This window comes from Prunus avium, chromosome 8, assembly GCF_965620075.1.
Source record: "Prunus avium chromosome 8, drPruAviu1.hap1.1, whole genome shotgun sequence".
NCBI classification, from domain to species: Eukaryota; Viridiplantae; Streptophyta; class Magnoliopsida; order Rosales; family Rosaceae; genus Prunus; species Prunus avium.
The window spans coordinates 5,244,384-5,301,824 of NC_142291.1; the positions used below are offsets into that span (position 1 = coordinate 5,244,384).

The 57,441-nt window shown below is 35.4% G+C and overlaps 4 protein-coding genes and 1 long non-coding RNA gene across 7 annotated transcripts; 2 read left to right on the forward strand and 3 right to left on the reverse strand.

Annotated features, from left to right (window-relative positions):
- Nucleotides 1-586: 586 nt before the first annotated feature.
- LOC110750691 (tryptophan aminotransferase-related protein 4) lies at nucleotides 587-5,898 on the reverse strand. Its single transcript, XM_088244956.1, has 5 exons — nucleotides 5,539-5,898; nucleotides 2,493-2,793; nucleotides 2,033-2,325; nucleotides 1,575-1,870; nucleotides 587-997 (listed from the first exon to the last, which is right to left on the reverse strand). The coding sequence occupies exons 1-5, from the start codon at nucleotides 5,823-5,825 to the stop codon at nucleotides 759-761; spliced, it is 1,416 nt and encodes a 471-aa protein (XP_088101082.1). The 5' UTR covers nucleotides 5,826-5,898; the 3' UTR covers nucleotides 587-758.
- Nucleotides 5,899-21,565: 15,667 nt separating this feature from the next.
- On the reverse strand, nucleotides 21,566-26,477 carry LOC110750697 (tryptophan aminotransferase-related protein 4-like). 2 transcript variants are annotated; one of them, XM_021951055.2, is made up of 6 exons: nucleotides 26,337-26,477; nucleotides 24,620-24,815; nucleotides 24,243-24,546; nucleotides 23,799-24,088; nucleotides 22,928-23,208; nucleotides 21,566-22,013 (listed from the first exon to the last, which is right to left on the reverse strand). In XM_021951055.2, the coding sequence occupies exons 1-6, from the start codon at nucleotides 26,350-26,352 to the stop codon at nucleotides 21,739-21,741; spliced, it is 1,362 nt and encodes a 453-aa protein (XP_021806747.2). In that variant the 5' UTR covers nucleotides 26,353-26,477; the 3' UTR covers nucleotides 21,566-21,738. The 2 variants fall into 2 exon arrangements, with proteins under 2 accessions (XP_021806747.2, XP_021806746.2); XM_021951054.2 differs by lacking the exon at nucleotides 26,337-26,477 and having other exon boundaries at nucleotides 24,620-26,050.
- On the forward strand, nucleotides 26,074-26,513 carry LOC110750698 (uncharacterized). The gene is made up of 2 exons (XR_015826508.1): nucleotides 26,074-26,227; nucleotides 26,410-26,513. It is a non-coding gene; the product is annotated as an uncharacterized LOC110750698 (long non-coding RNA).
- Nucleotides 26,514-35,478: 8,965 nt separating this feature from the next.
- LOC110750690 (putative S-adenosylmethionine carrier 2, chloroplastic) lies at nucleotides 35,479-42,647 on the reverse strand. The gene is made up of 12 exons (XM_021951048.2): nucleotides 42,461-42,647; nucleotides 41,983-42,090; nucleotides 41,437-41,519; nucleotides 40,811-40,887; nucleotides 39,926-40,016; nucleotides 39,314-39,367; nucleotides 39,136-39,231; nucleotides 38,810-38,899; nucleotides 38,299-38,350; nucleotides 37,440-37,501; nucleotides 37,266-37,346; nucleotides 35,479-35,850 (listed from the first exon to the last, which is right to left on the reverse strand). Exons 1-12 carry the CDS (start codon nucleotides 42,492-42,494, stop codon nucleotides 35,722-35,724), a joined length of 957 nt encoding a protein of 318 aa, XP_021806740.2. The 5' UTR covers nucleotides 42,495-42,647; the 3' UTR covers nucleotides 35,479-35,721.
- A 134-nt stretch (nucleotides 42,648-42,781) lies between these two features.
- LOC148291196 (uncharacterized) lies at nucleotides 42,782-48,101 on the forward strand. 2 transcript variants are annotated; one of them, XM_088246365.1, is made up of 9 exons: nucleotides 42,782-43,344; nucleotides 44,225-45,013; nucleotides 45,097-45,249; nucleotides 45,343-46,493; nucleotides 46,578-46,662; nucleotides 46,734-46,829; nucleotides 46,928-47,334; nucleotides 47,430-47,595; nucleotides 47,852-48,101. In XM_088246365.1, the coding sequence occupies exons 2-8, from the start codon at nucleotides 44,228-44,230 to the stop codon at nucleotides 47,572-47,574; spliced, it is 2,823 nt and encodes a 940-aa protein (XP_088102491.1). In that variant the 5' UTR covers nucleotides 42,782-43,344; nucleotides 44,225-44,227; the 3' UTR covers nucleotides 47,575-47,595; nucleotides 47,852-48,101. The 2 variants fall into 2 exon arrangements, with proteins under 2 accessions (XP_088102491.1, XP_088102492.1); XM_088246366.1 differs by having other exon boundaries at nucleotides 47,867-48,101.
- Nucleotides 48,102-57,441: the final 9,340 nt, after the last annotated feature.

Here is a 57,441-nt window from a genome sequence, read left to right on the forward strand (position 1 = left end):
AAAAGGTCCAACCATGTGTTGTCATCTAGCATTAGTGGTCTAAATAATCCTAAGTTTTGCTTTTATTGGGATAACCCTCTACCAGCTCCCAACTGCTAATGACTTAATTGTCGCTCGCAAGGTATAGTACCAGAAATAACAAATACAAAGCCAAACATAAATCATTCATTAACCCAAACGGGTGTGAAAGAATTCAAGGGAACCACCGAAATAACTTCAAACGAAACATCCACCTCTTCTATTGTAGAAGCCTTGCATTTGACTTCCTTATAGTGTTGAAACAGATTCCTCAGGAACCTAAGAAGATCCTTCACATTCGAGACAAGACATAAAACAATATCGATAAACTTCCCAAACCGTGACACCACTCAGCAAAGCCAACTAGTGGTATTGTAGGTTTTTTTTTCTTTTTTTCTATTTTTTTTTTCAGTACAAGCAATAGTCTAAATTACATGAGTGGAGAATTTCTCAGACACACAACCAAGATGACAAAAGAGATGTACTATAGTATTATTGTTTTTACTAATGAGGAAAAATAAACTCGAACTTGGGTTATATCTTTCAACATTTAAAAAGTGAATACAACTAGACTAATTGACTAGAATTACATATATAATAAGCACGGGATACATAGGGGAGCACGAGTGGCGCTCTGCTATTTTTCGAAATGTTTCAATATACATGTAGCAGGTCAAATCACATATTGACCCTTAATTGAATAAAAGTGTACTGATTATTGGCTTCTAATACACAGGTGATTAATTTGTCATCAAATCGTTGACAAATAACTTTTGGGGTTCACTTTCTTTCAAGACTAATTGGTTGAGCCGGTGAAGCAATATATCAAAATCATCTTGGCTCCTTAAGAGAGTGAGACGTACATATCGATCTTCAGCACCAAACAAGCTACCTCTACGGCCATAAACATTGGCTTCTTTTTGGAGTACTCCATAGCAATCTTTATCCTCTTCCCTCTCGCATTTCAACCACACATAAGCTGCCATGAGAATAAACTGCTTCAGAATTTGACCCAATGGGGCCTTTAATTTAGTAGTTTTTCAATATGATTATTCTTTTCCTTTATCAGTTTTTAGTTGCACAAATTCTTGAGTCTGCAAAGGCTTGGTTTTTTTGACAATGTCTAAATTACTTGAGAGAAAAACCAAATTGAAGTAATGGAAATTCCCAACAAAATCATCAATTAATCTTTGCAAATATGGTAGGGTAGACTTAATTTTGTATGATGAGGTTAGATACAAAATAAAAAATAAATTTTGTCATAATCACTGGATTAATGAAAATAGCATGATATATATATATACACGTGTGTGTGTGCATTTATGTGATTTTGCTCATGTATGGCCCTAAAAAAATGTTTCAAATTTAAGAATATTATTTGCAAAAATATCCGCCAGTTAATGTAATCACCGGAACATCTAACATCTATGGGTTGGCCAACGATATGACGTGGATCACATAATTGTGGTCCAAACTGGGTGTTGCCAGATCATTTCCCACTCCATACTTATAATTCACTACTACTTAAAAAGGGCGGGAAAAATCAAATTTGAGACCTCTTCCAGCATTGGAAAAAGAAGGTTTTCTGGTTTTTTTGAAATAAGTGCAGTATTGGGGTGCAATTTTCTGTAGAGAAAAACGATTTGACAGAGCCAAAGTGTTGCTCAATTTTTCCCAGCGGCCCTTCACTTTGTTGTATCCGAATTCAAAGATTTCCTTTCCTCCAGTTTCAAGCACTACATTGAGAAGCTTCAAAGCTCTCAGCTGAGCATCCCGAGAAACACCTAAGCTACTTAACAGTATATATTCACTAATTCTTTTGTGCACAGACTCATCCTTCACCACTGCCCACCTGCACAAGGCACAACATTATTATTTTATAACTACCAAAAAGGGTTTTTCCTTGTTCAACTCTAATAATTTTTCATTGGTTTTAACTTTAAAAGATTTAAAAAATTATAAGAGAAAAGAGAAGGATATGCAAGAAAATGGAAAATGATAGTTAGGTTGTTACCCGAATCTACTACCGGCATGGCCAGTGAGCTTAGAAATAGAAAATATCATGATATCATCATCGGCTGGAGCAGGAATTGCTGTAAAATGGGGCCAGTAATACACACGATCATAGATTGCTTTGGCATTTGGGCCATGAAAAATGGCCTTTTTCAACTTCCCATCAGGGTTGTTTGGGGAGGTTACAAACTCAATGACGTTTGTATTAGCATCCGAAATGTTCTGCAACACGGCTGCATCTCCTTCAAACTTGTAGTCCACTGATCGAAAGAACTCCGCTTGATCTTGGTAAAGCTGCGAAAATTCGACATATAAAATTAATTTATTTGTAAAGGAGTTGTATCATCTCAATGGATCGTATGTATGCGCCTCTATGAAAGATAGTAACACAATTTAGATGGTACAAATAGTTTTGATCTTTCCAAATTTTGTATGTCGTAAATTCAGAATGAGGATTCAACCCTGTAATAAGGAACTGAAGCCACAACACTTGCAGGTGAGGAAGAGCTGAGATTATTGGAAGAGAGTGCGTGAAGTGCAGCGTTGAGAAGTTGGGTTGAGCCAGCACCAAAAACAATGTATCTTCCTTGAGTCACCGCATTTCCAACAATGGCATGAAGTTTGCGAATGTGCCTCTCAAGCTCTGCTGAGATGCGAGATTGATCAGCAAAGGTATAGCTCATTCGATGCCAGCCTGCTACTACAACTGCACTTTTGGCTGCACGTTGCATCCAAAATGGCTCCAAGAATAGCGGGTCTCCACTGCAAGCAAATATATATTATTATATATGCATGAGATAATTAAATTTACAGTAAGTGTAGCTTTCCCCTTTCAAACTAATTTTTTCTTACCTACAACCCATCGTCTCCAATTTATTATCAGTAAAACCCGATGACTAGGATCCAACTCAGCAAGTTACCTAATTAAGCTTCAAATTTGATTTATTATACTTTTTATATTCCAAAAGCACCCTTAATTAGAGTTTACCCTATTATGTGGTTGTATTATTTGGGTAAGTAATGCACACACAAATATTCCTATGTGCCTTACACAAATTATTTATTTATCATCTAATTACCATCCTTCTTTTTTTTCTATGAAAATTGTACCTAATAGTAATAATAGGATAATGTACCTAATACAAATTTATAAATTCTTTGAATTGTCTATCTAATAGGATAAAATAATAATGTATCTAATTTTTCTTAAGAATAATGTACCTATATTTTTCTTATAGATAATGTACCTAGATTTTTCTTATTGATAATGTACCTTTGATTATTTATGTATTCATTGATTTATTTTTATCCTATAAATGTATTCATTGATTAAATTGTATTTTATCTATATATTAGGAATATTATCAAGGAAAAAAAATTCAAAATTCAAAATTTGGAATTCAATTTCAAGGAAATAATGCAGTAAATGTAAATAATGCATTAAATTTAGATTATCATCTAATTACCGTCCTTTTTTTCTATGAAAATTCTACCGAATAGTAATAATAGGATAATGTACCTAATACAAATTTATAAATTCTTCGAATTGTCTATCTAATAGGATAACGTAATAATGTATCTCATTTTTCTTACGAATAATGTAATTACCTATATTTTGCTTATAGATAATATACCTAGATTTCTTATAGATAATGTACCTTTTTTTTTTTTTTTTTTTTACATATATGTATTTATCTATTTACCTATCTTGTATTAGATATGTAGGTAAATTATTTTTTGCATGTATTACCATAATTTTCCAATATACAATTACCTAATCAATATTCTTTTAGACAAAATAATAATAATTTGTTTTAGGTATATATTATCATTTGTTTAATATTGTTATATTTAGGTAGTATATTAGTGTCGGTTTGTATTACATGATTATTTATGTATTCACTGATTTATTTTTATTAAAACGTTTTAATATTAAATAGGTGCCAAATTAAAAAGAATTAAATATATATGCTAAACAAAAGGGATTTGACAAGTAAGGTAGATAGCATAGTGTGTAAATAGTTTGTAATATTAGGACAATTATTAACCTATATTCAAATTTGAGTTTTTGATAATAATTTAAAAATAGATGAGTTTATGTTTAAGATATAAGAGTTACTCGTGATTCATGCCAATGATGGTAATATTTTGTCGCATAAAAACGTTAATTATAATGTAGTTGGCTTTTTCTTACATAATTTAAAGTATCAATCAAGTGAATTTGGACCCACCATTAATGTTGTGTTCACATTGACATAAAAAACATCAATAATTCATCTCTCAGTGGTGAGGTCATTTTCTTCTTCTAACGAGAGAAACTTTCATGCAATGAGGATAACATTTTTTATTATTCCTGACAAATAATGTAATAACACGTAAGATATCTTTTCCACGTGTCATTATGTTTTTGGTTGAAGATAGCAAAATAGTACTATCCCCATTATAAGTAAGTTTGTTTGCTTGGTCACCCTTTTGAATCCCAATAAAAACTTGAAAAACATGATATAAGTATATATATAGTCCCTTTCTATTGAGGGATCCCTCAAATAATTTAATTTGAGGGACACCCTTTAGGGTTCCTTATGAAATTTTTTTAAACGATCCAAACCATCTATGTTTTAAGTCTACATTCATAGATCATCCTTGCAAAAAAAGTTAGACAAATAAAAAACTATTTCGATATCCAATTGTGTCCTACAAAATCAATGAACACGGTGCTTCAAGAAAGTACTAAAATTTCAATAATTTAATTGAGTGGTCAAATGATATTGGATTCAAGTGATTTTTTGTAGAGATGATCTTTAAATGAGTATCTACAAAATCGACGGTTTAGATTAGTGAAATACAATACGAAGTGAGCCCTATAAGAGTGTCCCTCAAATAAATTTGAGGGATCCTTCAATCGAAGCTCCCTATATATATATTACCAAAAGAAAAATCTCCCTTGTGGTGGATATTGACCATCACATTCACATTTATATAGTACAGTTGCTTTCACCACTTGTATGTGTGGGACTGTAAAGAGATATTTTATAAAACATTAGTTTCATAAGTGACATCATGAGCTTTGTTTTCGGAATCTTTCTGGTGCATATTTTACAAAATTAAAACAAATTTTTGAAAATGAAATTCTTTGTTGCCTTTTTTGTACCTTTCTAATTGGTGATATGGATTTTAAGTTTTGGCATGGTTAAGTAGAGGATCTTTTTAAGTACCAGGTGCTTTGATTCTAGAATCTTGACTGCAGTGGTTTACACCTAATCTGCTCAACTTTTCTGAATTAACAAATAATCAGGCTTGCAATTTGACCACCCCTTTTTCCCCTCTTAATTTCCAAAGGTTCCAGCTTCAAATTCTAATGTGCAACATTTGAAGACCTGAAATAGTTTTTCTTTCTTTTTTCTTCAAAAGAAATATAAACCACAGATCTAAACCCCAAGCTAGCTAGCTATCATTTTCCAGTTAACAAGTCTGAGAGAGAGAGAGAGAGAGAGAGAGAGAGAGTACCCATCAGCATTTGCTGCACAAGCAGTTAAAAATTGAGAGCAGTCAGGTCCCCCATAGCAAGAATTGCATTCACAAACAGGTTCCTTCCCATCAAGAACAAGCCCATCCAAGTAGGCTCTTCCATGCCCTGAGCAAGAGATGCCTGCAACGTGCTCAGCTTCTTCTGCTGCTCCTCTGCTCCAACTCAGCTCCCATTCTCCACCCACATAGAGTTTCAAGACTAATAATAGATTAACAAATATAGAAAATGCAAAGCACACAAAGTAGGAGCTTTGTAACTTAGCCATATTTGTTCAGTTTCCTACTCTTGCACATATAGAACCTTTTGCAAGAGGAAAAGGATAACAGACACAAATTTAAGGCACTGGGAGGCAATGCCTGGATGAATATTTAAACATAAAGAGGCCCACCATCTATGTTAAGGACAAGGACATTTATGTTTTACAGTAAATATTAGTGAATAAGATCGACCACAACTCTTGAGCCAGAAATTACAACACATATCCTTACATACACCTTAGGGTTCGTTTGGTACACCGTATTAGACTCTGGATAGGAGTAAATAGTTTATGTCAGTTATTTGGTGTCAACTTATATTATTTAAAGGACCCACTAGTGTAGTGGTTTGGAGTATTTACTCCCTCAGGCAAGATCCTAGGTTCGAGTCCTAGTATCCGTGTAGTGTGTGTGAGTTTAATATACTATCACCCCTCTCAATAAGAAAGCTCCTCAAAAAAAATAAAAAAATATAAAAAAAAATAAGAAGAAAGATTTGAGCTTTTAATACTTTCCTTACCTGACTAACTAATACAACCCACACACCCCGGTTTAGATAATACACACTTAATTATAAGGCTAGGAAAAAAACAACATACTTTCTATGTGAAAAATCAGATGCTATTTTTTCCCTAGGGTTCTTCTTTGCTATCTTTTCCAATGATTATTCTCTTCACTCTTCTCCAAGTATCCATCTCTCTCTCTCTCTCGCTCTCCAATATGCTTCTCCACTTCACTCTTCTTTTTCTTCTTTGCTATCTTCTTCAGAGGCTATTTGGTGACTGTTTGTGGAAAACACAAATCAATAATTTGTGCGATGTGGTTTGTTTGTTTGAATTTCGAACACCCAAGTTTACAGCTTTGCTTAGTGTTGAAATACGTTCTTGCCCATTTATGTTGTTTCAATTCAAAGCTCAGCCAAACAAGTTTAGTTCTCAATTCTATTTTAATTTTTTAATTGGCGGGTCAATATAATTGGCTCTAGATTCAAAGCTTAGCAAGATTCCATATTTTTTATATATTAATTTTTTGGTCAAAATCCCATATTCCAAATTTAACTTGGGGGGTTTTGCATTAATGATGTGATGGGCCGGTGAGGAAGACAATGAAGGATTGATAAAGGGAAGAGAGAATCGAGAGAGGTTTCTTGTTTTATTATTAGGCAGCCGTTGGATGTCTCTAATGGCTAAAACGATTTGTCAATGATTTGGCAAAAACAAATGAATTTTTTTTTTTGTCATCATATGAATCTTACCAAAAATATTCGTGTAATTTGAATTTCATTTTCCACTTAAATTATCAAAGAATTTTTTTAAAAAAAATAGTATGATTCGATGTTATCTGATGGAGCACCAAACACAGTATAACTTAGTCAAACTATTTATCTGGAACAACACCAAATGTCTTATAATATTATGGATAAACAATTAGTACTCTTCGAAACAATTAATACTATCCGACATAAATTAATCAATATAGTTCAAAGTACCAAACAAACCCTAGTCTTTCACCATCTAATATCTTGCAAAATGACTTTCCTTTCCCATTTTAGTGTACTCTAGGAAGAGAGGTGAGGTATGTCACCTTCTTACATGTTTAAAATCATTCTTATAAGCTTTAAAGGAAGAGAATTTTATGTGAGATAGGAGAAAAACTAGTGTCCGGTTGTTCCTGCTATATCATACTGTTTAGTGGCAAAACATTCAAGTTAAAAGATATAGCAATGCGATATCTATTTCAATAATTGAAATTTCATTACTCAGAAGAAGAAGCAATTTTCCTAACAAGGAAGAAAGTGTCGTTACAAGTTGGGTATATTATTAATTAGGAGATTTGTTAGCTAAGTTTTATAGTTTACCTATTAGACTCTAATTAGGTTTTAATTACTTTTCTTGTACAACATACAATTTAACCTTATATTTTTGTCTCCATAAAGAGAATAATACGTATTAAAAAAATCCTAAATGACATTGTTTGACGAAAGAACACGAATAAGATAAGTTTCATGCCTCCCACAGAGCAAAATGGACAAGATTGTGAATTGAATTTCTATTATTTTTCTTCTTTTTTATACATATTTTGCATTCTCTAAGTTTGGACAAATTTATGTTTATTGAAGTATTCATGATCCATCTCATAACCACAATTTATTGAAGTATTAATAGACAAGTCCGCTTCTTAAGAGCAAGTGCATCCATGAGCCTAGCCCAAGGCTGGGGGGAGAAAAGCAAAAAAAGGAGTTTCCAGCGGTAAGCCCAAGCCCGGGCAAGGTGCGGGTCCCAGCAAGTCGGGCTGGCCCGAAGGCGAGTGCCGCCCGAGGTCCAAAACTCGGTTTGGGTTGACGTCAGGATGACGTCAGCGAGCGCAATCAAATTTTCAACGTTAAAAAAATTTGAATTCGCTCACGCTGACGTCGTGCTGACGTCAGCCCTGCGCGATCACCAACGGCTAGAAGACAGGTGTCGTAACCTGGGCGCTCCGATCTGCCTCTCTCCTCCAATCCAACGGCTGGCGATTTTTTGGCAATAAAATTATGAAAAAAAATCGAAATTTTTTTAAAAAAATACTAAAAAATTCTGAATTTTTTTTCTATAAATACCTATTAATACCCTTCACTTTCAACACCAATCCTTATACATTTTATTCTACTTCTACTATTACTCAACATTTTCCTCTCTTTAACCTTGTATTTTTTTTCTTCTTATTTTTATGGCTTCTTCTATCGAAACCGGAGGGGCGTGGAGCACCATGGAAGATGTTTCCTTGTGTGAGGCTTGGCTCCAAGTTTGTCATTGTCCCGTGACAGGCAATGAGATGAAATTTTTTCATATGTGGAAAAAAATTCATGCCGAATTTTGTGAAAAAATTCCGGGGTCTACTCTTACGGAAATGGCATTATCTAGTAGGTGGAAAATTCTAAATAAAGAGTTGGGAAAATGGAGAGATGCGTTGTCAAAAGCGATGGAAAACTGTAGAAGCGGGGAAAATCGTACTAACGAGGTAAGTATTTTGTAATTTTCGTTTCATCAAGTTTAATGTCCTAATTTATATATTTTGTTAATATTTATTGCATTTTCAATATTTTGTTAATATTTCTTGCAAATTAAATATTTTGTTCATATTTCTTGCATTTTAAATATTTTGTTAATATTTCTTGCATTTTCAATATGTTGTTAATATTTCTTGCATTTCCAATTGTTTCTTAATATTTCTTGCACTTCCAATTTATTTGTAAGGTTAATTGCATTTCCATTTGTTTATTTTTTGGTTACTTGCATATCCAATATATTTTAAATATTTCTCGCACTTCCATTTTTTTTTGTTAAATAGATGATTCAAGCACAGATGTGGTTCGGTGCAACCGGGGGTGGCAAAAAAAGTTTCAACCATCATGAATGTTGGGATGTGGTGAAATATTGCAAACGCTTCATAATTATTCCCACGGGTCCCCCCGTTGTGTTAAATGAGACGCCACTCCGTGGTTCAATGACATCGGAGTCACCTCTCGATTCCCCTATGAGTGAAGACTCACCCATCGAAAAGGAGCCGAGGCCCATTGGCCGAAAGGCTGCGAAGGCAAAAAAAAGCGGGTAATTCAAGTAATAGTAATTCAAAGTTTTTGGAGGAAATTGCAAGGCAAAATGCCATAAGAATTGAACTGGAGCAGAAACGCCAAGATAACGAGATGGCAATTCAAGCCGAGTTTTCACGAGAAAGGGAGTATTTGCACAAAAAAGATATGGAGAAGACGGATCGGGAAACCATGGCGATGGATACAAGCCATATGTCCCCTGAAACAAAACAATTTTGGAAGCTAGAACGCAGGGATGTTATGAGAAGAAAAAGACTTTTCCAAGATGATGGGCCTAGCAACACGGATTGGTTAAATGATGAAAACCATTAAATTAGTTGGCATACCTTTTATGTATTTGTATTTTTCATGTTTTCTATTAAAGTTGTTGTAATTCATGTTTTCTCTTAAAGTTGTTGTAATTCATGTTTTTTATTTTAGTAGTAGTAATTCTTAATGACTTGTATTGGATTTCTTTATTTAATAAACAAAGCATTCAATAAAAGACCTTTTTATTCAACATATTCCATACATCAAACAAAACATAATTAAAATAAAAAAAATACAAACCACAACCAAACCATAATAAATAAAAAACCACAACCAAACCATAATAAATAAAAAACAACACAACCAAACCATAACTAAATAAAACATAACCAAAGCATCTATGCTCCATCATTCATCTTGATTGCCTATCACCGCCCATAGATGCGAAATCAAGTCACGTTGACGCCTTTCATGAACATACGAATTTGCATCTCTTGATATCGATCTATCATACGGGTCATGAAACGACCATCCCTAACCAACGGCTCCGGTTCAAACGGTTCTCCACTTGGCCCCATGGGCCTTTCATAAATTCGTGTCAAAGCCGTGTTCATGGGATCCGATTCGTAGACCTCTTCAACTTCATAATCATACTCATCCTCCACAATCATATTATGGAGGATGATGCAAGTCATCATAATGCTTCTAAGGACCTCCTCATCAAACATACGGGCTGCACCTCGAATAATCAACCACCGAGCTTGAAGGATGCCAAAACACCTTTCGACATCTTTCTTGTATTTTTCTTGATAGGTAGCAAATAATTTTTCCTTCTGGGATCGGGGATTCGGAATGGATTTGACAAATGTGGTCCACCTCGGGTAGATGCCGTCAGCTAGATAATATCCCGTCTGGTAGACTGTATTGTTGACTTCATAGGTGATATTGGGGCCTTGGCCTCTCAAAACATCGTTGAAGACAGGGGATTGACCCAGCACGTTGAGGTCATTTTGGGATCCAGGAACTCCAAAGAAGGCATGCCAAACCCATGTGTTGAAGCCAGCAACGGCTTCAAGGATGATACTTTTTTGGCCTTTTCTATTTCCGTAATCACCTTGCCAGGCAGTTGGGCAATTCTTCCATTGCCAGTGCATGCAGTCGATGCTGCCAACCATTCCTGGAAATCCTCGAGCTTCGGCTTTTTGTAGAAGCCGTTGGAGGTCCCTGGGCGTAGGTCTACGTAGGTAGTCTCTAGTGTACAGAGTTTCAACCGCATCACAAAATCGTACCAAAGCCTCCAACGTAGTTGACTTCCCCATCCGGGCAACCTCATCCACCTGATCAGCAGATGCTCCATACGCCAACATTCGTATAACAGCAGTAAGCTTTTGCTCCGGAAGAAGTCCCAAAGTACCAGTAGCATCACACTTTTGAACAAAGTATGCATCATGATTGCAAATATCATGCATGATTTTATTGAACACATGGGGTGCCACTCTAAATCGCCTTCGAAAATCAACATTAGAGTACAAAGAAGTTGGGATAAAATAATCTTCCAAAAGATTCTTACCCCGAGAATGCCTATGTCTGTCCACATTCTTTCGGCAGCCGACTCGTGAACCATGGCGGCGACCTTGGTTCTCTTCATCTTGCAAAGCCACTGCTATGACAACTTGTTCATCAACTTGTCTCTGCAACTCATTGATTTCATCTGCTCTACGATTTCTCTCATTTCTTTCTCGCTCTTGCCTCTCCAAGCTTCTCCTAAAATCTTCCATTGAGAATGAATTGAGTATGAATTCTAAACTCTGAGAAATGAAAATATAGAAAGATGTGGTGTGAGAGGTATGAGCTGAGCCTCTGGTTTTATAGAATATTTTGGCAAGATAGAGATGCCACGTGGCTTGATTTGATTGGATGAAAATCTTATCTGAAATTTGAAATTCATCCGAAATTTGAACCCAAATTTAGCTGAAATTTGAATTTTGAAATTCATCCGAAATTTGAACCCAAATTTATTCGAAATTTGAATTTTGAAATTCATCCGAAAATTGAACCCAAAAATCTTATCCCGAAATTTTATCCGATTATGAATAGTCATGACACGTAGGAACCCGGAAATCTTATCCGAAAATATTATCCAAATTAATTATTGAGGTAAAAAAAATTGTGAAAAAAACAAAAAAATGAATAGTAATTGCCCTTAGCCATGGCAATGGGTGGAAACACAAAATTTACTATTTGCAAGGGCAACCACTATTCACGTGAATAGTGGCTGCCCTAGCCCCCCCCCCCCCCCCCCCCCCCTTGCCATGGCAAGGGGCAAATGGGTGGAGTTGCTCTAAGGGGCTCATCAGAGGCAAACTGTTTGCATGGTTTTGCTGGTGTCTTTCTTTTGAGACCAACAGATGATTAATTTGTCATCAAATCGTTGGCAAATAACTTTGGGGGTTTGCTTTCTTTCAAGACTAATTGGTTGAGCCGGTGAAGCAATATATCAAAATCATCATGGCTCCTTAAGAGGGTGAGACGTACATGTCCATGTCAGCACCAAACAAGCAACCTCTAGCCCCATAAACATTGGCTTCTCCTTGGAGGACTGCATAGCAATCTTTATCTTCTTCCCTCTCGCATTTCAACCACACATAACTTACCATGAGAATAAAATACTTCATAATGGAATCTGTGAGAATGTGAAGGTAAAGAGTTCCACATTGGAAAGTTGAGAAACCTAGTAAGGGCTTATAAGGAGTTGGGTTACTCCCCCCATTGCCAATTGGTTTTGGGGTGGAACCTCAACTTCCTTCATGGTATCAGAGCGGGTTAGCCCACATGTGAAAGCCCAACAGCCACACATGCTCCATATCACCCAATATGTGTTATTCACGTGTTAGGCTTGAAAATTCGCCATACATGCGGGGCGTGTGAAAATGTGAAGGTAAAAAGTCCCACATTGGAAAGTTGAGAAACCTAGTAAGGGCTTATAAGGAGTTGAGTTACTCCCTCCATTGGCAATTAGTTTTGGGATGGAACCTCAACTTCCTTCATAATCAAACTTGGGACCTCTTCCAACCTTGAAACTACCACTAGACTAAGTGCATAAGAGTGATTGAGGACATTATACCTGGTGAAGGTTTTCTGGTTTTTTTGAAATAAGTGCAGTATTGGGGTGCAATTTTCTGTAGAGAAAATTTGTTTAACAGAACCAAAGTGTTGCTAAATTTTTCCCATCGGTTCTTCAATTTGTTGTATCCGAATTCAAAGATTTCCTTGGCTCCAGTTTCAAGAACTACATTGAGAAGCTTCAGCTCTCAGCTGAGCATCCCGAGAAACACCTAAGCTACTTAACTCTATATATTCACTCATCCTTCACCACTGCCCACCTGCACAAGGCACATCATTGATATTAGGGTTTAATATTAAAACTGTTGATGTGTAAATTGTTTGTTACTGATTGACTATTACTGTTTTAGCTGGTGGTGACTAAGTAATAGCTTAGATCACTTGAATGGTTGAGATTTGTGGCTGAAATACCTATAGGAAAGAGCCAAGTGTCATACACACATTGGCAGATCTTTTTGTACCTTTCCTGATGTAAATCGTTTGATAAAAGAAGAGAAATAGCTGAGCTAATTGGCACAGCAGCTTATAGGGGTTTTGCAGAAACATATTCTTCATGCTCCTTCTTTCATCTCCTTCCCTTTTCTCCCTGAAAATCCAAATCAGTACCTAATATTCCAATATGGTATCAAAGAGCCAGGTTCGTTCTTGAATGTGGGTGTCAATTCCGCTGCGGGTATTCAAAGATTTCAAAGCAAAATCTTCATACCCAAATCGATTTAGTCTCATATGGCTGGTTCGGTTGGAAGCAGAGGCGGCTAGAAAAACGATTGTAGGTGCTTGAAATTGCCCCTTTGCTCAACTGGTGTACAGATTACCTTATTTCCATTTTTAACATTTAAGTTTGCTCACTACTAAAAAAAACCCCTTGCGCGACCAAACAAAATTCGTCGCGCAAAGTGACTTTGCGCGACAAATATTAATCATCGTCGCTCAAAGTCTTACGCGACTCAATTTTGCGCAACGAAAAAAAAATCATCACACAAAGTCACTTTGCGCGACGACAAGGAATCGTCGCGAAAATTAACTTTGCGCGACAAATACTAGAATTCGGTGCACAGATTTTTGCACGACGAATAGTGATTCGTCTCGCAAATTATTTACAAAAATAAATAAATAAAAATTATTTTAAAAAATTTTTGGATGCCTTTGCGCGACAAAAAAATAATCTTCGTCTCGCAAAGTCTTTACTAAAATTTAAAAAAAATTAAAAATTTTTGGATGACTTTGCGCGACGAAAAAATAATCTTCGTCTCGCAAAGTCTATACAAAAATAAATAAAATAAAAAAATTATTTTGTTAGAAAAATATATTATTGTAGTTCGGATTGGGTTTTTGTTAGAAAATATATATTTTAAATTGACGATCGAATTGGTTCATTGTATTCATATAGGGTCAAGGAATGTAGCTGTAAAAAATCATAAAAATCGAAACTGAAATGACCGTTAAATCGTGATTTTTCGTTTATAACCGTCGAAAAGTTTTGTCCTATTACTTGATCTCTGAATGTTTATTTTTTCCGATTTTTGGGGTATACGATCTCAAAGTATAAACAAACAAGTTTGACGGTTGGATCGTTGAAACTGGTTTCATAGAATACATATGCCATTAAAACAATATATTCACTAACAATTAAGAGTTTATTTATACTTTTGTTAAATATAACATAAGATTTTGTGGTATCCACTAGTGTAAATATTTTAAATTGACGATCGAAGTGGTTCATTGTATTCATATAGGGTCAAGGAGTGTAGCTGTAAAAAAATCATCAAAATTAGAGTTGAAATAACCGTTAAATCGTGATTTTTCATTTATAATCGTCGAAAAGTTTTGTCCTATTACTTAATCTCTGAATGTTTATTTTTTCCGATTTTTGGCGTATATGATCTCGAAGTGTAAACAAACAAATTTGACGGTTGGATCGTTGAAACTAGTTTCATAGACTGCGTATGCCATGAAAACAATATATTCACTAACAAATAAGAGTTTATTTATACTTTTATTAAATATAACATAAGATTTTGTGGTATCTACTAGTTTAAATATTTTAAATTGACGATCGAATGCAATCATTGTATTCATATAGGGTCAAGGAGTGTAGCTGTAAAAAAATCATCAAAATCAGAGTTGGAATAACCGTTAAATCGTGATTTTTAGTTTATAACCGTCGAAAAGTTTTGTCCTATTACTTAATCTCTGAATGTTTATTTTTTCCGATTTTTGGCGTATATGATCTCGAAGTGTAAACAAACAAATTTGACGGTTGGATCGTTGAAACTAGTTTCGTAGAATGCGTATGCCATGAAAACAATATATTCACTAACAAATAAGAGTTTATTTACACTTTTATTAAATATAACATAAGATTTTGTGGTATCTACTAGTGTAAATATTTTAAATTGACGATCGAATGCAGTCATTGTATTCATATCGGGTCAAGGAGTGTAGCTGTAAAAAATCATCAAAATCAGGGTTGAAATAACCGTTAAATCATGATTTTTCGTTTATAACCGTCGAAATGTTTTGTCCCATTAATTGATCTCTTAATGTTTATTTTTTCTGAATTTTGGTGTATATGATCTCGAAGTATAAACAAACAAGTTTGACGGTTAGATCGTTGAGTAGCTTTAAATTTATTTATTTTGTACGTATAACACTTAAGAAACTGAATAGTATATGTATTTATTAGTAGCTTTAAATATTTTTTAAGACTTTGCACGACCAATTAGTATTTCGTTGCGCAAAGTATACTCTCAAAATTTGGGTGTGTGCCAAAAATGGGAATTTTATTATAAAATAAAATTCCGACTTTGCGCGACCAATATATAATTATTCGTCGCGCACAGTATACTCTAAAAATTTGGCGGGCACCAAAAATGGGATTTTTTTTATAAAAAAATTTTGACTTTGCGCGACCAATATATAAATATTCGTCGCGCAAAGTATACTCTAAAAATTTGGCGGGCACCAAAAATGGGATTTTTTTTTTTAAAAATTTCGACTTTGCGCGACCAATATATAAATATTCGTCGCGCAAAGTATTCTCTAAAAAATTGGCGGGCACCAAAAATGGGATGTGGGAATATTTTGGTCACGCAAAAGTTTGGGCGACCAAAAATTCATCGCCCAAACCTGAAAAAATTTGGCAGGCACCGAAAATGGGAATTTTTTTTTAAATTTTTTTAAACACTTTGCGCGACCAATATATTTTTTCGTCGCGCAAAGTGATACGTTCTTTAAAAGTAAAATAACTCCTCCACCATTTTCTCAATGTCTTCTAAATCCTACCATTTATCTCTCTTTCCCACTCCCCAAATCCTACCATTTCTCTCACACTCACTCCTCTCACTTAATCTCTCATCTCTCTCTCTCACTCACTCTCTCATCTCTCTTTTCATCATCTCTCACTCTCACTCACTCTCTCATCTCTCTCTCACTATCTTCTCTAATTCTCTCACACTCACTTCTCTGTAAATTTTAAATTTTTTTTCATTAATATGTGTTTTTGGAGTTAGTTTTGAGTTTATGCCAATTATTTGTCATTATTTTATGTTATTGTTTTGTTATTTGACAATATTTTTTTTTTGTTTTTGTAGGGAATTGTTGAGGCTTTGATGGCTAAAGTTGAGGATTTGATATAAGATGCTTGTAGATTTTATTATTGTACTTTGTTAATTTAAGTGTACATTTTGAATATTATGTATATTGGATAATTTGACCACTATTTTTCTTATGTAATTTTATTTTGAATATGTCAATTTAAATTAAAGTAATTAAGAAAAATAAAATCATACAATTAAATTAAATTTAAAAAAATTAATATAATAAAATTGATATAAGAGAAATAACAATAAAAAATGTCAAAAACCTTGCGCGACAAAATATTTCGTCGCGCAAACTATTAAATTAGTTTATTTTAGTTTAAAATTTTCAAAAAAATTAAAATTAAAAAAAAATGAATATTTCGTCGCGCAAACCTTTGCGCGACATTAACTTTCGTCACGCAAAGGAGATATTATTCGTCGCGCAAAGTAGATAATATTCGTCGCGTAAAGTAATTAATATTCGTCGCGTGAAGTAATTAATATTCGTCGCGCAAAGTTGTTATTTTCGTCGCGCAAAGTCGTCATGATTCATCGCCCAAGTTGTTATCCTTCGTCGCGCAAAGTGGCTTTGTGCGACGAAGAATTTTCACCGTCGCGCAAACCCTTTCTTTACGAGTTTTGCGCGACCAAAATTTCGTCGCGCAAAGTGTTTTTTGTAGTAGTGGCTCCTTTTTGTACAGATTACCCCTCGGGTCTAGTCTATTTACTCCGGTCTTTTTCGCAGGGATCAAGGAAGAGGAGAGAGAAAAATTCGAATAGTGAAGAATCAACCCGCGAATATTGTTGACGTGAGTCTCCTAATTAATCCAGGAGATTTATTTCCTTGATTAATTAAGGGATTTACTTTCCTATTTTATATAATTGATAAATCTTTGTATAATTAGGAGATACTTTCCTAATTCTTTCCTGTATCTAATTCCTTGTATAGCACTCTTGTAAACTCTTATATATACCTCCTTATGGAGAAGAATAAATCATCTGAACATATTGAAAACCCGTATTCATATTTTAGCATGGTATCATAGCAATCGATCCTAGGTTGTCTCTAAATCCCTCGTATCGAAGTCCTCGTATCGAATCCCTCGTATCGAATTCCTCGTATCGAATCCCTCCTCTTGAATTCCTTGAAAAATGGAGCCGTATCCTCGTATCCTGAATCCCGAGACCCTTAACACAACCCCGTAACCCTAAACACAAACCCGAAACCCTACACACAAACCCGAAACCCTAAACATTTTTCCTTGTATTCTTCAATCATCCCGCTACAATGGATATCGTCTCTTCCTCCACAATTGCCACTACTGGTTCCCCAGGTTATGTTTTGCATAGTTCTTCAAAGAAACACACATGGGTCATTGACACCGGAGCCACTGATCACATGACCTTTGATCCTGGACAAATTTACACTCATACACCGTCTTCTCAATCGGTGGTGTCTAATGCCAATGGTACCCCCTCCACAGTAATTGGGGAAGGTTCCCTCTCTCTCTATGACTCCCTCACTTTGGATTCTGTGTTGATTGTTCCATCCTTACATCATAATCTCTTGTCTATTGCCCAAATTACTACGGCTTTGAATTGTACTGTAAATTTTTGGCCTACTCATTGTGTTTTTCAGGACATTCTCAGCAGCAAGACGATTGGTTGTGGTACTAGGAGGGGCAAACTCTACTATCTGGACTTGGCTTCTGACAGTGAAGCCAGCCTCAATCAAGCTTACAAAATTGGGGGTGTGAGTGTTGAAAAGCACACTTCCAAAGTATGGTTATGGCATCGCCATCTTGGACATGCTTCGTTTGGATACTTACAGAAGCTATTTCCTTCCTTATTTTCAAAGTTGGATATTTCCAGTTTTCAGTGTGACATCTGTGAACTGGCCAAGAGCCATCGTGTTCCTTTTCCCTTACGCTCAGCTAAAAGTCTGGTTCCCTTTTCTCTTGTTCATTCTGATGTTTGGGGCCCGGCTAGAATTCCCACTCCAGGGGGCGCTCGATGGTTTGTCACGTTTATCGATGATTGCACACGTATGACTTGGGTTTCCCTTCTCCAAACCAAAGGGGAAGTCAGTTCCAAATTTCAACAGTTCTATCACATGGTAGAGACTCAATTTCATACTCGAATTCAGATTCTTCATTCCGATAATGGCGGAGAATTTCTCAACCATGATCTAAATCAGTTCTTTCAAAATCATGGCATCATACATCAACGCTCATGTCCTTACACTCCTCAACAGAATGGTGTGGCAGAATGAAAGAATAGACACTTATTGGAAGTAGTTCGTGCCTCACTCTTTGGTGCAAATATGCCTCGGTCTTTTTGGGGAGAGGTCGTCCTCTCTGCAGCATACCTTATAAATCGGATTCCCTCCAGTATCCTCCAGTTCAACACCCCCTTCAAACACTCCACCACCATACCCAAATACCTGCAACCCAAAACCTGGAACCCCGCATTTTTGGTTGTGTGGTGTTTGTCCACTTACATGATCATCAACGCAGCAAATTGGATCCCCGCGCCGACAAGTGTGTTTTCATTGGTTATGCACCTCATCAGAAAGGTTACAGGTGTTATCATCCTCCTAATCAGAAGGTTTATGCTTCGATGGATGTTGTATTCCGGGAACACGAGATCTATTTTTCAGATGCACAGGCAGACACTTCTCCAAATTCAGAAATTTTCCCTTCAGCCTTTTTTCCAGATTCGTTCCAGTGCGACCGGTCGCCCAACGAAAACGACCAGTCGCCAGATGAACATGACCGGTCGCAAACGACTCTGCCTGAAAGCAACCGGTCGCATGCCTCTAACGACCGGTCTCCACGCCCGTCAATGACTCTGCCTGAAAGCGACCGGTCGCATGCCTCTCACGACCAGTCGCCACGCACATCGCAACGCACGACCACGACTCTGCCTGAAAGCGACCGGTCGCCTGACCCTAACGACCGGTCGCTCCTCCCAGTTTTTTCTGAAATTGTTCCGCTTCAGTCCGATCCCAGCCATCACACTCAGGAGGAGAGAATTGAAGAGTTTGTGCCTGCTCCGGAGAATTCTTCAGCTCCAGTACCACACCAATCACCTGCTGAGGACGTCATTCAGGTAACTTCTCTACCTGAAACTGATAACATTAATGAAATAACTGATTGCATTTCAGAAGGCGCAGAGCCTACATATCAGATTCCAAAAAGGAAGAATCGTGGTAAACCCCCAGTTCACTACGAAGCAGATCTTAATGCAAAGGGGAAATATCTCATCAACAATTATGTATCCCTCACCAGATTATCTGAGTCACGGGTACATGGGTACACTTTGTGAAGCAGTTAGCCGACATACCTGTTCCCAATAGTGTAACCGAAGCACTAGAAGACCCAAAATGGAAAGAAGCCATGAATGAAGAAATGCGAGCTCTCCAGAAGAATGGCACATGGGAACTCGGGCCATTACCCCATGGAAAGAAGACAGTGGGATGCCGGTGGATTTATACTGTGAAACTCAAAGCAGATGGATCCATTGAAAGATATAAAGCTAGATTGGTGGCGAAGGGATACACACAAAGATATGGGATAGACTACCAAGAGACCTTTGCCCCAGTAGCCAAGATCAAAACTATCAGAGTCCTTCTGTCTCTAGCAGCAAATCTCGATTGGCCATTACATCAGTTTGATGTAAAAAATGCATTCTTACATGGAGACTTGGAAGAAGAAGTATATATGGACTTACCACTAGGATGTAACTTAGCCCGTGACAAGGAGAATCAAGTTTGCAAACTCAGAAAGTCACTGTATGGGTTGAAGCAATCCCCCAGAGCATGGTTTGGCAGATTCACTAAATCCATGAAGAATTTTGGATATATACAGAGTAATGCAGATCACACCTTATTCTTGAAGCGTGATGGAAGAAACCTTACTGCATTAATTGTGTATGTGGATGATATAGTCGTAACTGGAAACGACACAGGAGAGCAAATAAAACTGCAGAAGTATTTGTCTTAGGAATTTGAGATGAAGGATTTAGGTGATCTGAAGTATTTTCTAGGAATTGAAGTAGCCAGATCCACAACTGGTATATGTCTATCTCAAAGGAAGTATGTATTAGATCTACTCACTGAAACAGGAATGCTTGGATGCAAACCTCCTGATACATCACAAGTTATGTGAAGACATGGATCAAGAACCAACTAATAAGGAACAGTACCAACTCCTTGTTGGAAGGTTGATATATTTAGCCCACACAAGACCAGATATTGCATATGCTGTGAGTGTGGTTAGTCAGTTTATGCATTCACCCAGTGTGTCACATAGGAATGCAGTTGATCGGATCTTAAGATACTTAAAGTCAGCACCTGGGAGAGGATTAATGTTCTCAAAAAATAGAGATCTCGAAGTTGTGGGATATACAGATGCTGATTGGGCTGGCTCTATTACTGATAGACGCTCTACTTCAGGTTACTTCACGTTTGTGGGAGGTAACCTAGTCACTTGGCGGAGTAAGAAACAAAATGTGGTTTCTCGGTCTAGTGCTGAAGCAGAGTATCGAGGAATGGCTCACGGAGTTTGTGAATTACTATGGATCAGAAGATTGTTGACAGAATTGGGTTTCAAGCCAGAGAAACCAATGGAGTTACATTGTGATAACAAGTCAGCCATCGATATTGCCCATAATCCAGTTCAACATGATCGAACTAAACATGTTGAGGTGGATAGACATTTTATCAAGGAAAAAATTGAGAAGAAGATCATTCGCCTACCATTCGTAAAATCAGAAGATCAATTGGCAGATATCTTAACCAAAGCTGTTTGTGGAAGAGTATTTCATGACTCACTTACCAAGTTGGGCATTGGTGACGTATATGCACCAACTTGAGGAGGAGTGTTGACGTGAGTCTCCTAATTAATCAAGGAGATTTATTTCCTTGATTAATTAAGAGATTTACTTTCCTATTTTATATAATTGATAAATCTTTGTATAATTAGGAGATACTTTCCTAATTCTTTCCTGTATCTAATTCCTTGTATAGCACTCTTGTAAACTCTTATATATACCTCCTTATGGAGAAGAATAAATCATCTGAACATATTGAAAACCCGTATTCATATTTTAGCAAATATTTCCCGAGTGGAAATTTGCTCAAACACCTTCCACAGGGTGAAGTATTCATTATGCATCTCAGAACCACAACCACTTAGACTAAAAATACCAAATAACATATGAACTCCACAATTTATTCAATTTTATAGAATGTTAAAAAGAAAAAACAGACGATGAGTGTACATAAAGTTGAAAATTATTCAATTTAATAATATGTACACATGCAAATATATGGTGGAATTTTCTTATTAATTTGATAGAATGTAAAGTTTATAATTATTAATAGACAAGACCCCTTCTTAAGGTGCTCATCAGAGGCTTCTTGAGCTGCAAGAAATTGTTTGCATGGTTTTGCTGCTGTCTTTCTTCTGAGACCAACTGGTTTAGTCGCTGAATCAATATATCAAAGTCATCTTGGCTCCTTATGAGGCTGAGACGTACATAGCGGTCTTCAGCTGAAAATATGCTTCCGCTACGCCCAATAACATTGGCTGCTTGGAGGACTTCAGAGCAATCTGTATCCTCTTCCCTCTCACACTTCACCCACGCATATGCTGCCATGAGATTAAAATTGGTACAAATTAGCTAGGGCACGGAAGGTTCGCACTTCGAAAATATAATATAATAACATTTATTATGAGAAGAAATTTGGGCTGCATTTTGGGGTTTTTATTTCCCATAACCAATGTATGGTACTCTCTCGACTAAGTCTATTAAGTTAGGGGTGCACTCTTATTTTGTCCATTTGCTTTTCCCCTCTTATTTTAGTACTGTAATAATAGAGAAACACTTATATGAAACGGGGACATCACTATTTTGCTATAACCAGTCAATCACGGTATGCTATGCGTGATAATTTTTCCACGTGGTCGATTGTGTGATTGGCCGAAGATAGCAAAACAATGTTATTCCCGTTTCATTCAAGTTTTTTTGATGGTAATGGGGTGAACAAAATGAGAACCAAAACATAAGAACAATTAAAGAATGTAAGGGTACAAAATGAGAGTGTAAAAATTACTTCCCCACAAATGCAATGCATGTATGATGAAAGTAAAGTTCCTCTTTTTGCTTAGGCATGCGATGAAAGTTCCACATGGAAGAAATTGCATAAAGAGACAATATAGCTTGTGGAACAGAAAAAATGTGTGTGAATAGTGAATTGAATTATTGAACTAATGTACATAATATTCCACATGCATAATCATTCAAGTGATGAAAGTAATATTTTGTTTTTCATTCTTTTTGCTTAAGCATGCGGTCAAAGTTCCACTTGGAAGAAATTGCATAAAGAGAAAAGGTAGACGGTGACAAAGAAAATATATGTGAATAGTGAATTGAATGATTAAACTACTTTTGTTTTTATTAAAAAAAATCTTTATTAATCTTATCGAACTCAAAGGGGGTATAATCGACATTTTGTACTCATCTATTGACAAAGAAAATATTCTTGAATTAGTGGAGACATTACCTGGTGAGGGTCCTCTAATTTTCTGAAAATAAGTGCAATATCGTGGCCCAAGTTTCTGCAGAGAAAAGCGGTTTGACAAAGACAAGGTTTTGCTCAAGCTTTCCCAGCGATTCCTCATGGTGTGGTATCCAAATTCAAAGATTTGCTTGCCTCTAGTTTCAAGCACCACATTGATAAGCTTCAAAGCTCTTAGCTGAGCATCTCGAGAAACACCCATGCTACTTGAACTCATATACTCCGTCATTTTTTGGTACACAGACTCGTTCTTTATCACTGCCCATCTGCACAAGGCCGCAACAATAGTAGTTAGTGAAGTGGGTGATATCCACTGCTAGTTGATAACATGTTCTTTTATTTTTTCCAAAATTTTATTCTGTTGAAGATAGAGCGAAAATATATCGAAGAAAGAATGTGAAGGTGAAATGTCCCACAATTGAAAAGTTAAGAAACTTTAGCATATAGAAGGCGTTTGGCCACTCCTTGAATTGCCAATTGGTTTTCGGGTGGAACCTTAACTTCTTACATGATATCAGAACGAGTTATATAAAATTTAAGTAGGCTAAGCATTTTAGTTTCTTGTATTATTAAATGGTTGATATCAACGACGTATGGGATGAAAGATTATATATAGTATATGACGATAACAAATACAAAAGTTTCAAGAGTGTCAAAAAGATAATAAAATTAATATTGGACGGTTAAGTTCGATTGGGTCGCAAATTAACTACTCTGATTTGTTGGGGTTACATCATGTATTAATAGAATATGTTACGTAATGCGTGACATCAACATGAAAGAAACCCGGCCACCATAAAAAAATATCTAATTGGAAAAGTCTAAAGAAGTGCAATAATGTGTGGTTGTTACTTACCCGAATCTAGTACCAGCATGACCAGTGAGTTTGGAAAGTGTAAATACCATAAGATCATCATCAGCTGGATTCGGAATTGCTGTAAAATGTGGCCAGTAATAGACCCGATCATAAATTGCAGAGGAGTTGGGGCCATGAAGAACTGCCTTATTCAGCTTTCCATCAGGATTGTTTGGTGAGGTTACAAACTCGATAACTTTGCCAGCTTCTGAAATGTTAAGCAATGAGGATGTGTCTCCTTCAAACCTATAGTCCAATGATCGAAAAAATTCCGTTTGCGTTTTGTAAAGCTGTAAATTTTGGACAGCAAAATTAAATTTTGTTAGAAAAGTTAATCATGCATATGGGATTCTAAGCAATTAGCAGAACTATTTGTAGGCACTAACTGATTATAAGCTGCAAGGAAATTATAAAGCCAAATTCAGAAGTAATAAGAGATCGAACCCTGTAATAAGGAATTGAAGCTACAACACTTGCAGGTGAGGAGGAGTTGGAAGAATTATCAGAAGACAATGCATGAACTGCAGCATTGAGAAGTTGGGTTGAGCCAGCACCAAACACAATGTATCTTCCTTGAGTTACTGCATTTCCCACAGTGGAATGCAATTGACGGATGTGCTCCTCTAGCACTGCTGAGATGTAAGAGCCATCAGCGTAGCTATATCCCATCCGATGCCACCCTGCTACTAAAACTGCACTTTGGGCTGCATGTTGCATCCAAAATGGCTGCAAGAAATACGGGTCTCCACTGCCAAAAAAGCAACATGAATATATGTATAATAAAAATCTTTCATGCATGAGAGCGACGGATAGGGGGAAACCTGTCAGCATTTGCTGCACATCCAGTTACAAACTCAGAGCAATCTGGGCCTTCATAGCAAGAATTACACTCACAAACTGGTTCCTTTCCATCAAGAACCAACCCATCCAAATAGGCACTTCCATGGCCTGAGCAAGAAATGGCTGCCACACGCTCAGCTTCTTCTGCTGCTCTTTTACTCCAAGTGAGCCTCCACTCTCCATCCACACAGAATTGGAAAACCAATAACAGATTAACAGCTATAGAAAGTGCCAAGATCACAAAGTAGGAGGAGCTTTGTGCCTTAACCATGTTAATTAGTTTCTTATTTCCTTTCCTAGCTCTCTTAATTTAACATGCATATAGAGCCTTATATATCAACAGAAAGAGGACAAATTTAATAAGTTACCAGGCAGCCTTGACAAATTCAAAATTGAGAATTTATATTGATCCATGGACGTCAAGGAATTTTTGTAGAAATTAATTAACAGTGAAAAAATTATAGCACAACATCAACCATAATTCTTGCACCATTATATGTATTTCCCAGCCACAAAATACGGTTTAACATTATCCGTTGTTTAAATTGTTGAAGAATATTGAAATCTCACATCAAAAACTTGACCAAATCAAATACACCACATAATAAGTGATTTCACTATTAATGACACCGAAGTTTTTTGTGATAAAACCTCACACCTGCTAAACCAGAAAAACTTGTAATCCCCGGTGTGAGGTGTGAGGTGTGAGGCATATGATTTTAATGAAAGAAATATAATATTTTCTTTAATAAAAAAAGGACAAGTATGTACCACCGTACCAAATAGAGTTTGATATCATCTTTGGTTTGTTTTCCATTTAATTTGTTGATGACTTTGAAAAGTCTGTGTTGATAAATTTCAAACAAAGAAAAATCATATGCCCCTGTTTTTCAAGGGACCTACGTACTCTTCTTAAGCCTAAGTTAGAATTAACAAGAAAGTAATCAGGAATATTCATCGTATTAACTTGTTAAGTCAAACACGAAAATAAAAATATTAATATAATACATTAGGTTATAAGATAGAACTAAATATTCTCATGTTGCTGCTGACAAGTATACTCAAACCTCTGACCATGCGCTTACGTCCGAATCTGGTATTTCTAGGATTGAAATATTCAAATCATTTCAATGTCTATATAAAGTGTTTTAAAATAATCAAATGTTTAGAGTCCAAGAAGTACTCTTTTTATAAAAAAAAAGGCAAAAAGTGGTTTTTGGTAATGTAGTTTGACACTTTTACCATTTTAGTCTCTATCGTTTTAATTTGATCAATTTTGTCCCTATAGTTTTCAATTAAAGCAATTTAAGGACAATCTTCAATTTTTTGTCAAAATAAGGTAACTACCGGTTAATTGTTGAGAGGCATTTCGGTCCAAAAACAAAGGTAACCAAAACCCAAGAATAAAATAACAAAAAAAAATTTAAAAAGTAAAATAAGATACCCAGATAACCCAAACCCCACCGCCCCTATCATCCTCCCCCACCCCAGCAAGGAATTGGCCTCAGAATTAATGGTGTACAGTCATAGGCATGGTTTCTCTAGGTTTGCAGCCAAGCTCACAAAGTCTGAAGCCCAAAAACTTTCAGGTATATTTTAAAAAGTATTGCTATATATAGGTGCGACAAAGATATGTCTGGTTTGCAATGATTGACAATTATTTAAAATATAGATTTGTAATGGATTCATGAGCTATACCTTCAGATGTCATCATTAAGTATTGTGCTTATTGTTGCTTTTTATCCTTGCTGTTCTTGCTGATGTGTTCCAGTATTTCTTCAATGGCGTTCATGTAGTGGCTGCAAATTCCGGGAATTTTCAGAACGTTGGCGTTCTCGCCGTTGCGATTGATGACCATTTTGATGAAGCTGAGGGTGGGTTTAGGACAGAGGGCGAGGGAGGGGGATCCGGAGGTCGTCGGGAGTGGGTGACTGCCTGAGTGTCGGGGCTAGGTTTGGGAGAAGAGAGAGAGAGAGAGAAAGAGAAAGAGGTGGAGTTTATTGAGAAGTTTTGTGGTGGGAGGGTGGCAAGGGTTGGATGTTGGGTGGGTGGTGTTGGGCAGTGGCTTGTTTGGTGGGGTTGGAGTGGTGGTGGGTGGTGGGTGGTGGGTGGTGGGTGGTAGGCTGATGGTGAAGTTAGGGGAGGGGGAGCAGACGGGAGAGAGGGAGAAGAAGATATTTTTTTATTATTAAATTTTATTTTGCATTGTTTATTTTTAAAAGGAATTAATGTTTTAATAATTTGACGTAATTGCCCTTTCACAAGTAACGGAAGTTTAAAAAATTTGACAAAAATTGAAGATTGTCCTTGAATTGCTTAAATTGAAAACTACAGGAACAAAATTGATCAAATTGAAACGATGCTATAGTTCAGTTTTTTTTTTTACTTGTGGGGAAATTGAGGTTATAGATGTTGAGAATGACATGAGCATTATGTTTTGTTTTGGAGAGATGTTAAGAAATAGGGGACGGCATGAGACCATTTGATTTTATTTGTCTATATAGAAATAGGACTACAACTAATTAGTTAGGTGAGTGGTTGAATGGTAGAGTAAGTGATGAAAGTTGAAATGTGATGAGTAGCTCGATAGTTGAAACGTGATGAGTAGTTCAAAAGTTGAAACTTGAAAAGAATAGGTCAAAGACACATTCTCATGTGAAAAGGAAAGGTCAAAAAAAGTTTAAAACAAAACAATATAAATATACATATTTTATCATATTATCACAAAAACATAAGTAACATGGTGGTTGAGGCATTAGAGGAGTGAAATGGCAGGGATTCGAATCCCTTTTGCGTGTGTGCTTTGTGTTTTTTTTTTTCTTTTTTCCATTACATCGATATTTTCGATATTATAGGGATATTTTGACAAAATATTGCTGAAGTGTGACCGAAATTATCGACATCAATATTTTCCTAATTGATATAAATATAATTTATATCAATTAGGAAGATTTGAAAATAAACATAGTATTGTAGGTACCATTAGTCAATGAAGTAAGCTATATAAATAAAGAAGTAACTCTTAATTTACTCAGCAATAGAGCATCTTAAAAAGTCACACTATAAATAAATTCATATAGGAACAATAGGAATAACTGGACTCACAAGAGCACAAATAGGAACTAAAGCATTAGTATATATATATATATGATAATAGATGGGATAACCATCAGCAAGCCGCTATAGCTACAACAGAAAATCTTAGCACAAATCTAGCAGTCATAGAATATATATAATTATGTCATGAATATTAGAGAATTTAGTAAACATATTAAAATTAGCATAAGAACGAAAAATTACAATATGAAAGGTGAAACAAAAATGTAAGTATTAGTCTTATGTATGTATAAAAAGTTTCAGACAACTATAATTATAAATTTAACATAGAATTTCAAAATCTAGTACAAACTTTTAGTAGTAAACATGTTAATATGATAGAGGCAAAACCAATAGATAAAGCTTTTTAGAAGGAACAGAATGGATTTTACCCAATTTACAAGTAGCAAAAAATAGACAACCTAATAAAGCACAAATTTTTTAAAATCGTATAGGTGAAGCAATAGTAAGATTTACTAATTATAAACAAATAAATGATATAGAAGACTTAGAAAGTGAAGTAGAAGAAATACTGTACATGTCATTTGATAACTTAGAAATAAATATGATTAAGCATAATTTTGATAATATAGTTGATAAACTCATAGATGACATAGATAATTTAACTGAAGAAAAATATATAGAAAAATATAATACTTATGATTTAGGATTACATAGATTGTCAAATAAAGAAATGAAAGACTTAATTTTAAATATAGGATTAGAACACATTTTAAGAGCAAAAAAAATCAAAATATGTTAATTGAAGTAGAATGCATGCCGGCAGAAAACCAATATAGTTCAACTGACCATTTATAGTTAATGGAAAGTAGAACAAACCAGCAGAATCTTAGGCAAACTAATGAACCATATAGAGAAAATAATGAAGAAACCGGTAGGAATGCTTTTCAACAAGAAACAATTGGACTAAGAAAAAATAGAATCCCTTATAAAGGAATTGAACAAATTAGTTTAGTAGGAAATTTATTAAACTTAGAAAATGTAGACCCACAAGATTGAGAAAAAAAACTATAGAAAAATGGGGAAAGGATGTATGCATTAATATTAGATTTTAGTAATAATAAAGATATGTTAGATTACTTTGAACATAGTTTAGATGGAATGATTTTTGATTACTTCGAAGCATGGAAAACTAAAAATCCAAAAGAACATCAAGCAGCAAAAGAAATGTTTAATATAGATGCTTTTGTTAAATTAATTAAATATGAATTTTTAGATCATAATAGATTATGGTAGAAATGAACAAGAACAAAGTAATAGAGCCATAAGAAATTTAGAACAATTACAAATTTATTTGTGATTTACAATATATTAGTGAATATACTTCACACTTTTTCAAGTATTTAGGTAGAACTGGCAGAATTGATGATCTTAATTTATTAGATACTTATATGAAAAAAAAATTAAAGGACCAATAGGAGAAAGAATTTGGAATGAATGGCAAAAACACCCTATGAAACTAGATGTATCCATAAGAGCAAGAATACAACATGTATGTGATATATTACGATCAAAATATAGTCAAATAAAAGCAAAAAGACAAATTAGAAAACAATTTTACATTGAGCTATAAAAATATAGATTTACCTAAACAATATGGATGCCATAGAAAATATAAGCAGAAAAAACTATATAAAAAGAGTTATAGAAAATATAGACCTTATAAACAACAACATAAAAATTTTAGAATTCACCCTTCAAAAACTTTTAGAAGAAGAAAACAATTTAGAAAACGAACAAATAAACCATGGATTAAATATAAAGTACCCAATAAAAGTACATGTAAACGTTATCTTTGTGGTGAAGTAGGACATATTAGACCTAAGTGTCCCAAATTAGGAAAGCAACCTAGAGAAAAAAATACAATTAATTGAGCAATTTCAATTAGAAGATGATGAAGACTTAGAATCAATTTATAGTCTTGACGATAATTTAAGTGATAATGAAAGTATTTGTAGTTTTAATGCTTTAGACTCAGAATCAGAATCAGATAAGTCTAGTAATTCCAATAGTGAATTAGATGAATATATGTGTATGTTTGAAGAACCAAAAAAGCATGAAGTATTTAAATATGTTAATTTGAGGATGGCCTAAAAAATGTAATCAATGTAAGAAAATAGTGGTAGAAAATTATTACACTAAGACAATAGTTTATTGTAAACCTTGTTATAATAATAGACCAATAGAAATAAATACAACTGAAATAATAGATAACAATAATCAAAAGAATAATAGCCCCAATATAGAGAAACAAAGTCTAGTTCATTAATGAGAATTAATTGTGAGTTAGAATTGTCAAAAGAAAATAAAATTCAAACAACAGCTATGATAGATACAGAAAGCACAAAAAATGTTATAAAAGAAGAGTTAGTGCGAGAACAATTTTGGCAAAACTTAGCTAGACCAATAAGAATAATATTGTTTGATACAAGACCTATATATTTAACACATTGTATTAATAATATACCAATTAGGATAGAAAGACAACAATTTAATTTACCCTTAACCTTTATATCCCCAGTAGGATCACATCCCTTTATCTTAGGATTAAATTTCTTAAAAAGTTTACAATGAGGATTTTTATATACACCTCTAGATATTACATTTTTTGAGAAAAACATAACCACAACTAATCAAAGTAATATATTAGAGTCTTACAATAGTATTAACATAGAAGAACAAAATTTTAAACACTATAATATAGAAGAAATAAATGAACAAAAGATAGATGAACAAAATAATTTAGAATATGATGATATAATATTTGACCATGAGTATCCAATTGTAGGAGAAATAGAGTCTTTAGAGATTATGCAAATAGATAGACCAAAGACCTTAGAAGAATTATTACAATTAGCTTAACAAACTAGAATTATAGGAGAAGATCCCCAATTACATTGGAATAAGAATAAGATATTAGCAAAATTAGACATTATTAATCCAGACTTAACAAATAAAATAGCAGATATGCCATGTAACTTGTTAGATAAGCAAAAATTTGAACAACAAATAAAAGAACTATTATACTTAAAAGTAATTAGACCTTCAAAATTTAGGCATAGATCATCAGCCTTTATAGTTAGAAAATACTCAAAGCTTAAAAGAGGTTAAGCCAGAATAGTGTATAATTATAGGAGATCAAATTATAATACTTATGAAGATAGTTATAAATTAACAAATAAAGATGAACTTATGAATAAAATTCAAGAAAGTAAATATTTTAGTAAATTTGATTGTAAATTAGGATTTTGGCAAATTGGATTAGCAGAATAATCAATTCAATGGACAACATTCACTTGTCCAGAAGTACATTTTGAATGGCTTGTAATGCCATTTGGATTAGAAAAAATGCACCATCTTTCAAAGAAAGATGGATCAAATTTTTAAGAAGTATGATAATTTTTGTATATGTAGATGATATACTTGTTCATAGTAAAAGTAAAAATGAACATAGAAAGCACTTAGAGATTATTTTGTAAGAACTTACTGACAATGGTATAGTCATAAGTAGGGGTGAGTTTGGTCTGGGTTGGTTCGATTTTGGGTTCAATCCAAACACCGAACCATAGGCCTCAGTTTGGCTATTTTGGAAACAGAAACCAAACCATAATTGATGAAAACTGAGCACTTCGGTTAATTGGACTTGGTGGGTTGGTTTGGTTCGGTTTGGGTTTTTTGGCTTTCTGAGAGAGAGAGAGAGAGAGAGAGAGAGAGAGAGAGAGAGAGAGAGAGAGAGAGAGAGAGAGAGAGAGAGAGAGAGAAAGAGAGAGAGAAAGAGAAGAAATAAAAGTGATGGAGAGAGGGAGAGATGGAAAGGAGAAGAAAAAAAAAGGGAGAGATGGAGAAGAAGAAGAAGAAGAGAAGAGGAGAAAAAGAAAAGAGAGAGAAGAAGAAAAAGAAGAAGAAAAAGGGAAAGAAAAAAAAAAGGGAGTGAAGACAGACGTAAGAAGAAGGAGAAAAAAAAATAGAGAGAGAGGGACTAATGGAGACAAGACAAACGGAAAGATGGAGAGAGAGGAAAAAGAAAAGATTGAAACTATGTATTATATATATATATATATATATATATTTAAGGCTTAATATCACAAAACGTCCCTAAGGTTTACGAAACTATCAGATTGCATCCTTAATATTTTTTTGTGTCACTCATGGTCCTCAAGGTTAGTATGTGCGATCACAAATGGTCCCTGCCATTAGGTTCCGTTAGTTTGCTGATGTGGCATATATATATATATCACAAAACATCCATGAGGTTCACACACCTATCACAAATGGTCCCTACGAAATTTTTTAATTTTTTAATTTTTTAATTTAAAATTCATAAAATTTTAGTTTTCTTTTTTAAATAATTTATAAATGAAAAAACCATTTATAGAAGGATTTTAATCTTAAGGACCATTTATGAACCCTAAACCCTTAGTTTTTTCATTTTTAAATTTTATGAATTTTAAATTATTTTTTTAAAAATCCATTAGTTTGTTGATGTGGCATATATATGGAGCACACATCTACAATAATATAGTGTCACATGCATTTAAAATTCAAAATTTTTTAAAAAGAAAACCAAAATTTGATGCATTTTAAATTAAAAAATTAAAAAATTTCGCAGGGACCATTTGTGATAGGTGCATGAACCTTAGGGATGTTTTGTGATATATTTATATGCCACGTCAGCAAACTAACGGAGTGTTTGACGGAACCTAATGGCAGGGACCATTTGTGATCACACATACTAACTTTGAGAACCACGAATGACAAAAAAAAACATTAAGGATGCAATCTGATAGTTTCGTAAACCTTAGGGACGTTTTGTGATAATAAGCCTTCTTATAATAATGTTATATATAATATTTTTTTAATACCATCGGTTTGGTTTGGTTAAACCGTGGTTTTGAATATTGCAAACTGTATACCGAACCATATATTTCGGTTTGGTTTGGGCGGTCTGACCGGGTTACTGATTTGAATGCCCAGCCCTGGTTATAAGTATGACTAAAGTAGAGCTTGAAAAACAAGACATAGAATTTTTAGGTATGTATATTAAGTCAGGAACTATACAATTACAAGAACACATAGCTAAAAAAGTGTTAGAATTTCCAGATAAATTAGAAGATAAAAAACAATTACAAGCATTTTTAGGATTATTAAATTATGCTAGAAGTTTTATCCCTGATTTAGGAAGAAAGATTGCAACATTGCATAGTAAAATCAATAAAACAGATCAAAAATATTTTAACAGTGAAGATATTAAATTAGTTCAAAATATCAAACAAGATATAACTCAACTTAAACCTTTAGCATTACCATTATATAATAATTATAAAATAGTTGAGATAGACGTATCATCAATAGGATGGGCAGAAATTTTATATCAGAAGAAACATAAAGAAGAACTTAAATCTGAAGAAAAAGTTTGTAGACATGCATCAGGTAAATTTAGTGATATACATGCTAGACTTCCAGCCATTGACTTAGAAATTTTAGGAAGTCATTAACTCCCTTGAAGTATTTTCATTATTCTTACATAATGAGATATTTACTATTAGAACAAATTTTCATAATATTGTTTCTCATTATAATAAAATTACTACTAATAAACAAGTAGCTCGAAGATGGGTCCATTTTCTTGATTCTATTACAAGAAATGGATTGAGACCAATATTTGAGCATATTAAAGGTATGGATAATACTTTAGCAGACATCTTATCCCGTATTATTCATTAATAGGTATGCAATATTTTAGAGCATCCTCTAGCAGCATCCATTAAGCATAAGTAGTCAAGCAAGACCAGTAGTAAATGCTTATTATTATAATGGAATTCCAGTATAAGAAGTTAGAAATTATACTTTAAAATATAATACTCAAGCATCATTAGTAGATAAACAAAAAGTTCTTTTAGACAATTTTTGGAATATTAGAACTAATAATGAAGGCATGAGAAGAGGACATGAAAAACTTATTAAAGCCTTTGGGCAAGAATTTTTAGCATATAATTATGATTATAAAAGAGCAAAACAACAACTTTTTTTTTTTTGGAGGAAAAACATGAAGAGCAAAAGAAAGAGCATGATACAATAGTAAGAAATTTTAGAATTATTAATTGAAGATGTCAAAATTTAAGCATGGTTTTACAAGAAAAAGAGGCTAATGAGCCCAACTTACTTGAGCATAATAGAGAATTTTCCCTTAAACAACGAACTAAAAATACATATTTTCATCAAACCCTAGCTAAAGAAAGGTATAGATTTTTACCATGAGATATTAAGAGTCATAAGATTAGATTTAAATATGAGCAAATACATTTCTTCAGTTATACATTCAAGCTTTTCTTTTTTAATTTAAAAAATAATCACATCCTAGTATAAAATTTTTACTAAAAGCTGTTCTCATTATACTAGTTATTTAGCTAGTATTAACATGGTGGAATATAGAGAACTGCATTTAGAGCATAACCAAAAAATTATCACAATTACTCTAGCATTTTTAGCAGAGTACGGTTATTTAGGTCAACTTTCTATTTCAAAGTAGTCCTCATTTAGATTCATTTCCCTTAAAATTGAAAAAAGTTATAATTTTTTATATCTCTCTTTGGAAGAACGTAACATTAGATTTTGACCAGAATACCCCCAGAGTGGTTTACGAATAGTATCTACCCAGACAGAGCACAACAAAGTATTATTATTTCTCATAATGAACTGCTTAGTTCGGCAGAATCTGTAAATACGTAGATCTCTACCATGCAAGACATTCAAAAATACAGAGGAGCAACAATAGCTGAGCAACAATTGTTCAATGATGATCATCTGAACCTCGTTCACCAATCCAACTTTATCAAGATTTATTCAGAGACTACATCGAGGAGACCAAATGACACATATGAATTTAGGATAAGCAAAACAGGAGCAAAAGTTTTTTATGAAATCTATAACTAGATAGCATAACAAATTAAAGCAGAAGACAACAACAACTCATACTAGAATAGCTTAGGAGAAGAATAGCTACACAACATAGACAACATGAAGGAAGCATAATGAAGCCATAACTCCATCTGAAGGCCTCATGATAGAAGAAGCATCATCAAATTAATTTTCACATGAAGAGATCATCCTAGCAACATAAAAGCGGATGCAACATCAGTCCAAAGTTTATCAAAGCAAGAAAATTTAATTTTTTTTGTCTCCATACGGCCAGCAAGTAGCAAGAAATTTTGGCACCATCTGAAAAATAGAGAAAAGACTCCTTAGGCAATCAAAAAATCAATAAGGGCATTATTGTCCAAACACTAGAATTTTGTCCTTCATAAATACTTCCCTCATATTTTGGGCTGAATCAAAAATCTCCCATTAAAAAGCTAATTGATACAAGAAAATCGGATATACATACACCCCATTGAAGCAAAAATCACATTTATATCCTCCGGAGGTGCAAAAGAAATGTAAAGATGTAAATGTGGCTTTACGTTTACGTCTCCAATTTACACCCTAAGCATTGGAGATGCTCTAATGAAGCTAGAATTATTCAACGGAAAAAGTGAGAATGGGAACCCAATGAAATTAGGGTTTGAGATTGGTCAAACACAATGCTCCTCTGGAGTGTAACCATTAGTATGATCAATAAACTATTCCATCGTTAGGCAAAATTGGCATGGCATCAACGACCAGTATATCTATAATTAATTCTAACCATCAACTGTAATAGATCTGTTTCTTAAGCAAAGCAAGATGAGCATCAAACTACAACGTAGTTTTGATAATTAATTATCAGTCGTGTTACAAAGCATCAGCTTATCAACTCAAGCTCTATAGAAAAAACAATGTGAATCCAAACCCTTAGTTTGCTTTAAATTAAACTAATTAGTTCAACATTTATGCATTCATACATATATAGTAGTAACCTGAAGATCAAAATCTTATTAAATTAAGGATTGCAGATGAATACGACGACTCAGTACTGCATCTGCTACAGTCAGTTCCGCTTCGAAGAGTTCGAGTCCAGATCCCTACGCCTTTCCTCAAGTATTTGCTTTGTCCTTTCAAGAACACCAAAGAAAATGGAACCTCCAATACCTATCCACAAGACTCGTGGCCCAATACCCTGCAGCAAATGGCAGAAGAGAACCTCACCGTGGTGCAAACTATGCATAGGATAAAATCTTCTTTATGCATAGTCTACGTTATATTTTGCAAGAGCAGATACCATATGTGTAGCTGTTTTGGCTGATACCGTTTTGAGTCTGAGTTTTAGCAGATCAAGGTGAATATCAAATGAATTGATGTGTTCAGCCAGAACTTGACTTTGTTAAGCTCAAGTTTTTCCCTACTATATCAAAGCTAATTCTGGCTATCCAAATTTTCACATGAGTAATAATATGTTTGCTTCCTCAAGTCAATATAAAAAAATATCCATAGCATGAACACAGTGCACTAAAAATGGCATCAAACAATTGATTTCAGATTCTACCAATGCAGTTCCATAATCAGAGCTGTCTAATATACACGTAAAGCTTCCTGCATCCAGGATGTGCTGCCATTTAAATGGCAACCTAAATTTTTACCCATTTCGCCAACAGATTGTTGACATTAGGGAGTACAACTCGTTTAAGGCTTAGGGTTTAGGTTTGAACTCTCGAGCTTTGTCCGTGGCTGTTTGAATGGAAGCCCATCCGTTCCGCAGGTGCAGCGGATTGTGTGAGCGTATGTGTGTGTGCATACAATGGCCTTCACATGAGAACACATCATGCATAAATTCATTATGTCTTGACTTTTATGGCTTTGCTTAAGAAACTAGGGTATTCTAGGGTTATGTCTTGACTTTGTTAAGCTTAAAGTTTTTACAAACTTGTGAACATACTGGTTTTAGGCATTGGATCAGTTTTAAATAGATCAAACGACACTTATGTTAAAACGGGTTGAGCCACTTTAAAAAACCTGAAACTGAAACAGGTCAACAAACACACACTACATCAAACAGCACCTACCCATCGGCTTGTAGAAACCCACAGGGCAAATGAAGGCATGTCTGTCTGCGTGTCTGTGTGTGCATGTATTTAATCCTATATACAGAGTACCTTGATTCCTTTTCATTTTTAGAAAAAGGGATCACATGTGGGACCAACCAACAATTCTGTTAAAAAATTCGAACTGTCTATTTGTTAAGTCTTCAAACAAGGTTCATATAAAAAATCAATAAAGTCTGAAACATTTAGTCTTCTAACTATGACCTCATAAACCAACAAAATGTTTCCAATAAATACTGAAATCATAATGGGAAGAGGAAAGGGAGAGTAAATTCAAACATAACCCTAGAAGTCAAGACATGAATAAATCTATGAGGATCCTGAACTGAAACGAGAGACATTGGTCAAAAGTCTTGAATACTCAAAATTCTTAGCATACATTTTAGCAGCCTCATTAAAGTAGAGGAGAAAAATAAGAAAGAAGAGAAGTGAAGCAGTATTCCAGTTTGACATGGCAATTATTAAGTAGAACGGTAACAAGGAATGGTCAAACCTTCCAAAGAGCAGGACTTCCTTCTTCTCTCATTACGGTCCTAACACAATCATAAATTCCTCGGTACTGGTTTTCTGATCCCTGCAAAAGTTTCGAAGGAAAGAGAATGGTGAAAATAATTTTTTTAACAGGATTCCTTCAAAAGATGAAAAGAAAATGACTTTCTATCACAACCTGAACCATTAATCTCGTCTTAATCACGTCAAGAGGAGTAGTTATAGCTCCAGTTACTGCGCCTGCAATTTAGGGAGGGTAGACCGAAGAGCTTTTCATTAAACGGTGCATTATGTATGCATGATTATTCTAGCACATCATGCAAGTTATTCAGTACTAGTAAGCATGAGAATTCTTGGGCTACGAAGCACACATGAACAGGTTCATTTCTAGAGAGAACTTATGGTAGTGGCTTGTATGGTATTCAGTCAGATCAACTGAGGTTCATATGCCAAATTTTTGATCTGGAAAGTAACAACCAGGAAAAATTTGAAGCCAGTTCTCAGTCAGTTTGAGAATTGAACTGCAGACTATAGTTGCAACAAAGTTTTTGCAATATTGTATTCTGTTTTAGCACTGTTAAATGCTGAGCGAACTGGTATGTTGCACTCATTACAGAGTAGAAGTTGGAATGCAAAATATCATCTAAACTAAGAAGATAATATTTCTTTCTTATTTTTTTCAAAAGTTAAAAGACATGTCAGAATTTTGGAGGAACCTATCATTACAATGACATTCAGGGTAGGCATTTTTGTCAGATAGTCTTCATCTAAGTTGAATGCCGAGACTACATGTAGCTATATTGATTTTGTAGCCAGTCTAGCAGTGAAAAATGACTTCCTAGATGAGAATACGCATAAATTTTGAGTCAGGACTACTTCATAGAAATGTGCACAAATCAATGTACACATAATTCATTATTCATCCATGCATACACAAGTAGAAATTCCTCAGAATTACAGGGAGAAGAATACAGACAGCGGAGTGAAAACCAAAGAACTCAATCTAAGCTCAACAGATGTATGACATGTTAAGTTACCAGCAAAAGCACCAATCAGAGCAACCTCAGGATCATTCAGATCTCTTCGTGCCTACAAGGAAGCCATAATTTAATCATTTTTGCAATGCACACGCACGGACACACTCATGAACGCTCAGATTCATGTATATTGAATTGCAGAAGAACAAAGTAAAATTGCAATTGAAACTACAGGGACCAAAATGTAATTGAGTCCAAACTACGAGGACAAAAGATGCAATTGGACTTAAATCATATTTTCACACACACACACACTCACATGCACACATGTATATATGTATATATCGATGTTTTGCAATGCAGATCAAGACAATATTTGAAGGGGGAAATGAAGCTGTAGAAAGTTTCATAGGCAGCATTCCAATGGTTTCTAGTGGTGAATTAACATACTTGAACTTTGCTATTTTATATGGAAAATTTGGCTTTACTTGTGAATAATAGCATATTTGTATTGGGTTCGTGAATTCCTTGAATATCTCCATTAACAATGATATAAATACTCCTCTCGTACCGCTAGTTTAAATCCTATTCGAAGCTGCTCGTAGATGCAAAACTGAACGGCATCAAATGGTAAATCTCGCAATAGAAACGATCCATACCCCTGCAATTTCAAAAGGAGGTCAAAGCATAAGCACCAAAATCATTTCACAAGCTAATCGAACAAGACATCTAAATAGCTCATGAAGGAATAATGAGCAAATACGTTTGTTTCAGAAAAATAAGTGATCTGTTGTTTCTTTGAGGAGATATTTGCTAGGTTAAACTAACAAAGTGAAAGTTCAGACTGAAAACTTGGCTCAGAGAAATTTAGAATGGAGAACAGTAAGTGTGATGTACCGCATAAAGACCTTTGAACCCCTCCTTAGCAAGAATAAGACGCACAGCATCTGGGGCTGAAGAAAATTGTGCAGTTTGCATGCGTTGCTTGACAACCTGGGAAGAGTTAAAGTGATAACATGTGCAAGGAAACAATAACTAATTGATGGAAATAAATAAAAGTAAAGAACTTAACTACCTCTGTTGGAACTCGTACAACAGAAGAAGCAGCACCTGCAATAGCACCTGCAGTCTGATTGAAGTCTTAATACCTATAAAAATAACAAGGCCTCATCCAGTACATTGAAGATTAAACTTCTCCCTATCATTATTATTAAAATGAGAGTGATGTCAAGTGAGGGAAAAAAATTTACAACGAAAGCATCAGGCAGTTCCGAGAACATCCAGTAACACCTTTTGGCTAATTCATAAAGGTGGTGATCAGGTCTCTTTACATAGGCTGCTAAATCTTTTTAACCTCAGGAAAGTAATCTATGCCACAATGACAGAATTCAATTAACTTTTGTTTGTGATGAAAACAAGTCTCATTTTGTAGCTTTTCAATTTATCCTCCTGAGACAGCCTTAAGTCCTACATCCTATGTGAAGGTATTCAAATTATGCCACAATGACAGAGCATGCAATTGAGGAATTGGATCGAAAAAGATTAATAAAAGAAAAAAAGTAGCAGCAGGACAAGGATGAATGCGTTTGCATATCTATGCAGCTTGTAACTGCCACATTACTGAAGAAGTATTTCCCAAGCATTAAAGGATTGTCAGTCAACATACATGTAAAATTAGGTAGCATACCAAATGAGCTAAAGCACTAAGGTTTTCTGGCAATGCCTTCAGCAGTTTCTGCTTTGTAGGTTCATATACACCAACAAATATGGCAGAAGCCCTGTAAAGATCAGCAAGACACCCAATTTAAAAAAAATAGAAATTCAACAAAACTGGAATGAAAATAACTCTGAAACCTATGATAGAACTGTACCAAGATAAATCTGTATTTTGTTCCAGTGGAACAAGATAAAATCTGTATTTTCCTATAATGTAGTGCTTGTTTCCGCTGAAAATTTCTTACATTTGGATTTAACTACAAGAGTGATTACCGTGGATCATGAAAAGAAATGCACAAAATCCTTGGGATTGAGAAAAATTTGACAGAAGCCAGTTGCGAACAGCAATATATAGTACAGAGAAACCCAACTTGCACACTAGACAAAAACTCCCATTGACCAACTTGCAGGGAGAACACAGTTCATGAAGGAAAATTACTTAAAGAGGAAAAAAGAGAAAACAAGAATGCATCCTGCAAAGGAGACAATATCACAACAGTACACCAACGTTAAGAAATAATGGTTTTTTCAAACTTTTTCCAATTGGTTCTAAAGTCAGATAACTCATGTATTAAAAGAAAACGAACGCAGCTGGTTTCCAAATTCAAATGAATCCTCATATTAGGAACTTGGATACAATATACTACTGTATGTAAAACTTTCTTATATTATCTTGTTTAAGGTTTCAGATAGCTAGGCCCAAAAGTTAGGTTTGGCCTTCATGATCACAAAGGCATAGAACAGGATAACAACTAAAATATAAAATCTACATGTGTATGAGGAAGTTGACGAAATGACTATTTGAAACCAAGTGTAGTTCCTGCCAATGGCTTTGTTTTTAAAAATGTTTACTTACGGTAAGACACCAGCAAGGTTTCCAGCCAATCCCGAATATAGACCCTTTAACATAATTTTCCCTCCAGCATGGGCAACCTAAAAGTGGACAAATGGAAAGAAAACGACAACAGTTTAGAGAATAGTCAAGTGTTAAGCAATAATGAAGCCCAAGTATTCTATAACCACAAATGTACAGGTGGTCACATTAATGAAAAAAGCCACACTAGTTCACTTTTGATAATGAACTACGTAATTACAGAAAATTTCTCTTCATTCTACAAATGGAAATTTGTGGAAACCATATGGAACAGTATAGATGTTGTGCAAGGTGTATCATGTCGCCTGAGAATATGTTGAACCAATAAATTAAGAGCACATAAGAAGCGATACTCGTGAAGATCACTGAACTTGGCTAAAGAAGAATTTGTAGTCACTGATCACTCCTGTGTCAGATAATTTAGCCAATAAAAATCAGCATAGTAGCATCTAGTATTGACTGCCTATTAATATATAAATGAAGGAGATGATTCTTCTACTTGAAATGACAAGCAACCTACACATATCATATGAATGAATATTCCCTTTTCCATGAGAGGCATTTCTAATGTAATACATTGAGAAAGATGTTCAGTATACTTCACATGCCTGTAGTCGAGTTTTTATTGTGTCAATTGGGTATAAAGCTGCTTCTACAAAAACACCAGCAGCTCCACCAGCTATGACTCCGTCTGCAAAACACAAAACAAATCCAAAGATACTAACTTTTCTCCTTCTGATTATATCATATAAACAGACTTTCACAAAGTATGTTACAGAAATAGAAGAAATTGTCATTTTTTCCAGTACATCATTATGAACGGTACATAAACAAATCCTGGGAGAAGAAATCTAAGATGACCACATTTATGCTCAGCTTTTCCATTTTCACCTGATTCTCATAGTTTCAAGTGGTTGGTCATGGCAGAATAAGCATACAAGGTTCAACATTGCTTTGGCTAGAGAAAACTGGGGTTATATTATTCCACTCTTTTATGCAAACAATGGATTAATATAACGCCTCTCAAAATCATTCCATTGGTTTACAAAGAGAACCACATTCTATACAGAATCAACAATAATCACCAAAAGTTTTAAAAATTACTATATTCATCTAACTTAGCACAAGTTGAATCAATAAGTTCTAACACATACCATAAAAATTGCATAAAAAATCGAATGGTGTATCTGCTCCACCACTGACTGTTGCCAAACAGTCATTTGGGTTCTTGTGAGAGCTACTCATCTTCAAGGTTAGCACATCTGTGCAATGAAAAACATAAGTAATAGCAAGAGCAGACAAATAAAAATTTGACAAAAAAGTAAAACTTTAATAAATCAATACTAATATGATATACACAACACAATGCATTCCATTATCAAAAGGATGGAAAGTATAACGCCACCAGAAGAAGCCCTAGAAATCAAAACCAAAAGTTATTCACCCTCACAAGTGGAGCATTGATCAGGTAATGACTGAGAGAAATTGAATATATTTAACCAGATTTTTTTTCAACTGCAAAGAAATTGAAATTGGTATTAAACAGAACCAAGTGAAGCCCCGTTTTGCTGCTGAAAAATTGAGTTTGGGACAAGAAAGGAATGAGAAACAGAGTTCTCAGGATCCGTTTACCGGGTGAATGTGCCTGAGAAGTTTTAGCTAGCATTCCCGCTGCACGAAGATTTTTCACAAAGGTTCAAATCCAATAATCCCCGAGGCTTCCAGTTTCAGCTGCCTCCCTGTGGAGAAAGAACAACAGGAGAGATGCACCAACTTTCGGACTGTAAAGTCACACTACTTCATGGACTGTCACACTACTTATGTGTAGTTTCATTTGTTTTGAGGCGAAATTCTACAGTGAGGTGACTCCTCATGTAGCCATCAAATTAGCCAACCGTTATGAGAGTATTTGGGCTTTTAGCCCAGTTTTTTGGGAACTTTTTGGGCCAGACTATAATGAGTGGAAAGTTATGAGTGGTAAGTTATAAGGGGTTCACTTTATAGCCATCAGATCAATCCAAAGGCTAGGGAGAATTGAGATAAAGTTTTGCAATCGGGTAGGTGAGGAACCCAAACCCGAATTTAATATCCAGCATTGAAGTTGGTCCCAAAAAAAAAAAAAAAAGAGGCAAGTTCGAAGTTTGAACAGAAAAAATCAATTCGAAGTTTGAACAGAAAAAACCCATCACTCTAAAACCCATAGCTCTGAATCAATTCGAAGTTTGAACAGAAAAAACCCATCACTCTAAAACCCATAGCTCTGAGAAACTGCTAAGCTCTGAGAAAAGGTTGAAGGCAACGATTAACGACGGTTGAAGGAAACGGTTGAACGCAGCGCAACTCCATTCTCTAAACCCTGAAAAAGTATTTATTTTCAGTGGAAGGGGAAGTGGCGAAGCAGTGGAAGGGGAAGGAGAGAAGCCGTATTTGTTGGAAGTGAAAGGTTCCATTTGTGGAGCAAAGCCGCACAAAGACCCCGCACAGACACCTTGCGATTGTTCAATAACCAACATTTGGTGAGTAATTTATGGAATTTGAGTTTAGGGTTAGAGTAAAGGTTTTCCCCAATTTGTACCATCAATGTTGTTGGATTTGGCATCTCTTCCTTGTGCTTCACTTGCATGTTAATTTTTGCTTGTGTATATGTTAAAAAATGAATGAAAATCAAGTCAACAACATGTTAATAACATGTCAATAACATATCAATAATGATATGAATAAGATAATGGTGTTGAATTGGAGGAGACCCTGAAGTCAATAACATGTCAATAACATATCTCTGGCGCTATAATATATATATTTTTTGAAATAAATATTATTTCCCTTGTTGCTAAATTTGCCTGTGAAAAATGAGAAGATATAATAATAAAGTCATGAATAAAAGTGCAAAGCATTTGAAATGAAGGTTGATCCATGATCATAGTAGCTCACTGAAGAAAAAGCTAGAAAGAAAGAAGGATGTGGCAATGGCTTAGCAAGCAGATAGCAGAGCAAATTCTTTGCTTTGCTTCCTTCCACTATCTTTCTTATTTATTTATTTATTTTGTGTTGTGTATGAGATGACAATAATTGTCATGTGTGTGAAGTGCAGAACTTGCCTAGATTGCACTCACACTCACTCATGCATCAACCATTGATTGGAGTTTGTATCCAAAAATAAAATACATGCTATTGGTTGTAATTCACAGAATCATTGCATTAACAGGTATTTGCACAAAATTTGTCATATTGCTTTGATGATGTTAAAGGCTGTGATCAGTAATCCCTATGCGCATGTACTTCATAAAATTTGTAATGTGCCTGGTTGACTAGTTATGTAAATACTAAATAGCAATATGATTGTGCAAATACGTGGTGGTAGTATATGTGTTAACGTTATTTCATCTTGTATTTTAGGAAATGGGATCCAACGTGCAGCTGGTATGGCCAGAGTCAGAGGCATATGCGTCACGGGTGAACAACTGCTCACATGCAAATTCAACCCTAGCTGCAATTCGAGCGAAGTTGAGTGCGGAACAATTAGAACAATTCAAGACATCATGCTTTGGCCATCTTCTGAATATAGACAAGATTCAGTTTAGCGGGCAGATTGTGCATGGAGTTGTGTTGCGTCGAGTCGCGGGGCAGGGTGTGAAAGACTTGGATGGACTGAGTTTCTTAATAGGGTTCGACGTTGCTCAGTTTACTCGTCAGGATTTCTGTTTGATCTCGGGGCTTCGTTTTGGGGAAGTGCCTGAAGTTTCTGGTGGAGAAAGTGCTGAAATTAGACTTCAGAAAAGATATTTTATAGACGAAGGAATTACATGTAATGCTTTAGAAGAAGCATTTATGAGGTGCAAAGAGAGAGATGACGTCTACAAGCTAGCTCTTGTTTACTTTGCTGAGTTAGTGGTTTTGGGAAGGGACAAGCATTTGAACATCAATGTAAATTACCTGACCCTTGTAGAGGACTTGGATGCGTTCAACAGGTATCCGTGGGGTTCGGTGTCGTTTGACAAAACCCAAGACAGTCTATTTTCTGCACCAACAAAGTATATGAAAAGCTTTGAAAATGAAGAGGGAAGAGAGAAGGGGAAAAGTAAGGTAACGGGAACAAGCCGGAAAAATGAGAAGGGCAAGAAGCATAAGCATGGTGAAGTGCAAAGGGGTGGGTGGAGTTTTAAAGGTTTCACGTATGCTTTCCAGGTACATGGTAATAATGTTCATGTCAGTTATGCTTTGTGAACTTTAAAACTTAAATAATGACTTTTGTCCTGTGAATTGTGTAGATTTGGGTATATGAATTAATTCCTAGAATGGTGGACCTGAATTACTGCAAGGTTGTTGATCCAACAGCTGTCCCGCGTATTTTGCGATGGAGAACGACTACGTCTATGCCCGAGATGAGGAAGTTGAACAATTATTTTTTCCAGAGCAAAGAGGTTTGGTTTGCAGCCCTTGAAACTATTTATAAGATTCAATGAAATTATTAAGTAGAATGATTGAATATGAATATTGTCTGTATTCTGAAACAGTCAGTTCAGTTGCGGGCGCTACGTCCGAGTGAAGAGGAAATGAGACAATCATATTGGAGTTGGCCACAGGATCGCCCTGCTGTTGTCTCGGCAGAGTCAATTCCTTCTTCATGTGCTGATCTTGATGAGTTGAACAAGCTGGTAAGCTTGTTGAGGTCCGAGTTGTTTCAAGTAAAGCGGGAAAATGACGTCCTTGAGTTAAAGGTCATATGGATGGAAAAACTTTTGGACCACTGTTTAGGTCCTCAGTTTGAGCAGGAAGTAAGGAGGGACCTAGCTTTACTGAAAGAGAGGACGAATCGTTGTGCCATCTCACATCTATTTACGGGATCTGACGAAATGGATGATAGTGAATGGGATGAAGGGCCAAGTAACAGATATGAGGGAGAGGAAAAGGACGAGGAGGGGATTGAAGGGGGTGAAGTGCAAAGAAAACCAAGTGAGGTAGAGGAAGCGCAAAGGAAAAGAAAAGAGGGAGAGCAAGTGAAAATAAAAAGCAGCAAGGGAGAGGAAGCGCAAAGAAAGAGCAGTGAGGGAGAGGAAGTGAAAAGAAAAAGCAATGAGGGAGAGGAACTGCAAAGAAAGAGCAGTGAGGGAGAGGAAGTGAAAAGAAAAAATAGTGAGGGAGAGGAACTGCAAAGAAAAAGCAGTGACGGAGGGGAACTGCAAAGAAAAAGCAGTGACGGAGGGGAACTGCAAAGAAAAAGCAGTGATGGAGAGGATCCGCAAAGAAAAAGAAGGGAGGGCAAGGAAGTGAAAAGTAAAAAAAGTGAGGAAAAGGAAGTGCAAATAAAGGAATGTGAGGAAGCGGATGATGAAGTTGTTTTGGTTTGTGATGACATTGGTGAGAGCACGGCGGGGACAACTGTTGAGTTTAATCTCGGGGATATTGATTTGGATCAACCTACAGCTGTGCTATCTGAGTTGAACGTTTGGTTGAATGATAAAGGTAAAGCTGTGGAACAAGGGGTCCAATTACGAAAGAGAAAGAGGATTATTCCTATGTGGAAGATCATTGAAGCTAGTGAATTGGTGAAAAAAACTGTGCCAGAGACAACCCGACTTCGGATGTTAGACCCAATGAAGGCGATTCCGCATGATGATATGGTGAAATTGCTGAAACTTTGTTGGGAATGGCGCCTTAACCCAAAGTAAGTCCCTTGTTTTTTGAGATAGAAGGCATTAGTGTATATATTTTTAAATTGTTGTGATCTAAAACTTTGTTATATTCACAGTTTAGTGATGCAATTTGGCCACGTGGAAGCTGAGATTGAATTCTTCGCTTCCCTCGTAAAAGCTGACGGTTGGCTGACAGGAGATGTAAGTTTAATTGATTATGCATTTGTTTTAATGTACATAGATTATGAGATTGACTAGAAAAACATGTGCAGCACATTGATTTGGGGTTGTATCTCATCCGGAAGCGACAACAAGATTTGGAGGTTGTAGAAATATCGAACTGGACAACGACCGATGTATTTTTCATGGTATGTCATAGGGCTTGACCAAGTGCAGTTAATAATTACAAATTATCCATACTTGCTTTGTGGAGGTGTTTAACCATTGATTGTTTTCTATTTCACAGAATCACATCCATACTTGCTTTGTGGATAATAAAAGAAAAAAAGAGCAGGCTGGGTGGAAAATTAGAAACAGTTTAGTGAACGTTGTAAATGGCAAGGTTCCGGCGTGTGGGGTGGATTGGCAGAACGTGTATAAGGTGTATGCCCCTTGTATGTTGACGAAGCATAAGCATTGGGTGGCTCTAATGATTGATCTGGTTAAGTGTGAAATCAAAGTGTACGATTCAATGGTTTCAGTTATTCCAGATGAGATGTTAAAGGAAGAACTCGCCCCGCTTTCAATTACGATTCCAAATCTTCTCAACTCCATCGACTTTTATGAAGAAGGTGTTTACGCAAACGACTGCAGCAGAGATTGGTGGTGTCCATGGCCAATAGAACGTGTGGATGTTCCACAACAATCTAATCAGTGAGCACAACTTTTTCTTTAATTTTATTACTTGAAATTGTCAATTACGTTACAATGTCATTACTTGAATTGATCGAGTTCTTGATTTGCTTCAGAGGCGATTGTGGCATGTTTGTGTTGAAGTACATTGAGCTTTTGAGCGCTGAGATTCCGTTAGCTACTTGCACCGCGCAGAACATGCCCTTTTTCCGGTTGAAGTTGGCTGCAGAGATATTACGGGGAGATGCTTACATGCCATGATAGTGGTTGAAATGGGTTCAGGTACGTGATGATTAAATTGGTTTTGGAAATCTCCAATTTGAAAGTCATGTAAATACACAATACAGATCCACGGCTCCTTTTTGAATTCTACCTCTGCTCCTCAATTCTTCTTCGTCTTTCTCAATCTTAGTGTATTTTTGTACATAATTTTAAGTTTAAGTTATTGGACAACAATTAGAACCAAAATATTATTATAGCGGATGCATGCTTTCATTTTGATTAGTGTGATACTACGCTACGTTTATTCTCATATTAGGCTAAATGTATATAGTAGCTGGATGCAGAGCATGGACAGAAAAATGAAGAATCTGAAATGGAGATGCAGAGGCTTAGTGAGGAGAAAAGTAAATGGATCTGTAAATCTAGTGCACGTGGGCAAATGTAAATGGATAGGCATATGCGTTTTTGAAGTTAGGCACATGCCATTCCCATACATAGAATGTGCATCTGGAGTGTAAAGTTTTTTTGGATTTAATGAAACAAACATCTCTGTAATATTGCCCTAACTCCTTCACGACATAACCTTAACCAAACTGCATTGAATTGGGATTGGAAGACTGCATATGTGAACAATGACTGATGGCTTTTTAAAGTGTATTACATTATTGCAAAGTAATATGTCATGATTTATCCAAGCCACCATTCCAAATATCACATCCCAATCTTTAAGCCGTTCACCATGCCTTAACTTAATCGCAATGGGTTGCGTGTGTATTGATTGTAATTCTGTAAGGGAAATAGGCGGCTATGCCTTCGCCTCCAATGTTTTATTCAACCATGCCCTCTTTATAGAAACACATGCGATATACATGCAGTAACCCTTCAGTAAACATTCAGTAAACCGTCAATAAACCTCAATAAAACTTCAATAAACATTTCCCATCTGCAATGCTATAAAAACTTCCTATTGGTTCCGTACCGCCCATCGGGTTTGAATCCCTCTTTCCTTTATAATCGGTTAATAAATTCGTTGATTTTCTTTATTTTATTGGTCTTGGGCAACTCAGTAGCATAAAAGTAATGTATATTGGTGCATCTATATTGCTTGTCTATTGCGTCTATATTGCTTGTCTATTGCGTGCATAGCGTACATTTATTGCGTGTGTATTGATTGTTTATTGCTTACGAAGGAAATAAACAACAATACACAAGCAACAGACAAGCAATATACACGCAATACACATGCAATCTATACGCAATAGACATGCAATATACATCAGTCCCTAATTTCACCATCCATAAGGGAGTCGTATCGATTAGGAAATTCTACTGAATAGTTGTTCTTCCTACTAATAAACAATCAATAAACCTTCAATAAACATTCAATATCGGACAATAACATGCGAAATACATGCAGTAAACAATCAATAAACCTTCAATAAACATCCAATATCCGATAAATAACATGCGATACAGATGCAGTAAACAATCAATAAACCTTCAATAAACATCCAATATCCGATAAATAACATGCGATACAGATGCAGTACACAATCAATAAACCTTCAATAAACATCCAATATCCGATAAATAACATGCGATACAGATGCAGTAAACAATCAATAAACCTTCAATAAACATCCAATATCCGATAAATAACATGCGATACACATGCAGTAAACAATCAATAAACCTTCAATAAACATCCAATATTCGCGCTATAACATGCGATATACATGCAGTAAACAATCAATAAACCTTTAGTATACGCCAATAAACAATCTACCTATTTCAAGAACAATAATTTAAACTCAATGCCAATCCACCTATTTCAAGAACAAATATTACAAAATGGGTTTGAAAACTCATTGGTGGTGCGTGCAACATGTCTTTTTGGGGAGAACTTTTACAATCCTTGAAACTGTGCACTTAATTGGTCATTAAAAAAACAAATAATATTAAAATTGATAAAAGTAATAAAACTAATACCAAGTCCTTAATGGACTTCAGCATATTCAGCACCGTAGCATCATACGTGTCATCTGGCTGTTCTGCTTGAGCGGAAGTTACATCAACCCATTCAAATCCATTGCAACTGGTGGCTCCCTAATTGCAGGCATCATATATGCAAAATAATTGTGTCAGAGTTAGACCAAGGTTTTTTTCACCCACATACATATTCTGGAAATGAAAACTTACATAGGAGGTTAGGCACTTCCAAAATGGCTTCCCTCGATTTTTGTCTGATTTTGAAACCCGAAGCACCATTGCAGCTCCACAGTACGGACACCTCTTTGTTTGAGCGGGAGATGAAGACGAAGACATGTTGAATCTTCTCACTTGTACCTTTTCTCACTTAGATCTTCTCACTGAAACCTCTTTGGAATCATACCTTCTCACTCAGATCTTCTCACTCAAACCTCTTCGGACTCAGAGCTCTCTCATCTCTGCCCAAATGCGATTATATCCTCTTTTCTGTCTGTGGGTGGGTTGGGCATGCTTTCGACACATGTACCGTCAGATATGGGGCACAAACCAATATAATATTTAACTACCAAAACCCAATATGAAAATGGAGGGAAAACTGCCCTAAACCCTATATTATTTTCATTATATTTCATTAAACCAACTAGTTGGATAAACATCCATCACATTTTAATAACATTACTACTATATTTCGGTGTGGGAAAATGAAAAGTTATGTGATGGGACGTTCTGTGACTAGTCAGTAATCCGTCACATTTGTTTCATTGACATAAAAAGGGCGGGAAAATCCTAAAATTGCCTATGCATATAGGTTCTTAATTTACTTTTTGACTGTCTGACTTTGCATTTCGATGACATTTTCCTTCTCTTTTGTTTTTCTCTAGTTTTAGGGTGTTGGTTCAGTTTCTTTAAAAAGGGTCAAGTGAGAAAAACCTCAAGTGGAAACACATTTTCCAAACGGTACAACAAACACACCCTATAACAGAACCAAAACCCCATCTATTCTCATTTCTCCCCTCTTCCACTCCTCAAATCGTTCCATTCCAAAAAAATAGAAACACATGAATTCCAAATATTTCACTACAGTCGGAGGAAAGAGAAGGAAGCATATCCATTTGGAGATGCCCCAAGCCTTCATCCCGGAGTTGGCTTGGTTTAAAGTGATGTTATACGTGGCAACCCAATCTTCGGAAGATCTCTTCCGTATGGCATCTGTGTGCCCATTATTCCGGACGTTGGCAAACACTCCACAAGTGTGGAACACCATTTCAATGGCTAAGTACCCAGACCATCCTAGCTGGTACCATGCTAATCCTGCGGTCCAGCTTTTCTTGCAACAATGCAGAGCTTGCGAGAACCCTGAGTCGATATTTAGAGAGGCGTTCGAAGTGTTTTTCATGCATGGTAACGTGGAAGCGTTGTATGGGATGCGCATCGCAGCCACGGCAGGCCATATGGAAGCGGCATATATAGTTGGACTTCTTGGCATGTCTGGAATTGGTCAGTCAAAAGAGGATGCATTAGAATTTTTGTGTTCTTTGAATCAACGTAACAACATTGATATGAAAGGAACCAGGGATGCTTTGAGACGAAGATTAAGCCGAGTTTGGAATGTTGCAAGACATATTGTAGATATGTTTTACTATGGGAAGATTAAGTTCAATCATTGCAGCGCTTGTAACAACAACGAATGGTGTTTTGTTATTGAAGGCTGGCCTACTGAAGCAAAGATAAATCCTTCGTTCTGGACTTGTTGCAATCGATGCAAATGGCACCGTGAGAGTGTTTTTTGGTTCAAGGTAATGCGTGTGTATGTTGTGCCAGGGAATCCATACCCTTATAATTAGTTGTAGTATGTTTTTAAGGTTTTTATGCTTTCTTGACTTGCTTCTCTTCAGTTCTACGTTGGCTGGCTACGTTGGCCAAATGTTGGGTTTTAATGTATTTTGTCTGGTGTTTGTGCAGTCATAAACCGTTTTATATATAAATCTACGTATATATATTTGTATACTTGAATGCTTACTGACATCAGAGATGGGTAATATGACATCTTACTGACATAGATATTTTGCCCAACTACAATCTTAATATTTGGTAAACGAAAAGGCGTGCATGGAGTGAGCTGTCTGTTCACCAGTGCTTGGAAAAGACATTTTCCCACTTATCATATCCAAAACTAATTTTTTTCTGATGCCATACAATGGTTGACATGTATTTTTTTCATTTACTTTTTCAAAACATCCCTTAACCCTAATAAAAATTAGAAGTTAAGAAATTGAAGAAGAGAGAAACTAATTGGCACCTGAAATGGTCTTTTCGCATAACAAAATTACAAAAAAAATAAAATTAGGGTCAATAAAATTAATAAATATAGAAGGTAAAAAGTCATATAATAATAATTTAGGGTCAAGAACAATATCATAATAATTTAGCGTCACCACGAAACGGGGAATTCAGTAAGAAAGATGAAGCCTCAATGAATTCGTAGCAATTTTCGGAAGTTTTTTTTTATCATTTTTGTGTTTTTAGTTATGAATTTTGTAAGGCAAAACAATAAAATAAGAATTTAGGGTAAAAAGCAAGAATGTTTGGTTGCAACTGACGTACACTTGTGCAAGTGGTGAAAGGTATGCACTGAGATCGCGCCATGTGTCAACTTGCGATTATTTGGGGTTTTTTAGTGCAAACAACTTGAACAAATTGTAAGAAATAGTCGGAAAATCGTAAAAATGCCCCGAAAATTACTCCGGCCTCCTTGTGACGTTATAAAACTAGAGGAACCTATAAAGCATCCATTTCGCAATGAAAAAATCCAAATTGTTTCAGAGAACTGACTTTCCTCTTAACCCTAAGTATATATGTCTGTTCACTTTAACAAGTATATTTCCTTAATATTCGTTATATAATTTGTAATAAGACAAGAAATAGTTTCCTTTCAAATATAAGGATGTAACATAATCTGTTTTTGTTTTGTTATAATAATGTACATATATAATAATTGCACACTGCTTTGAAGCCATCATTGCAACTGCGCCTAGAGCTTTGAACACGTCAGAGGTATTCAATAAGTAGTCCATATGCAACTGCGTCTAGAGTTATGAACCGTCACAGGTATTCAATAAGTAGTCCATCGGGAATCAGTACAAAATATCCATCATGTCCAATCACATAAAATAATGCCATACTTTTTTGAAAAACCTCACACCACTCAAGCAATTTTAAAATATTAGTGAATATTTGTCCTAGTCTATATAAGTGATTATATATTCACTCTGCATTTATTTCACAGTATATGTTAACTTTGAGGGATTCCACAAACATATAATATAAAGGAAGAAAACAATAGTAGGAGATGAACCAGTACAAAAAAACAATAACATAACGCACTCACAAATGCTTTTCCATAAACCTTGCCCTAACATATAATAAATAAAGGCAACATTGCATATGATGCAACCATGTCCAAATCTGATACGTGATCACACAAAAATGGACATGGCAGCAACATATGACTGAAGTAGATGGCCACGTTGCATCACGTGTTCTCATCATTAAAGACATCAAAATATGAAGGTTGAAATCTTCCATAACAGTAAGCATCAAAATAGGTTTGAAGCAGAGTTGAACGAAAATTCCAATTCCACTGATTTGCCTCTGCTCAAACACGATAACCAAAATGGTTACTTCCCTTGGTGAGTATATTTGTTAACGTCGGAAAAGGTAATAGATGACCAATCAAACCCGGGTACGACGAGTTTTGCATAGGACCGGAAGTAGTCGAATCCAGCTTGCATCACACGCTTCTTTGACTCCACTGCATTAGATGAGTTCTTGTATTTTTGAACAGCTACACTCCGAAGTCGTTTGTGTCTACGCTTCATGCGCTGCAACTTCGCCCTATCCAGATTGGCCTGCCTTTTGTCATCTTCAATTTGGCCTTCAACAAATTCCAAACGTGCCCTTGCCCTTTGGATTTCATCACCAAGTTGAAGATGCCTCTCCTTCCAGAATCCAAGAACCCTTTCAGACTCAAAACTTCCAACAAAATGGTCATTCTGTCTAGGAATGTGACACTGCTTGTCTGGTGACTCACTTGCGTGTCGAAGGCGGTCTTTGTTTGGAGGGGTGTTTATTATGCTGACATCAAACTTAGTTAGTAAATCCATTCTATGGAGGGAGAGAGTTTCAGTCGATGGAGAGAGATTCGGTGGAGGAGTCAGTTTTTCGTGGAGGGAGAGTTTCTATGAAGGATGTGATAGTAATACCAATAAAAAGGTTCCCGCCAAAAAATATTTGGTTGACAATGTATAAATTAATTTTTTGTCTGATACAATCTAAGTTTAATCCTAACCACTGTGGTTGGGTTCACTAACTAGATGTCACTGCTATTGAGTTTCTTTCAACGACTGACAGTGGTGTAATGAGGTTGACATGCTTGAAAAGCAAAACCTGACACCTCTTTTTAAAAATTGAAGTAAAGTACATATGTTGACTACACGCAAGCTTTAGTATGTTGGTCTATAAAGCTATGTCCCCTTCCTCAAACGAAATTGCATATGCAATCCTCATCCTCTAAAAACAAATAGGATTATTCAAGCATGTCATCCTCTTCAGGCGCCAACAACACAGTCGAATATGAAAAATTGGAGTTGCAGGCTCCATTTCCACGTTGTACTCGCCGACCCCTTCCATTTTCAACATCATTTGGGAGTGAGGGGGACTCCGATGATCCATTAGAGGCAATACATGCAGTCAGTAGCAAGCTAGATTATAATTCCAGACTGATCAATTCGTGGCACGAGAAATGTGTTGAAGACGAGGCCATTCTGGCTGATCTTAACATTAGAGTTAACAAAGCGTTCTCCCAAAAGAACAAGTACTTGAAGTTGAGCCATACAAGGAAGTTGAAAGCAGAGGAGTTGGATACAGTAATGAATGATGAAATTAAAGGTTGTTTGATGAACCATATGCGATGCGAAGAGCACCATAGTGAACTGGAGATGGCATTCAACGAAGGATTCGAAAATTTCCGAGCATTTGCGGCAACTACTCATACAAGTTATAATTGGGACTATGTATCCCCTGATGCTGTGAGAGAGATACTAGACGATGGTGGTGACATGAGTGAGCATAAGCACGTCAAAGCTGCTCGGAAGAAGCCGACCAATACGACTGACTAATTGCGGCTACGGTTGTTCAGTTGGTTGGGGTCATCGTGGTATTGCTAACAGGGACCAAATAATATGCTTTGCAATGTAAAACTATCTTATGGGACCATTATGTCAGTCGTCAGTAATTCGTCAATTTTGTATGAATGAATGAAATGTTTGGATGCAGTAAATTAAGCTATACAAATAATGGGTTATTCATGGACTTTTTTCTGATGTTATACAATACTTGGAATGTAATTTGTTCTTTTTATTTTTCAAAACATCCCTTCACCCTAATAAAGGAAAAAAAAAATTAACAAATTGAAGAAGAGAGAAACTGATTAACACCAGAAATGGTCTATTCACACTCAAAATAACAATAAAAATAATAATTTCGAGTAAATATAATTAACAAATGTAGAGGCTAAAAAGTAATATAATAATAATGTAGGGTAAATAATAATAAAATACTAATATAGCGTAACCATGAAACAGGGAATTCAGTAAGGAAGATGAAGTGTCAATGAGTTCGTATCAATTTTCGGAACATTTTTATCATTTTTGTGTATTTAGTTATGAATTTCATAAGAAAAAACAATAAAATAAGAATTTAGGGTAAAAACCAAGGATGTGGCCATGTGTATTGACGTACACTTGTGCAAGTGGTGAAAGGTGATGCGCTCAGATCGCGCCAGGTGTCAACTTCCGATTATTTTGGCTTTTTTTAGTGCAAAAATCTTGAAAAAAGTTAAATAAATTGTAGAAAAATTGGAAAAATGCCCCGAAAATTACTCCGGCCTCCTTGTGACGTTATACAACTGGGGGAAGCTAGAAATCATCAATTTCATAAAGAAAAAATTTGAATGCCTTTAGATAACTCACTTTCCTCTTAACCCTAGCTATATATGTTGTTAACTTTAACCTAGATAACCTACATCAACAAGCATCTCCCGTGAATGCTCGAAATTGTCTTTTAAAATGAATAACCATGAAACGGGGAATTCAGTAAGGAAGATGAAGTGTCAATGAGTTCGTATCAATTTTCGGAATATTTTTATCATTTTTGTGTATTTAGTTATGAATTTCATAAGAAAAAACAATAAAATAAGAATTTAGGGTAAAAACCAAGGATGTGGCCATGTGTATTGACGTACACTTGTGCAAGTGGTGAAAGGTGATGCGCTCAAATCGCGCCAGGTGTCAACTTCCGATTATTTTGGCTTTTTTTAGTGCAAAAATCTTGAAAAAAGTTAAATAAATTGTAGGAAAATTGGAAAAATGCCCCGAAAATTACTCCGGCCTCCTTGTGACGTTATACAACTGGGGGAAGCTAGAAATCATCAATTTCATAAAGAAAAAATTTGAATGCCTTTAGATAACTCACTTTCCTCTTAACCCTAGCTATATATGTTGTTAACTTTAACCTAGATAAACCTACATCAACAAGCATCTCCCGTGAATGCTCGAAATTGTCTTTTAAAATGAATAACCATGAAACGGGGAATTCAGTAAGGAAGATGAAGTGTCAATGAGTTCGTATCAATTTTCGGAACATTTTTATCATTTTTGTGTATTTAGTTATGAATTTCATAAGAAAAAACAATAAAATAAGAATTTAGGGTAAAAACCAAGGATGTGGCCATGTGTATTGACGTACACTTGTGCAAGTGGTGAAAGGTGATGCGCTCAGATCGCGCCAGGTGTCATCTTGCGATTATTTTGGCTTTTTTTTAGTGCAAAAATCTTGAAAAAAGTTAAATAAATTGTAGGAAAATTGGAAAAATGCCCCGAAAATTACTCCGGCCTCCTTGTGACGTTATACAACTAGGGGAAGCTAGAAATCATCAATTTCATAAAGAAAAAATTTGAATGCCTTTAGATAACTCACTTTCCTCTTAACCCTAGCTATATATTTTGCAACAACCAACATCACAAGTATATTTCCCTAATATTAATTATCTAAGTTTTAATAATACAATAATTAGTTTCCTTTCATATAAAAGGCTGTAAACGTATCTGTTTTGTTATAATAATCCACATATATAATAATTGGACAATGCTCTGAAGCCATCATGGGTGCGTGCATCTAGATCTTTGAACACGTCAACGCTATTCAATAAGTTGTCAATATGGCTCCGTCTTGGGTTCGTAGTAAATATCTCTATCATGTCAAATCACATCGTTCGATGGCCTGACACCAGTCAAGCAATTTTGAAATAGTACTGAATATTTGTCCTAGTCTATATGAGTGATTAGAACTTCACACAATATTTTATTTTTCACAGTATATGTTGCTTTGAGGGATTCCCTAAACATATAATATAAAGAAAGATAGAAAAAGTGTCACATGAAACAGTACAAACAACAACATATAACTGGGACAAATTAGAAGTATATTTCCTTAATGTTCATTATCTAATTTATAATAACACAAGTATTACTTTCATTTGCTTCATATATAATTATTGGGACTATGTATTGCAATTCCTTGTGTCTAAAATTGTATTTTGCAAAAACTGAAATATTATTCAATAAGTTGTCAATATCACCACGCGTTGGGAATCAGTAAAGTCGCATTATCATGTCCCTTCACATTAAACAGATGGCGTACTTTTTTGAAAAAATTGACACGTCAGTCATAAGTAACACTCTCCTTATTCACTTTACATGCCAATGTGCTATACATTCTTTGGTGAATGATTTATGGGTTATTTATATAACAAAATATTACAAATATTGCTGAATATTTATTTCGTCTATATGAGTGGGG

Coding starts and splice junctions, on each gene's coding strand:
- LOC110750691 (XM_088244956.1), bottom strand. CDS start 5,825: ATGGCTAAGTTACAAAGCTCCTACTTTGTGTGCTTTGCATTTTCTATA. Junction 2,326..2,492: donor CTTCAGTTCCTTATTACAGG/GTTGAATCCTCA, acceptor GAATTTTCGCAG/CTTTACCAAGATCAAGCGGA. Junction 1,871..2,032: donor CATGCCGGTAGTAGATTCGG/GTAACAACCTAA, acceptor TGCCTTGTGCAG/GTGGGCAGTGGTGAAGGATG.
- LOC110750697 (XM_021951054.2), bottom strand. CDS start 24,909: ATGGTTAAGGCACAAAGCTCCTCCTACTTTGTGATCTTGGCACTTTCT. Junction 24,089..24,242: donor CTTCAATTCCTTATTACAGG/GTTCGATCTCTT, acceptor CAAAATTTACAG/CTTTACAAAACGCAAACGGA. Junction 22,014..22,927: donor AATTAGAGGACCCTCACCAG/GTAATGTCTCCA, acceptor ATCTCATGGCAG/CATATGCGTGGGTGAAGTGT.
- LOC110750690 (XM_021951048.2), bottom strand. CDS start 42,494: ATGCTAGCTAAAACTTCTCAGGCACATTCACCCG. Junction 39,368..39,925: donor TTAGTGCTTTAGCTCATTTG/GTATGCTACCTA, acceptor GACTTCAATCAG/ACTGCAGGTGCTATTGCAGG. Junction 38,351..38,809: donor GAATAGGATTTAAACTAGCG/GTACGAGAGGAG, acceptor GCTTCCTTGTAG/GCACGAAGAGATCTGAATGA.
- LOC148291196 (XM_088246365.1), top strand. CDS start 44,228: ATGGGATCCAACGTGCAGCTGGTATGGCCAGAGTCAGAGGCATATGCG. Junction 46,494..46,577: donor GAATGGCGCCTTAACCCAAA/GTAAGTCCCTTG, acceptor TTATATTCACAG/TTTAGTGATGCAATTTGGCC. Junction 46,830..46,927: donor CGACCGATGTATTTTTCATG/GTATGTCATAGG, acceptor TCTATTTCACAG/AATCACATCCATACTTGCTT.